At 35.4% G+C, this 57,744-nt stretch overlaps 2 protein-coding genes and 1 non-coding gene across 5 annotated transcripts; 2 read left to right on the top strand and 1 right to left on the bottom strand.

Annotated features, from left to right (window-relative positions):
* Window positions 1-5,584: 5,584 nt before the first annotated feature.
* Window positions 5,585-12,894, bottom strand: LOC140752225 (uncharacterized). The gene is made up of 3 exons (XM_073086441.1): window positions 12,839-12,894; window positions 11,638-12,340; window positions 5,585-8,719 (listed from the first exon to the last, which is right to left on the bottom strand). Exons 1-3 carry the CDS (start codon window positions 12,845-12,847, stop codon window positions 5,736-5,738), a joined length of 3,696 nt encoding a protein of 1,231 aa, XP_072942542.1. The 5' UTR covers window positions 12,848-12,894; the 3' UTR covers window positions 5,585-5,735.
* A 15,923-nt stretch (window positions 12,895-28,817) lies between these two features.
* Window positions 28,818-28,901, top strand: TRNAL-UAA (transfer RNA leucine (anticodon UAA)). The gene has a single exon. It is a non-coding gene; the product is annotated as a tRNA-Leu (tRNA).
* Window positions 28,902-37,794: 8,893 nt separating this feature from the next.
* Window positions 37,795-50,469, top strand: spag (RNA polymerase II-associated protein spaghetti). 3 transcript variants are annotated; one of them, XM_073086265.1, is made up of 10 exons: window positions 37,795-37,871; window positions 39,472-39,594; window positions 40,328-40,453; window positions 41,954-42,081; window positions 42,585-42,795; window positions 43,480-43,497; window positions 43,747-44,100; window positions 44,565-45,008; window positions 45,559-45,751; window positions 46,423-50,469. In XM_073086265.1, the coding sequence occupies exons 3-10, from the start codon at window positions 40,352-40,354 to the stop codon at window positions 46,509-46,511; spliced, it is 1,539 nt and encodes a 512-aa protein (XP_072942366.1). In that variant the 5' UTR covers window positions 37,795-37,871; window positions 39,472-39,594; window positions 40,328-40,351; the 3' UTR covers window positions 46,512-50,469. The 3 variants fall into 3 exon arrangements, with proteins under 3 accessions (XP_072942366.1, XP_072942363.1, XP_072942365.1); XM_073086262.1 differs by lacking the exon at window positions 37,795-37,871 and adding an exon at window positions 37,878-38,049; XM_073086264.1 differs by lacking the exons at window positions 37,795-37,871; window positions 43,480-43,497 and adding an exon at window positions 37,878-38,049.
* The last annotated feature ends 7,275 nt before the right edge of the window (window positions 50,470-57,744 follow it).

Raw genomic sequence — 57,744 nt, forward strand, 5'->3', positions numbered from 1 at the left:
TGATAAACGTCTCCATTAAATAAATGATCTACCTTGAAATGGATTGGATTAAACTCTCGCGAATCGATTTATTTTGTATGCCTCTAAGAATTTTTATTACCATTCTGTAAAATGTTTAATTGGTTGCATTGTACTCGATCAAAACTACTTATTGGTACAGTAGTAGAAGTTACTTTTGCGAAATAGTAATTGTGAACTTGATAGTGGTAGAACCTTTTGTGGCTCGACTCCTTAGGCAGCACCGCCACATCTATTTATGTCTAATCATTGTTAAACGTTGCCGTATTCTAGTTTAAAGGGTTTGGCAAGTATGACACAGATAACTGTGATAACAGGCGTTCTAACTTATTCCTCTGGGGTACCAAAAAATCTATTGACGATATTTTAAACTTAACTAAGGTAGAGTATATACTTAAGTAATAATAGTTCACTTATAGGTGCAAACGGCGATAGAATATCAAATAATAGCTAAAAAAATACATTACCAAATTATAAATATATTAACATGAATATCTATTATTAAATCAATCAATCGGCTAAAATGAACTGGATAAAAGACAAAGTAATAAAGATAGTTTATTTGCGATAAATTCATAAGATATATCAAGATAAATCATAAAATTTGATGATAATTAATAAACAGTGTTAATTCGAGTCAATAAAAATATTATTAATCGGTCCTCCACGGATCGATTAGTGTGCTCCTTTTTGCGAGGAACATGCAAGTTGGAGAATGAAATTCATCCTGCAGTATCCTCGCAGCGTTTTATAAAAAAACCGTAAGATCTGACTAAAGCCCGCGATTCATTGGCCGGTTTTAGTCAGATATTGATTCGTTTGTCGCCTCTAGTCAGATATTGATTGCCTTTAGGCCTATCAGATGCTTTGGTGCATTATCGTTACATTTAGCTCTAAAAATATTGAAGCCAAATAATGTACCTACCAAAACCCTACTTCTAATCTTACAGACTGATAGATACCGCGATCTTACTGTGGGGATGCAACCAACATTGCACTACCATTCATAATAACATCATTTCACATAACAAAAGCATAGTGAAGTATGCATCAGATTTTTCTGATCATCATTTGTTAAGATAATCTATTTCACAAGAGTCCGTTTTGATCGTCATTCATGGAGATATAATTACAATGTCCGTATAGGGTTATCTTGTAACACGCGTTGAAGTCTTTTGTATGGACACACAATATTTAATTGACGGGTCAGAACAGATATGACATAGAAATGGGCGTGACCCATATAAAGGTTATGGAAGTCTATTTCTATAGATAATAAAATATTACAGAGTCTGTCCTTGATTTCAAAGTACAAAGTACCTTTACTAGATCGTGATGCTTGATGCGATAATTACTCAACACCAAAATTTGAAATAAAAAACAATAAAACGACTTCTTAGTAATATAGCCTGTGGTTCCTCTTACAATTTAGATGAATCCAACGATTACGTATATGTTAAAATCCGTCATACAGTTGGGGTTGTACACCATGACAAAGTATTAGACATACGGACATACATACATACGCTCGAACAATATTATCCCCCGCAGTCGGGTAAAAAATTGGTTTAATGTCGAGACAAGTAATAAGGGATGTTTAAGGAAAATGTCTAAATATTTTAGGGAAAAATCAAAGAAATTTTATATTGTTTATCATCTCTGATTCTGAAATGGGAGCTCTTAGGAGTCATTTAATTTCCTATATTTATATATCTTAAATTTATATAAATTTCATATAATATAGATTCATAAATCCTTGTCATTATGGAGTATAAACATATTATTATTTCACCATCTTGCCACGATAGCTTTGTCCTTTCGTTTTTATTGAAACATTTTAGACATTATTGGGTATAGTCATAAAGGGCAAACCTAGACCTACACATATCATATGGAAAATCAGACGACTTTTAACTATAGTATACTGTAACCAAATTTTTGAAGGTTATTTTAGGACATGTCTTTTCCTTGGATTTTTTATTTTAAATTTTGAGGTTACGTTTTAAGCTGAGCGGATTTGTTCCGCTCATTAAGAAACATTACAGTAACGCAAAATCAACACTAATGACAAATTGCAAATGTACATGAGGTCCATCCGCTGTCAAGCAAATAGAAGTGCTACTCCTAAGTAATATTTCAGTAAACAAATTTACCATATAATCTACCAGAACTGTATCTGGTGACACCACAGGAGAACCAGCAGATTTTCTGATGAAGTTTAAAATTAACGTATTTATATAAACATAATTACTTAATTAAATTATCCCAAAAGTGTATTTCTACAAAGTATCGCATTCATAGAAATTAAAAATTGCGTTTTACATATAATACATTGGACTATCCTACATAATGTTGAAAAGTAGTCCACCCTACGGTAAATAGTTGACATTTGGTTTTACTCCAGCGATTGTTAGCGCATGTGGGTCGGTCAGGTCCACATCCGTATTGGTTTTAGTACTTTATAATTATCGCAAAGGCCTATTTCGGAATCTGTAGTGATTTTGTTGTTGTCATTGTACTTTTTACAGCTGGTGATTATGTTTTGATATAAAATTTAAGTATGTAAAGTGTGTATTTATAGTCCAACTGGTGGCAAATTTTATGTTCCATCCATGGCCATCAACCCTAAATAGAATTGTCGTCGTCATACCTTTACTGTTATTGCTGGGTATGGAGCTTCTCTCGGAGTTAGAAGAGTTTAGGCTGCGTTACGTTGATCCAAAGTAGATTGGTTAACTTCACCTGCTATGAAGTTTTTTTATAACTCTCGGGCGAAATTCAGAAAATCGTGGAAATTCAGAGGGGCGTGACATGGATTCGAATTTCGAACTCTCTGAATGGGATACCAGATTATTAATCAATTTTAATCAAAAATATTGTTGTATAAACGAGCAGATAGTCCGACTGATGTAAAGTGTACCAAAATGGATTTGTCAGGGATTGCTTTGTTGGTTGGCAATAAATAAACGTTAATGACAATATCTAGTTGACGTTAAGATGGATGTATCAATTTTGACTACCCATAAACTTTGTTTATGGATTTGATTTAACGATCCTATTACACGCTGCTTAAATGAAAATTAACTTAAAATTAATTGTCAGATATGCCCATAAGATAAGAAGCTGTTCTGATCGGAACCATTACTAATTTGTAATGCCGGGATTCATATTAATAGCTATCGTGTGTAGGGCCATTGACTTTAGTTTATATATCGTTATTCTATAGAATTTGATGGAAACATGAATACGATAGATAGTATGTTTAAAGCGTAGTAAAAAAATTGCGTAATAATAGCGTTGATGTATTTTAGGTTGAAATGTTTGAATTTTTTTTTTTTTTTTTTTCAAAACATGTAAGCAGGATTTTTTACGGTTCAATATAAAATCCTCGATTTATACTCATTGCTTGGGTCGTAGATGGCATGGATTACACCTTATTTACCGTACTCCTCCGAAACGGCTTTACTGATTTTTGACCAAATTTTATATGCATAGTCAGTTGGTCTGAGAATCGGCTACTATCTATTTTTCATAGCCCTAAGTGTTGTACACCCTTAACATTTTTTTATTTATATGGCGGCACAACGTTTGCCGGGTCAGCTAGTAGATATATAAATTCATAATTTAGATATCAGTCTGGCCGGGGATCGAACCCAAGAGCCTCTGCATGTCAATTGTCAAACCGATATGATGACTGCTGCACCATGCATCTTATCGTGTATTCACGTTCTTAAACAATTTAACATACAAATATACAAATATATATTAAATTGCACTTTTTCTGGAATTAATCGATACATTTACAACTCTAATTTTAGCAAATCTATAAAAAACTCATTTTATCATGTAAATATGTTTATTAAATGAAACCTTAAATGTCCATGTGAACTACAAATAAAGATTATCTGAATTCAAGAGCTTAAGTAATGTAAGCTTTAATAATGTATTAATAATACGATAATAATATATAGTATGATATCATTTTATAACTATGAGCTTAAGAGCTCGACAATAAAAAACTAACAAATAACTTTAACGGATATTTACAAAAATAATACTATTTAAAGGTCATGTGCACGTTACAATATATAAATAAAATAATTCTGTCTGAGCAATATAAATCGTTACAATAAAAACTGTAATGTTAAATGGCCGAGTTACTCATAACTTGCCTTTTTACTATTCTCCTTTATTTATAGGCGGCTTCACAGTTCGATTCCGAAGGCACCACCGCTTCGCCTGTTTGTGCCTTAAAAATGCTGCTATGTGTTGGCTTAAAGGCTTTGTTAAAGGCAAGATTTATATGAGGCGTTCCAACTTAGTACGCGAGGATGTTCCTATCCAAATAAACTAAGTTGGCATCTATAGCCAATCTTAGGTAGAACTAATTCTATCTGGAGTAGGTAATAGGTATCTATCAGTGGCAGTTACTATTAACCATCAGGGTGCTTTCTTATTTATTACTTTTATAATATAAAAATGTGTGAGCAGAAACATTTACAAAAAGCCGCCATTTACAAAATTATTTTATTATTGAGACGAGTTATACATATTATAGCGACAAAACGAGTTCATTTTAAAACCAGTTTATTACTGAATGTAGTAATAACATAATTATGTTCATACCACCAACATTGTTTGCAATATTTGTACGAAAAATAAAAACGTATGTCTTTGTGATTTTTTAAATTATACTAAGAGATTTGTTTAATTATTTGTCTATGGATAAAAGTAAGATAAAGCCGAGTATAGTAAAGTCAGAATTTTGCGAAAATAAGTTGAACTAACCTTTTGGCTTACAAGTATATCCAATTATTTTATTAATTACTACTGTGTAGTATTGCCTTACTCGCTTCACCCTTACTAAAATATTGACCTTATTTCCCTTTAATAAATACATTTATTACATCATAAAGGTGTTTAAAACAATTATAAGTCGTAAAACAATGACCATTATATTTAAGGATTATGTTTCTGCCTCATACCAATACCATACCAATAATACCAATACTAATACCAATAAAATACAGTTTTCAATACTAGAAACTGTATGTATTCGTCTTAACGTACTCAGTAACAGGTTTTACCGTACGGTACCATTAACTTCGGGTCAATAGGATTTATTTTCGACTAACTTTTTATTTTCGCCTTAATTTTAAAGATATTTAGAATGCTTAGCGGCTAATGATAATTAATCTATCCATTTTTTTCCTACCAAAGATTAAAATTTGACAAAGTGTAATATGCAAAAATTGACAAATGTCGATCTGTGGTACAAAAAACATTTAATACATTCATTTAATTACAACATTTATTAGATAAACATAATCCTAATATTCATATTTTTAACTTTGTATTTCTTAGTTATAATGTAGCGCAATGGACATAAATGTTCTTTAAGGACCTGTTTCCTGTCACGCGTCTTTATGCAGCGCGTTAACTCATGTATGCGAATGAGACACGAGTGCGTAATCCCGCATGACAGGTAAAAGGCACTATAAGGAAGTCTAAAATCTGTTCATGCGTGAAACTAAACTTGAAAATGTCACACGAAATGACAACGCAATTTTCACATCATAGTTTATTAAAATAAAATGATTTATATTTTATTTGGAGTAAAAATAAGAACTACTTAGTCTAATTACATAAGGGCATCACAATGTAGTAATAATAAATTATATTTATCACTTTTCACTCGATATAGTCAATGGCACTTCTTAATAATGGTATCCGGTTGCATCAAAACTGGGTGGTTTCCTGGGCCCTCCGAAGTTCTCGCCAACACCTGGGAAACTTGAAATAGACTCTACAGGTCTTGTGTCCTGAGAAGCGGGTTCTTTCTGACCAAATCCAGTATTAGCTTCATTTTGACCACCGAATTGAGGGGTTCTGTTTGGCTGGTCCGCTTGACTAGATGGCGAGCCACTTTGTGAACAGCATGCTGGTCCTGGCTTATTATAATCTGGTGGGAACTTCGATGCTCCTTGAACTAGTTGCGAACCTTGAGGTTTTGGCCCAGAACCAAATGACCCAGGTTTATTTTGAGACTGTGCCTGGTTTTCCTCATTGAAACTAAATTGTTGGTTTCCGTGTGATGCTCCTGAAGCTTGATTTGGTTTTGAGAACTGAGAACCAAATTGTCCAGATGTTAATTCAGTCTGAGGCTGGTCCTGTGACTGACCTTTAGAATTGAACGCTTGATTTCCCTGAGAGTCTTGAGTTGTATAACTTGGCTGTGATCCAAAAATACCAGGTTCATTTACAGATTGAGTGTTTTGAGTATTGGAGTTAAATCCATAATTTCCTTGGCCTAATTGTGTATTCTGGGTCGGTTTTGAGGAAACAGATCCAAATAAGCCTGGTCTAGCCTCAGATTGAGAATGTTGTTGTGAGTTCTGTGGCGTCTGTCCAAAGGGAGAAACCGTCTGCTGAGTAAATTTAGATCCAAATTGAGTACTGGGCTTATAAGCCGCGGAGTTTTGAGAACTGGTTTGAGGTATAAATGAAGATGAACCAAATTGTCCAGAAGTAACTCCTGTTTGTGGAGCTGGAAGTGATTGGGGTGGTTTCTTGTACTCATATAGTTCACCACCATATTGTTGTGTCTGTTGAGACTCTGATGACTGATTTGGTACGGAATCTAACTTAGAAGTTCCAGGTAATCGTTGGTTAGAATCTTGTCCTGATGCAGATGGTTGTATAGAAGCTGTTGCCTGAGCAAACGATGATCCTGGTTGTTTGAATAAGGTTGAACCTTGGGTATCTTGCTTAAACTGTGAATTGCCCCCTTGAGAAGGTCTTGTGCCGAACTGGCCAAATTGATTTCTATGAAAATCAGCAGACGCTGTAGGTACTGGAGATGGGAAAGATGACGCAGATGCTTGAGTCACTTTGTTAAACTGTGATTGGAATGCGTCGCCATTTTGACCAGCTAGAAGTGTTGTTAATGTTGGAGACATGGGTTCTAGAGTTGAAAGACTAGGAAAACCTGTGCTACCCACAGGTCTGTTATATTGCGACGTGAAAGATGTTTGGAAAGAAGAAGGTTGTGGTCTCGTACCAAATGGAGTTTGGGTTACTTTAAAAGGTTGATCAAATGATGTACCAGGGAAACTTGAAATGTGAGGGCGGGCAGTTGGCACATTGAATGGCTTTGATGGTGTATTGTAAAAATAAGAATCATCAGCACCTTGCTGCTGAGTATTTTGAGTGAAACTTGGCCTCTGCGTGCTTGGTGAGTACTGGACATCAATGGGCGATTTATTGGGGAATTGTGCACCAAAACTACCTAATGCTATACCGGCTTGAGGCACATTTTGAAGTCCTGGTGAACTGGATTGACCATTTAATGGAGAAGAACCAATGGCCGAGGCTTGAGTTGGGGCTACTTGCTGAACTCTGTTACTGTTAAAACTAGTATGTCCGAAGATATTACTTGATGGCCGTGCCCCAAATGATGGTAAATTAGACGAAGTGGTATCCTTGGGTGAATCTGGACCGTCAATGACAGGAGTTGGAATGGAACCTTTATTGTTGTCTAAACTCGATTCTAGTGGAGTTGTCAGTACAGTTTGTGGTACCGAAGTTGGAGACTGAGAAGCAAACGATAGAGATGACGGCTTGTATTGACTCTGAGAAACTGGAGCATTTGGAAGACCTATACCTAAGTGTGGTGGGTTATTTAAAGGAAGACGACTGTTACCTGTTTGACTCAATTGACTAGATAATCCACTTCCTGTATATTGAGGTCTCTGTTGACTGTTATATTGAGATGATTGAAATCCTGAAGTAGGTCGCGACACAGACGCAAAGGCAGATGTTGATGGTGAATTAGGACCAGCTGTAAAAGTTTCGGATTTGGAACCTGTTGGTTGTTGATTAGATTGTGTCGCAGAACTAGAAACTTGAAAACCTTGGCTTCCTTTATTTTTATTTGACTGACGATGTGGCGGGAGATATTCATTTTTAGAATATATATTTCCAGATACAACTTCAAAACTGCCCCCAACCTGTCCATTTCCAGTCTTTTGATTAGGTTGCTTATTTTGAGTGAATCTGTTTCCAGATGGTCGGCGTGCGAAAGGATCTTTTATAGAGAGAGATGAGTCAATTACAGTAGGTTTTCCAAATATTGGGGTGCTGGGCTTCTTTGGGCTGTCTTGTTGAAGCTTCTGCTGTGAAAGTGGTACAAAGGTCGGTATTTGTGAACTTTGGTCTTTGCTTGCATCACCATTATTGTTCACACCCGATGATACTGTTCCTTGAAGCAATCCGTTTTGTTGATTACTTTGGACTTGTGGCCTAGTATTTAGAGCTGGTCTTCGATTCTGGTTAAAACCGCTGTGAGGAGGTAAATACTCATTGCTTGATCCGGTTCCAAAACCTATCTGCCCATTTTGTGTAGTTTTGTGAGCACTGGCAGATACTCCGAAGTTATTTCCATTTGATGGCCCATGTATTGAAGGACCAAAAGCTCCGGTCACAACCGCTGAAGCACTACTAACTGGAGTTGACCCAAATTGAATAGAGCTTGATGTTCCAAAAACTTGATTGTTCTGATTGATGAATGTTCCACTTGCGTCTGCATCAGCTTGAGGCCTATTCCCAAGCCGAGTAGGTCGTCCAGCGTTATATTTCCCATTACTACCGTCACCATTTTCGTAATCATCCCCAGTGTTGTATTTCTGAGCGTCGTATGAACCTGTAAGTAAAAATGAAAGTTGTTAGTCATTTGTCAACGCCTCATCTGGACTATATAAAGAGATTCATTTATCAAACAATACAATAGCAGACCGTAACGGCTAGAACTTTATGAATGAAATGTTTTACACGGTGTCCGCTGTCTTTTGACCACTTCGCTGACCACTTTCAAATCCGCTATTGAATGTGTTCAACAATTAGTAGAGCTTAGTGTATTGTAGCTGATACTGATCATTGCTACGTTATATAATAATATATTATTTATTTATTTTTATTCTAATTGGAACTGCTGTCTTCAGCTGTGGTATACGGTTAATACTAACAATAAATCACAGGGACCCATATCAAAGGGAAGTCAATAGAAGTCTTATATATACCCTTTATACTTCATAATTTTAAATTTCGAAACCGAAGAATTATTTTAAAAACGATGAAAATGTTTTTAACCCTAAAATAGCAACTGTCACCGTTGCATTTCTATAACTATACGTTTAAAAGTGCAGGTACAACAGTAATTGCCCTCACGAAACCAGTTAGTACTACGAGTAATTACGTACAGTGCAAGTATAGATTTAGTTGTCAATAATTTAATAAAACGAGAAAGAAGTAAAAAAAATCACAAGGAAAATCGCTGCCAAACGCATGTCAATAATAAAAATATTGCAATAAAAAATAATCTCACAATTTTTATTTATAGCTTTACTTCAGCTTCAATTTAATCAACAAAAAACTCCTTCCTCAGCGAGTTTAAGATAAATTGACAGTTGTTAATTAAAGAAATAATGAGCTAAGGTTACGGTGATACGTGAAAGCATTTATCTTACTTGGCAGACATCATCTGTTTTATTATGTTTTTGTTGCTTCTATATGCAAATGTGGTATGCAAATGTGGTATGCACATCTAATAATAATTTGGTTTGTCTGTTTTGTAAGGTTGAACAAGTATGGTTCGACTTCGATTTCTAGCGTGAAGCGGGAAAAATGTGCATGCCGGTTGTCGAACATAAAATCCACAAGTACCGTTGTGAGTGTTTACGTTTTGACAAATATGACTGTTTTGGTATTTGTTTACGTATTTTCCCATACAAATACCAATCAGCGCCCCTAGCGGATTGTATAAGAACTATAGTGTCAGTAGCGTAACATTAAATGTCTAAATTGACAAAATGGCACTTTATGTTTTGTCTCTTTATTTTACGATCATACTTATTGTTACGTTTACTCAGTCTACTGAAGCAAACGGAACAGAATAATGGTTTGAGTAAACGTAACGCAAAATTGTGGGATGTTTTGAAAACTCATGGTAAGGGTACTGGTTATAAGCGCTACTGCCGTCCATGAACATCTGTAATCCCAGATAAAAGTCCAGTCTACGGTCGGCCACGGATACATTCCTACTTCAGAGAGCTAAATTGAAACAGCTCGTATAATTTTCCTTACAATACTATTATTAGGCAGAGAAACTTGTGGCTCTAGTATGTCAGGAGTCGTCTCTCAAAGGATTTTAACACCTTCAACCAAAGACCATCAATGTACATTGACGATAATTGAGACAATCATCTTAGTCCTCAAAGGGCAACGCATTTGTGATCGGATTTAGGAAGAACTTCTACTCTATATGGAGTTGGTTACATAGGCCGTAGTGGGTACATACATCAGATACTCTGCATGGTCATTTTCTACTATATTTTCATAACTATTTCATGGCTTCATTAACATCAACTGCGGTTAGAGACAAAACCGCTAGATAAATCTAGTAACGCTATATTTAATCTTATTATAGAAATGCAATGACCAATTAATTAAAAATATCTTAAGATCGATTGCACCGCACACTAAAACCATGTAACTTGTCAATGTTCAGATCTTATCTTTTGAGCACAATGGACCATGAGCAGGAGGTCGATAACCTCACGTGTATAACGTTTGTGTGCTATTAGCTTCTGTTATAATTGTCGATCGTTAATCTTATTATATTGATATTGATATTTATATTTTATGTATTTGAATATTATACTAATCTTATCTTTGGATTTTATGAATATATTATTATATGATGGTTTTATAGTGTAATAGTTTTACCCGCGACGTTGTCCGCATGAATTACATTAATAATGTTTACAGATTATACTGGTGTTCAAAAAATATAGTTCAAAAAACTAAAAAACTCGCTTTTATGACAAAACCAACTAAAAAGCTTTCGGTATTCTACTTCATTCTTTCATACATGCAGGGTAAGATAAGGATGTATGTTGATCGCTGACAAACATACAAGTGAAGCGTGTAAAAAAGGCTAAACTATTTTTAAGACAGTCCTTAATATAATTTAGATTCTGTCATATTATCTATTGTTGTTAGGTAATTTTTATACTATTTAGCTTAGTAGGGTAACGAAAAAATATATAAGATTACAGTTTAGCCATGTTTGTTTTGAATGAATTGAATCTTTAATATTATTGATTTAAAAAAAACCCTTTTCTCTATTTGTAGCCATTAGTTATTTATAAAAAGTATGTTGTCTCCTGCTGTCTGTGGTGAGTTAAATTGTACTTATATGAGATTTCTTCAAGTGGAAATCGAATGATAAGCCTTTCATCAGAAAAGGCTTTGTTTAAGTAAATCATATTACCTTTTACGTAAAGCTTGACCAAATGGACAAACTGTTTATTTTATTATAACATGCAAATATTTAAATAGATGCGATAAATATTAAATGGACGATGTCAGTGACATTTAAATTTATTTTATTTAAACAATCAATTTAAACACAATGAAGTAAGAAAAGTACTTTATAATATTAATGATATAATGATTTATAGTGTGTTTATAATCGGCTACTACAATTATAATAAAAGTTTGACTTTTGTTTGCTGTTATACTATTTTGAATGCTTAATTATAAACGGAAAAATCGACTTACCATCATCAACGACTCCGGAGGCCTCATCCTTAGCATTCTGCTCCAGGGACTTCAGTATTTCCTGCGGGATCGGCGGTGGTGTCGGCAGATGGTCTCCCTTCGGCTGGTACCCACCCGCGTCCGCTGTATACGTCACACTGTACACTTGGCCATCATCACCGGTGTATGAGTAGCCACCTTGAGCCTTCACGCCGTTGACTTCCACTCCGTTCTCCTCAGCAATAATGCCGTTGTCAGTTTCAAAGGCATAGTTGAAGCTGTCCGGGTTGACGTCGTTTTCGTATTTCACTGTATTCGAGGTTCTATCCCGTGATGCTTGTACCCTTTCAGGTTTTAAGGAATGAGCTCCGATGTCTGAACCTGGTAGTCCAGCATGAATTCCAACTCGGGGAAATGCTGTGTCAGCAGTAAAGGCCGCGTCTCCAACCTTGGAGTTTGTGGACCCATAGGCGATCCTTGGACCTCCTAAGCCAGTTTCAGCACCAGACGCTCTGGTACCCGACGCTGCTGCGTCCACCACAACACCTTCGAACTCATTGCTGTAGCCACCTTTCGGTAAGCCTCCCAGCCCTTGGTTGAAGGATCTGAAGGGCGCTTGCAGAGACCCTGGACTCCCTCCAGCTGTGTTAGCGGATGCTGGTGGCAGATACCTCCGGTCCAGCTTATCAGCACCACATACCGCTATCAACGCGGTCACCAGGACCTGAAATTAAGAACATTATGGTTTTGTTTATTGTAATCTAGGTATTTAAAATAATAATAAATAAAAGATCTGCGTGTACTTTGTACAAACAACTTAATTAAACTGACATTTAAAATATTAATGAAAAAAACCATAATCTGCAAATAAGACATATACTTTAGGAATTGTATGTAAATAAAAATATGTAGTTAAAAACGAAATTAAATATACATAAGTAGATTGTAAATCAAAATATTAAAATTGAATTTTTATAACTACGATAATTCAAATTCAAAATTCCAAAAAAGCTAAGCGGCTATGACCTTAAATTATATGTCCATAATGACATAATATAAGTTCTACTATTTCATTTTTTTTAATTTTCAGTCACGATACAAAATCGAAACTCCTTAACACGACTTCACGCCCATTTTCGGATCATCCATAACGAACTGAAACTTTCAAAAGCTTTTAAAGTTAATCCCGGTTGCGTAAGCTTCCGGTTGGACAAAGGATTACCAAATGCATTGTGCTATCCTAGTGCCTTGCCGCTTGGATGGGTCAACCAGTACTGTAGGTTTTCGAAGCGACTTTTGCTTTTTATACCGATTCAAAACTCATCGAAAAAACGTGCTTACGATCTTTAACAACGATATCTTTGCGCCCAAATCCGTCTCAATCTTAAACTAAACTCTTATGGTTTAAGCCTTAGAGTTTATTTGGAAAATAAAGAGAGATCTGTAATTTTGGTGAATTTTCAAGTTCAAGTGGTTAACGTTTTAATTGGTGAAGAATCGGATCTGTAATGAAGACATTCGTGCTGTCTCGTGTGATGATTCGTGATTCCGTTACATTAATAGGGCAAATCATTGTTGCCCAAAGGTATAAGATTATTGTTATTAGAACCCATAGATAAATGAGTACCATATTGAGCGGCTGTAATTAAACAATTAGTTCCCGTTTTAATTCTTACATTTCAGCAGTAGAATCATTAACACAAAAAACCTACAAATTAATTTAACTGTTAACAAATATATCTTAACTGATCGTATCAGGACGAAAAGATACAGTGCTATAAGAAGAACAAGGATAAATAAAATTCTTAAAAATGCCATTAAAAATCGTAATATAAGTTGTAGGTAACAATCGCGTTACACCTTTAAAGCATATGATAATTAATTTCAATACGATAATTATAGAATACAAATAATATACAAAAAGTAATCATACTCAACTAAAAGAAACAAATAACTATATAAAAATATTTATATGTTTTTATTGTAATCAAAACGAATACAATTGACAAATTAAACATAATTTAAACTGCATGTTAAACATTTTAAGTATTGCTTATAATAATACCCTTGTCAGGAATACCAAAAACCTTTCCCAAGAATTACAAAACGACTAATAAAACCTCATTTCTTGTTTAAAATGAGAGCTGATGTAAAATTATTGACAGGTCGAAATATTCATGTTATTCATGGTTTATGCACACTATCATTTAATTGGAGAACTTGGTTAACGGAAAAAGGGCTGAGAAATGAGCACTGTTTTGTGTTTACCAATTTATATACAGATACCAAAAACACAGTATAATAATAATCCTTCCACCTAAAAAGCTCTGTTATGAGCTGTTTCATTCAATCTAATCCAAAACACTCGGTTCAAGTTTCAATTGTATCCAATCCATACTTATACACCTAGTAAAAAAATATCGTTCTAAATAATAGCGTGTCTAAATTTATTAATTAGATACTTGGATAGATCATAAATTTTTGTAAAAAATATATTGTTCTAAATTAAAGTGCGGCCAAACTAATTAATTAGATTCTTGGATTGACTGGCAATGTATTTTTTAAGACAAGCTTATACTGAAAATTCTTTTTATCACACTTTTTTTCTATTACGCAGGACATGGCGGCATGCGGATTTGATACTCACTAATATCACTGTCATTCTATTGTCTCATAGACACTTTTCTTGTTGTGTTATAATCCGTGCACGGAACACGAAGAAGGCGATACACGCATGCAAGTGAGACACGACGCGTATAATGTACGCGACAAAAAGACCTACAGTTGAACTGCAGTGTCAATAGACCCTTACTTCCAAAGGAAAATAATTTTAAATATAATATCTTTCTACGTATTAAAACTAACACTGAGTGACAGAAAACGCACATGAAATATCCACAGAAGTTATTATTCTCCATCTCTCCGTCTCTTACGTTTTAAGAAAGATTTTTGAAAATTGTCCAATAAGGGGTCGAAAAATGTAATTTAAAAGATATACATTACGAATTTTTCAGAGCTCCTGGGGGCAGCTTTACATTTTGGGGTCAAAGCTGTATAGACTGTGGGGTATACATAAAAATGCTTATATATCATTGCCTACTTGACCAACGTGGTGAATTATGATCCTTCTCATTCTAAAAACAGAATTATGCACTGCTGGGACAATAACGGTACATAATAAATGCAAGGTGGCAGAACCCGCTGTGGTTCAACTCCGGCGGCACGACCGCCACACCTACTTCTGCCTCAAAACCTTAAACTAGAACACAGCAGTGTTAAACGCTACTGTGTTCTAGTTTAAAGGGTGTGGTAAGGGAGACATAATTTTCCGAGGCGTTCCAGCTTAGTCCTCAGGGGTAGCGGCGCATCTGTGGCCGACCTCAGGTAGGAATATCTAATCCTGTCTAGGGTTGATTACAGATATCCATGGGCGGCCAATTACCATCAGGTGGACTGCATGCTCGTCTGCTTCTCCCATATTATATAAAAAAAAACGTAGAAATGTTTATTTTTGAAAAACTGCTTCTGAAATGGCAAATTAAGGTAATGAATAAATATGCATATGGATATTTCATGACTTCGATAGCCTGGGGTCGTCAGCCTTACATTTTGGGGGTACGAGCTTTTTAAGCTGTGTGATACATACGAAACATCTCCCTTCACAGTAGAGTAGAAATTGTATACATATCCCAATCCATAGGTATTATGCCAACGTGGTGAACTATGATCTTTTTCATTCTTTCATTCTGAATGGATAACTGTGCCCAGCTGGCCAGCTGGGACAATAACGTTACATGATAAATGCATTTGTTTAATAAGTCTCTAAGCCTCATTAGATAAAAGAAGTCGTGATAATCGTGAACCCATACATACATGTCTGTTAAGTAGCATATGATTCCGGGTATACATTATTTTTAATCATAGTTCATTATAATACTTCCACATCACGTCAGAAAATATTCCCAAGTTTGAATAGTTCCGGCTTATTGAATCCTATGACATGCTATGATTGTATTGTATCATCTTTAGCTGTGCGAGTTGTTATACGGATTTAAAGGTTGTAGAATCCTCTGTGGTTCGACTCAAGCGGCACCACCACTACCACACCTATTTCTGTCTAATAACAGTTGTGCTAAGCGCTGCTGTGTTCTAGTTTTAAGGGTGTGGTAAGGGAGGCTTCCTTTTCCGAGGCATTCCAGATTAGCCCTCAGGGATAACGGCGCATCTGTGGCCAACCTGAAGTAGGAATCTCGTTTTATCTGGGTTTGATTACAAATGTCCATGAGCGGCAGAAACCATTTATCGTCAGGTTGACTGCATGCTCGTTTCCTACTATTGAAAACAAAAAGGCGGGTAGGTAAGTAGTTATGTATGTCTCATTATTTGACACGTCATACAGTACAAAGGGCTGGACGATTGTCGATTTTAACGTAATATAAGGTATCGTTAGAGTTGTCTAAATAGTGTCAGTTACATACGTTATGTTTTAAGCAGTTTTTGCAATTTATAATAATTATCTAGTTACATTTGATTATTCACCAACCTTTCTCAATTAGGCATATACCTTTATCATAACCTTTAAAAAAGAAACAAAATGTCGAATTGTCTGTAAGAAACTTAACGAATTTATGTACTATAATTAGGTGTATTATGTATTTAATACGTATTGTAAAGACGTGTCTACACGTAAGCGATGACATGATGAACCTGACCTTCAGCGTAATTAGCGGTTAAATAACAACTGATTATTAGCTACAGTTAATTTATGTTAAGTGTCCGTTCAATACAATATCGATTTGTTATATTTCATTTAATATTTTTAAGGTGGCAAATCTCTCAGTGGGTCGACTCCGGCGGCACCACCGCCACACTTATTTCTGCCTAATAACAGCAACGTTAAACGCTGCTGTGTTGTGGTTTGAAGCGTGTGGTAAAGATGACAGGCTTTTTCGAGGCATTACAACAGACTTTTTCGAGGGGTACGGTTAGGGGGGGTTTCGAGGGGGTTAGGGGGGAGTTAATTACAAATATCCATGGGTAACAGTAGCCACTTACCATCAGATGGACTGCTGCTCTATTATTATAAAATTAATTTGGCGTAAAAATAGTACTTAATATTATTTATTTCATTATTAAATTAAAAAGTTTTAAAAAAATAACTCAATTATACCTTCAGTAAAAATTATTCTTTATTATTTTTAAAAGTTCTCAATTATTAATTATATTATATAACTTCTTAATTATTGATTATTCTTAATAATTAATTAACTTCTTAATTATTTTTGAAAACAATTTACTTTACACACTTTCGATAACCCTTACCAGTTTACCCTTTGTAACCCTTAGCTTAAGGTGTACAAAAAAAAACAACTCAACTGCGCTTACAATCAAAGATTGATAGACCATATTTATAAAAAAAAAACACCAAACACTTAGCCGAGTGGTCGCTTAGTGACATTTATCCTTCGAAAGTAACCATACATGTAGTATTCAACTGTTATTAATAAAAAGGCAAGGTTTATAGAAAAGGTCTGGAAAGGTGTTGCGTGATTTCCTTATAAATTACTACATTCCAAAGGTGACACCTCCTGGCGATCTTTTCAGATTCCTACGTCGAGCTATGTCAACTTTTGAGAGAAGTTTTGTCAAAATTTGTAGATTTTTGCTATAGAATCTAATTTGAGTCTATCTTACCAACAGACAACTGTTGTATATTTTTATGTCAACCGTCTGGGTCCAACTCACCGAGTTATAAGGGATTTTTGCCCAACAACCTCTTCGTGGCCGCTCACGTCACAACGCTATGTAAAGAACTCCAAGAACTACATTAGAACGCAACAGATGTCGTCTGAGCGCGATACCCGTGCCGGGCACAGTCCAGAAGAGATTTACGCTCATCCCACGCATCATCATTCTTACGGGCAGAGTCTGCGCCAAACTGCATGTCCGCTCCGAATATAGAAACGAGTCGCGTCGCAATAGCAAATTGTAAACATTAGCGGAACGAAGACAGCGCGAGACCCCCGACACCCTCCGCTGCCCGCTCTCGCCCACGGGTACATAGCTGCGTTAGTGTGCCCTTACGTTACGGAGTATATGCTAACTAAACCTACGCGCAACAACTTCAGAGTGGACTAGAAATTTGGCGCGAACTACATTTACGGCACCATTTAAGGGTGGCCTAACCATATAGTGCAAACTTTAAGGGCTTCAAAAGGCTGACAGCCTAATCCTATAACATAAAAGAAGCCCGTGCCAGACATAAGAGTTGCAGCTAACACAATAAGATATAGATAATATTATTCTTCAACTATCTTATCGCTATTTCCAAACCGCATCTGCCTTTTGATTCCAGGCTTCAGTCACTCCTTATATGGATTATCATCTTGCAGCCTTGTCGTTCACAAAATGACATATCACGTTTAAAAATCGCATAAAAGTATCTCAAGCTTTGCTTGTTAATAACATATTGCACTATCTAGTGTATAATTGCAGTTCTGTTTTTTGTAAACAAATATTTTTAATGACTATTATAAATATTGTTTTATCTCTAGTTTTTTCGATTATACTAACACCTTACAATTACTTCAAAGTATCAATATACTCGCAGTAATCAAATAATTATCTATTATATTCTTAGCGTAATAATTTATATACTTTAATAACCCAAATTGAAACAGTGTAGTGAACTATCCCGTATTCAGCAATAAACCAAATCCCAGCACGGCTTTTAGGAAGCAGAAATAGGTGTGACGATATTTCCTCCGGAACTGAACCACAGAATATTTTATTCAGTTCTATTTAAACATCAGTCACCGAACAATATATTTTTATAAACTGCCTATAAATTTAATACAAAAGTGCATAATATTATACCATTCCGATAAGGATACATGATATATTGTATCTTTTAGGAATCAGAACAAAGTTGCACAACACTGTTTTGAAGTGCGTAGCGGTGGTGCCATCGTAAGCGATAGACATTTTTCAACTTAAAACAAAAACTTGATAATGTAATCGTTAACACAATAGGGTAAATTATCGTAACAAATCGATTACTTAGCAATACTTAGGGTGCGCATTCACTTGATCTAGCCGTTGTAATTCTACAACTTTTTAAAACATCTCTCAAAGGTGAATGATAAGTTGTTTCTCTTAAATGGGACTGATCTGAATCGGGTTTTTCTAATATATAATTGCTGTTTTGATGAAAATCTATTTAACTGTTTGGAGTTATCATATTACAATATGATTTCCGGATTTCATTCATAAAATAGATGGTTATTATTATTTTCAAAAAAGCAAATAAGTATAGTTTATCACACCGTCCAAACTGAACCACTACTGCCAATTATGTTTTGTATCAAGAAAAATATTACTCATAAATTATGTTGTACATTATTTTAAATCGACATTAAAAAGACAAAATAATAAATATTAATTATTACACATTTCTTATTCAATTTAATGCATAATTAATCATAAATTTTGTTGTTCCATCAATTATATCATGAGTATATCGATAGGTCATCGTTTAAAATGTTAATGCACGAAACAAAAAAAAAATGCTTGATAAGTTAAAGATAAGGGATTTTAAAACAATTATTATCAATTCTATTCACCTTTTACCCTAAGCTCATACGGGCCCTTACCCAGAGCCCCCGACCTCAAGTGGTCACCGAAAGGTTTAACAAGCTTTCTACACTCACAACCTCACACTAGGATTCCCTGTATCGTGCGTGCTTTGGACACACAGAGACAAATTACAGATAGACAGATAAATTACAATTACAGTTTGGCCGGGGATCGACACCGGAACCCTCTGCGGAACCAGTATGGTGATTGCTCCGCCACGCGGGTTGTCAATTTAAAATGTTATAATTTGAGTTACAAATAAAAGCTCTAGTTTATTCGCACCCTTATAATCGCTTTTTCAAACAAAACCATTTCCAGACGTATCCACACTGGTTTAAAACCGGTTCCTTTTGTACAGACCGTTCTTTCTTTATTTTCATTCGCTCTTTAGTTCTGAAGTCTTAATATATATTAATGCACGCACAAAATGCAATTGAGCATTTAATTACATAAATGTGTTGTTGTTGTTATATATTCTCTAACTTCAATGCTACATTCATGATTCAAGTTAATTGAGGGGTAAAAAAATCAAGTAAGGATTGCAGGGACCCGGATCCCGGTTCGATTCTCGGTAATTAGTGAATGAATGACTTGTGAATGAGTTCTAGATCTGGGTGTTTATATGTTCGTTTTTGTATCGATGGTATCTGCGACATACGAATCCTAGTATAGCTATGAATAAAGACGCGTCTTTTAGCACGGTTATACACGGCGTTTTTGCAGCAATTCAAACGCGTTTTGAACCTCCATCACTACTACGCGCGACTATTTCACGCGATGTTGTGTAGAGCGCCGGTGACGCGAAGCATTGCGACTGAATGGAGATCTAATTGCCATTCTATCGCCACAAAAAGTCGCCGTGGGAAACCGCACTTAGTTATGGACTGGAGTATAAGCCCTTATATTCTGGAAAGGGGTCTGTTTTCAACAACGTGACAAGGATAGATTGATCTGAAGCAGGCATATAATTATGCTTGTGTAAATCACTCCAATTTAACTCTCTAAAGTTGTAATGCATCTAATATTAAGACTGACGATCACACCGCCGCACTGAAAGATGGTAACTTGCACTTTCATGCCCTCTGTACTTATTTACAGATGTTCATGTACAGTTATCATTTACCATCAGGTGGACTGCATGCTCGTTTAATACAATAAAAAATACTGTATCCTTTCCTACTTTTGGTAATCTAGTAGATAGTAGATATTATTAGTAGTAGGTACATATTTTTCACTGCGAAAGCTTCGCTCTACAACTAGTATTAAGTGCTTGCTTACTAAAATTGTGTCATAAAAACAGCTATCCGAATTAATTTGACTAAAACAAAACAGCTTTACAAGTTCCGTTATTACATAAAGAACTTTGACCTCAGCTACGTACATCAATATGTATGGCTGAGTCAATCGTCAGGCCATCCATTTTAACGTATCGAAATTAAATCGATATTTGAAATAATCCTCGTGACTTACATGGCGGGTAAGGTTACGTTAGTCACAAAGTGAGGCAGCGGCTCTCAAAGTTTTGTCAGACTTTCGTAGGTAAATTGGTAGCTATATTGTCTAGGGACTTTTACTTTCTTTACCTCTGTTTAAGTATCAAAAAACTAAGTTAATTATTCAATTAAGCTATATTATTCGCATTTACAATATTAAGTTTGTATATTTTATTTAAATTTTTAGAACCGTTTCCGCGTCTAAATGTATTCATTCAATTACCTTATTCGGTAAATATTCATAAAATACTATTATTTTTATAAATACGTTTATCATACATAAAAAAAAAACATTTAATAAAATAATACACTCTTCCTTACTCATCTTCTTACACTGAACGTGGAGATAATGGTCTGATGACTTTGAGAACCACTGTCTACACGATCAATATCACCTAAATTTTATCTAAGGCAATGTTATATATAATATTTTTAGATGTAAGGTCAGCCTAGACCCGCGCTTGTCATAGGTCATCTTTGAATAGCTCTGTTTAAATAGATCCTTAATAATGTTTATTGTTTCAGTAAATATATTTGACAGATAATGCATCATTAGACTTATCGTAACGATCTGTCTTTTATAATGTCTTGGATAATAATATAATATTTATTTTATTCAGAGTTAGTTTGGTTTTCGTTTGATTAATTTACGAAATTTAAGGTGCAAATAGTATGAAACCTACCTGATAATATGTGGTGACTGCTTTATAAACTTTTGTATGCAGCCTAAATAGGATTTAGTCCTGTGGGCCACAAAATAATGCAAATTTGTCCCTGAGGGCTAAGTTGGAAATATAGTCTCAGTATTTCTCTCACCACACCTTTTAATCAGAACACTTCAGGGGTTAATGTTAACCCTTTTTAAGGCTTAATAATATTGCGAACAATAATAGATCTGTCGTTTTTGACATAATAGTCGGTCATCTTCGTGATAAAACTTAAATAAACAAGATCTTCCTATCCTATATCCTACCTAGACACCTTCTATCCTATCTCCTGCCTCCTATGAGAACAAAGAGATGTACTTTATTTTTCGTTGATATTTACTTACTATTAATTTGAAGGAATATGAAGTCGCTACAGTACCTGTAGTGTATGTATCTATTAAATAGATATGTATGAACATTGTCTCACGTATGCCAGTAGAGAGGGTAGCTGTCAAAGTCAGTCTGGTGACGTACGAGATACGGATCGGACGTGCAGCCCTGCTCGGAGCTGGTGTAGTGGTGAGCCAGTGCATGTTAAATAGCCCCCAAGGTTCTTACAAACATTACAAGTGGCGACGAGGATAAAGGTGAAAGGCGTGTTAAAAAAAATAAAAATAAAAAGGTAAAGGAAGGTAGTGACCATTTCAATATCGTGTTATATTGTGACGAAAACAATAAGGTATGTATGATAGGACTTATAGATTTTATTGCAACGCGGCAAAACATTATAATAAAAGAATGTATTTATAAATTCGTAATATAGATGGAAATTCATTGAAATTGTGAGACTAAAATATATAAATGAAAGTTTAAAGTAGGTAGGTATTAGCTTTTGTTAACATATAGCAACCATTTATTGGATGTAATACTTAATGATTTAATGTTGTTATGGTACGGAACATACAGAAAATATGGTTCTTAAATTACGAAGCTCATTTTATAAAAAAAATCAATAACAATAATTTTAAAGTACTTATACAAAGTAGTAAAATATAATTAAGTGCGTAGTTTGTTTTATTGCGCATTATCAATTGTCAATTGTTTTTTATGTTTATTAGGTCTTTATTATTCTTTTATTTATTGAGTTGCGTGCATTATTTTTACATTGTGCCAAGAATGTTGAAATGCTAAATTAAAAATAAAAAAGTATAAAATTAAATTTTATAGATATTGCTATTTGCATTTATTACAATTATAATCATAAAATATTAAAACATAATACAGTATTTGCAAGTTTACTTGATATTCATTTATTTAATAATATTAGTACGAGATTGCACTAGAGATATATTTTTACTGTTTTTAAATTTACTTTGCTTAAAGTTTTATTTTATTATCATTTTGGATTAGAATAATTTATATATATAATGTAATGTTATAAATATAAGCAAATATAATAATTCATACATAAATAAATAAATTACATATACATTTGTGTACGTGCGGTACATATACATATATATACATACATATACGTACATATACGTGCGATATATTAGAATGACAGAAAATAACGGTCTTAATTAATTAATTATAGATACCTATTGATTTCATTTTTATATTTCTAATAAAAATAGCTTGAGTATAAAGCTTATAATGTGTTAAAAGAAGTAACTTAGAAATCGATTGTGATGATAGATTAGAATTTCATACTTCGTTTTCGTTTAGCAAGTACCTACATTTAGATTTCCATTAAATTGGAATTGCTTCGGGATTCCATTAAATTGGAATTGCTTCGGGATTCCATTAAATTGGAATTGCACCGGGATTCCATTAAATTGGAATTGCATCGGGATTCCATTAAATTGGAATTGTATTGAACTGCGGGATTCCATTAAATTGGAATTGTATTGAACTACGGGATTCCATTAAATTGGAATTGTATTGAACTGCGGGATTCCATTAAATTGGAATTGTATTGAACTGCGGGATTCCATTAAATTGGAATTGTATTGAACTGCGGGATTCCATTAAATTGGAATTGTATTGAACTACGGGATTCCATTAAATTGGAATTGTATTGAACTGCGGGATTCCATTAAATTGGAATTGTATTGAACTGCGGGATTCCATTAAATTGGAATTGTATTGAACTGCGGGATTCCATTAAATTGGAATTATATTGAACTACGGGATTCCATTAAATTGGAATTATATTGAACTACGGGATTCCATTAAATTGGAATTATATTGAATTACGGAATTCCATTTAATTGGAATTATATTAAATTACAGAATTGCATTAAATTTGAATTACTGACAATACTTCTATTAAATTGGAAGTAAATATAGTAAAAATACCTAATTGAGTTCTTTTAAATGACAAGTCGTTTAATACAATCAATAATGACAAAACGCCTCTTGAGAAATTGAATCTTGAAGGCGATAATACGTCGGTGAACCTGAGATGGGAGAAATGGAAGCGATCACCGATAATTTATTTCGAAACCGCTGATATCATGAATTCAGTCAATTCAGCCTAGTGTTTTTTAATTATATGTAAAAATGATGGCATTAAAAAAGGAATAATTATTGTTATGGAAAGAAGACAAACACATTGAGTTTCTTACCAGATCTTTGCTGAGAGCTAAGGTCGTGTTCCGATCCAGTAGTAATTTAAGAAAAAATATTGTAACTGACTATTTGTAAGTACCACCGTAGGTTTATACAAAATAAATATATTTCATTTCAAAGAAACGGGCTACATTTTTATTCTTAGGTGAAGCTGTCCTACAAGAGATATATCTTCCTGGAGCAAACGCTGAGTTAGCAAAGAATGTTGATAAAATTACACTTGAAAAAGTGGTTACAGTAGCTTATACTTTAGAAATTATAAATTGTCAGGTAGAAAGTTATGAACAAAAGGAAAAAACGAATGTAAATAAAGTGAATTTAATCAAAAGATGCAAAGATAATTTAGAATTTTCTAAGAAAGGAGGAAAGTCTGAGAAAGAGGAAGGAGCTTTCTGCAAAAGAAAAGAAATGTAGCGGTGGAGAAAATTTTGATCATTATCAAAGGAGTTAAAGGACTAAAATTTGTAAACAAAAACGTTAATTAGAACGAAAAGAAGAAGGAACAAACAATATTACAAGCGGCAACGAAATAAAAGAACAGTTAATTATCTCCAACGTGAAGATGATGATGAAGCAGTTGAATACATATTTAATTTGAATTTGATAATGTAACAATTAAATAGGAGATAGGAGGAATAAATTTAGAAATGCTGATTGATTCAGATTCTAAATGAAACTTAATATATAATAAAGCATGGGAGTATTTAAAGAAAAAAATAAGATAGTTTGTAACAAGCAAGTAAAAGGACTGAATAAAGTATTATTACTAGCATATAAAAATGAATGAAAGGTTTTTGAATGACTATAAGAGCCCAAGGTAAAATAGAACGCAGAACTATTTATATTATTGAAAATGGCTCTCGAAATTTAGTGGTTCACATCAATGCAATTGGGCGTATTAAAATTATATAAATAACATTGATCAGACACCCTAGATCAAATTCCAATAAATACTTCAATAAAACCAGTTATGCAATACTATCGAAGAATACCGATATCGAATATTAGAAGAAAGGACACAGGAAATTGAAAGAATTGCTAGATTTAGAGATAATAGGAGGAGTACATGAACTTCACCGCGGACTTCTCCAATAGTTCCGATTTTCAAGGACACTTCTTTACTAATAAGCGGAAGAGTTTTTTATGTATGCGCTAATGTCTGGAAGTATTGGTTCAATTTCAATCAATATTTTAAAATAAGTTCTACTTTAAAATAGGCTCTACGCTATAAATAATTAGAATAGGTTTTTCTAAACGAAACGTCTTGCGCACCAATGTAACTTCTTCATTGACCTCCCTAAACCAGCAAGTCTGATAAATAAACGAAGTCTTTAAAGTGGTACTTGGGGTGGTTCTAGGGCTAGTCAAAGATGTTAACATTTATTTTGGAAACGACTGACCTGAACATGGAATATAATGAGGTTCCCACTCATAGAGAGTGTTTTTATCTGGAAACATTTCTTTATTGTAATTTCAGTACATTTTGTGAAATTAATTACTAAATATCGACTAAATTGAAAAAGGATAATTCATCATATTCCTATCTTGGCGAACGCTGCAGTAATGGTTATAATTATGTAGAAGTCGTGTATGGCACTATTGAATATCACGAAAAGTTCTACAGGGTAGTCCGCGACAGCATATGTCTATCTTTTACGTGTAACCGCAATTACTCATTTTATGTTTTAAAAATTTTAACATTTTAAGTTGATGGTTCGAAGGGTTTAATAGATATCAAATATAATCTTTATTCAAATAAATTCTTTTAAAAACTCATGCATCTAAAATAGATAACATTTGCTCTTTATACTTAGTATGTAATTTGGATTAATAGTTTGGAAGGGATTATGAGTATAACCTGAGCAGGATCATTAAAATGAAGTATGCACGATAACATTTTTGTTTTTAATGGGCTGACTAAAATACAAACCATAGCTAAAATTTGTAGGTAGTTATTCTGTTTCTATGTCTGTTGTAATCATAGGATAACATATTCCATATTTTAATTTGAAATATTTGACAATAAAATACTAACTTGTGATCTTAACGGGAAAGGTCAACGAATATGATTAGATACTTGGATTTGTATAACAGACGAAAGCATAGAATGGGAAGAGTGAAGACGTGAAGTGGATGAGTGGAGATAGTGAGTTTCCTTGGTATATCGTCAATCTTTTATCCACTATTCACCACTGTCGGAATTGAGTGTCAAAACCGAGATGTTTAAAACGACTTAAAATAATTTATAAAAAAAGGGAAAGAATATGGAGACCGGAAAAGGAGAGCGTAAAAACCATAATTGGTGTAGGTAATAAAGTATAGCTAAAATAATAACACACCGCACATAATAAAATAATTTGTCGGACGGGATATAACAATAAGGAATAAAGAAACTGGCTAAAGACTTCGAGAAACATAAGTCAATAAAAGCGTGCGAAAGGGCAATGGAAAGCGGTTGAAGATGAAGACTTGTCAATCGAAGAATCGACAGTTAAAGAATAAAATATACTTAAGTAATATTATTGATTTAATAAGATATTACTTAGATTGTAAATTATATATATAAGTAAATAAAATTTGTTAAAAAGGAAGGGATGTAGTGTATGTATCTATTAAATAGATATGTATGAACATTGTCTCACGTATGCCAGTAGAGAGGGTAGCTGTCAAAGTCAGTCTGGTGACGTACGAGATACGGATCGGACGTGCAGCCCTGCTCGGAGCTGGTGTAGTGGTGAGCCAGTGCATGTTAAATAGCCCCCAAGGTTCTTACAAACATTACAGTACCTATTATAACACTAGTCGAACTGTCTATTTGCTGCTTCTATTCTAAAATTCTAGTGGCTTTAATATTTATTTACGTCAATCATTAATTAATCAAACCAACTAATTCAATTAATTTAAATTTAGAATTGATCAGACAAGTTAGCACGCCACATGCAAAATCTGATTGAAAATTAAAATAATTTGTAAAACAAATCAGTTATTTCAATCTTCATTTATTTCTATTGTACGAAAACATATAATTGATTGCGTCCGTTTGTTCATTCTGTCACGTGTCATGACACGGGACCGTTGTAACGGGCGTGTCAATTTGACAAATTTGTAAACGGGACACCGGTCAAGGTGATGGAATTGTAATTTTTATTTACTAATATTTTTAGAATTATTATTTTCGCAGATCTGATAATATTGTTTATATTTTATCAGATCTTTTCATATTATTTATGGAATGATGTGTAGACTATTTAGGGATTTCCAAACATAAAACATTTATTTTTAATTTTAGTCGTTATTGTTTTTTTGTTGTTTTGTTTTTGTTTGTTGTTGTTGTTGTACCTATGTTTGTTTGAGAATCACATAAAATGGAATTAATCGATTTAAAGTGACACTTTAACGTGGAGTAAAGTAAAGTGGAAAATAGTGAAAGTTGTGATTTAATTTGGTAGATTTGATGTTGTCCCGGGACCGGAATAGGGCTACAGTATTCACTGCCTGTCGTAACAGGTGACTAAAAGGGGGCTTCTGTACCCTTACCAGGAGTTTTTACGTTTCGACAAATATGACTGTTTTGGTATTTGTTTACGTATTTGCCCATACAAATTCCAATCAGCGCCCCTAGCGGATTGTGTCAGAACTAGGAAATCGTATGGGTCATTGCGTAAACAAATACCAAAACAGTCATATTAGTCGAAACGTAAAAACTCCTGGTAAGGGTACTGGAGTTGCGAGCGGCAAAAGTGGGAGCAAGAACCAATCGGCCAACGACCCCGGGAGTTACGGGGGTATGTGCGGTCGCATAGCGTGGTACCATGGTACACACCAGACGGTGTGGCGAGCGTCTTGTTGCGTGTGGACGGAGCCCGATGGGGCAACGCGCTAAGAGGTCTCCGGTTTCATTCCTTTGGATATGCCGCAGTCCTTTACGCAGCGTCGGGGTCGGCCCCCAGTGGACTTTAGTGCGGTAAGAATCCCACAAAACCTAGGGTACCGGGTACCAAAAAAAGATATAACGGTCCATCCGTCTTCGACACTATTTAAGTATTATTCGTTCAGTTCTTATTTTGTATACTTATATATAATGAATAAAAAGTAAAGTGATTACTTTTTCATTACCTCATCTTTTTATGATTAACGGATTTATTTTTCGTTTTCATAATTAAATATCCGTCTGAGAAGTGTTAATTCAAGTTAATCATTAAGCCATCATGAGCCACAACTTATTATGAATAGAATTTTAAATTAATCTAGGCGCATATATTTAATTCACGTTCACTGCGAGAAATCCGTTTAGAATAATGAATAATTAACTGTAACACATTATTTACATAATTATACCTATTTACAAATAGGTACCTACTTATCGAGATTCTTATAACCAATTTGTTTTCAAGGTGTATAAAGTACCAGATTAATTATACGTTTATTTGATTTTACTTTTACTTAAAAGATAATATGTATTAATACATAATATCTATGTACTATGTAATACCTATAATTTACCTACATAATGATAATATGTATTACGTAATATATTTTACGCATATAATTACCTACTTATATACGCGAAAAATCTAGTAGGTGACATTACTTATTAGTAGAGAGATAGACAAATCTCAGATATGTAGCTTTCCTTACGATTTTCCCGTTAAAATATATGATAATTGTCTTTAGTGGTACTTGTAACTGTGAATAGGCACTAACACAACAGTAAAACAAAACTTTATAAATTAAATACTACTGCGCATGTGCCAAATCCGAATCGGTAGGAAATTTCAGTCGTTCAGGATAAGTCAGGTTGGCCGAGTGGTCTAAGGCGCCAGATTTAAGCTCTGGTTCCCGAGAGGGAGCGTGGGTTCGAACCCCACACCTGACAGAATTTTTTATAAACCACTTTTTTATTTTCGTTTTATATTTTTATATGTTAAATTAAATAGTTATTTATGCTTTCGTAAGCGAATATTAAATTTAATCCAAAGTTCTTGAAAACTGAATAGTAAATACTGATATTTGCATTTTGTTATTTATGGTGTGAGTAATTCTTGTAGGTATTTTAACGCAATTTATGTAATTGTCCAAGTGCCAGTTGAACTTGAATGAATGGTTCCGTATTATCTAATTTTCATTTATTTTTTTATTTTGTATATGTTATCATAACAGCTATAGAAGTACAACATATTGTGAACCTATATTGTGAAAATATAAAGTCCATCTGTTACGGTTCAATAGAAAACGAAAAATACCTAATGATAAATAGCTTCTGCATCTTATGGACATCTGTAATCAACACCAGATAAGATTAGATTTCTACCTGAGGTTGGCAAATATGTTGCTATCTCTGGGGACTAAGTTCAAACCAGACAACAGCAGCACTTAATATTACTGTTAGTAGGCAGAAATAGATATGGTGGCGGTGTCTCCAGAATCGATCTTAAAAGGGTTCTATCATGTTTAAATTGCGCAATACGGAGGTCACAAGCGTAGCCGGGTGCATAGCTTGTACATTAATAAATCATGTCGAATGTCGCACGCCTACATTCAACACCTACTCTATAGTTAGTATCAATAATCGATATATCAGAATCGTGATCGACGAGATATCGAGATATTGAGCCGCGATAATTAGGGCTGTCACAAATCAAATCAAATTTCTTTATTCAAAATACAGCGTCCAGCGTCCTTTACAGTGTGTTTTTGAATGTCATTATATCTACCACCACTTCACAAGGTGTTTCGTTATGGAGAAGACGACTCAGAATACGAAATAAAAAAAGTTGTAGCTATGTATAAAAATAAGGTATAAATCTTTGAAAAGAAGTTTATTTTTTATTAGAAATATTAATTTAAATATGATTTAATTTATTCGTATCACAAACATTTTCTTCGGATAGAAATCGAACCTGAAATATCGTATTAGTTATTAGTGCCTTATAAGCCTAGATATAGTACATACATTCTTTTATAGACTCTGTTATTTATATCAATTTAATCAATTTAATCCTCAAAACTCACAGTATCAGAAAAGGATTATTATAAACCAACACCAGAAAATCTATACAAATTCTTGATAAAAAAAATTATCAATCTATATCAAAGTTGACAACCCTAAAAAACCTTCAAAGCAAGACTGGACGAGTAGCGTAGTAGCCTATAAATTTAAGGCCTGAGCAATTATGCCGCCATTTATATCTAAACTGTTTATTAAATTATCCTTTACTTTTATTTGATGAACTTAACCTCATTTTTTATGTAATGGGAACAGTATTGTTTGTCTATTAAGTGGTCACTACCACTCATGGACAAAACCCAAAATAGCATTGTCGTTTTACCTAACGTTTTTTTAAATATATTTGTATTAAAGTACCAAATGAGCAGTCGACGGTATGCGACCACAAATACCGCCGTCCTTCCCGGGGTCGCTTACTGGACGGTTCCAGCTCCCAGTCTTGCCGCCCGCAACTCCGGAATCCCCCTTTTAGTCGCCGTTTACGATAGGCAGGGGATACCGTAGCCCTATTCTAGTCCCGGAACTACAGGGACAAAGCCACAAGTACCTTTTTTTTTTTTTTTTTTTTTTCTTCTCGAGGGGGAAACCTTCAAAAGGTACCCGACGACGTGGGAGCGACGCCGGGTTATGTGGGATTTTTACCGCACTAAAACCCCCCCGGTGGCCGTCCTCAACGCTTGTTGGAGAACTCCGGGATCTCCAACGGAACACAACCGGAGCCCTCCAAGCGCGATGCCCAACGGGCTCTACCCTGGGGGAGCAGTTTTCGCTCCTCCCACACCACGTAGTGTTTACGACGGTATGCGACCACACATACCGCCGTCCTTCCCGGGGTCGCTTGCTGGACGGTTCGAGCTCCCACTCTTGCCGTCCGCAACCCCGGAAGCCCCCTTTTAGTCGCCTCCTACGACAGGCAGGGGATACCGTAGCCCTATTCTAGTCCCGGAACTACAGGGACAAGGCCACAAGTACCTAGCAACCCCTAAAGGTTGAAAGTCTCAAAGTAGATAGTACCCTTGTCTCTCTAACTTTCTTTAACATAAAACAAAAGCGCTTTAAACTGATGTTATCTGTACTAATATTATAAAGATGAAAACTTTGTGTGTTTGTTTGATTGTAATGAATAGGCTCAAAAACTTCTGGACCTATTTTAAAAATTCTTTCACCATTCGAAAGCTACATTATCCACGAATAACATAGGCTATATTTTATATGAAATATATTTGATAAATAGATTTTGAAACGGTACAAAGTTTGCCGGGTCAGCTAGTAGGATATAATATGTGACAGTAGAACCTCAAACATCGAACGAAGATTCAAGGCCTTATTTTTTGGATCCTTGTAGAATATCTTAGATAATCCTTTACAAATACAAATTGTTTATATTCCATTCCGAAATATTAATTACTAAGAATCGTACAATGATGAATGATTTCAACAATCAACAGCTTCATTGTATTGATTGTACTTAGCATTTCAACTGTGCAGTGGATGATAGAGTGGCAATTATGACCATCCGGGTGTAGATTTAGGGTTCCGTTGGCGTTGCTGTAAAACCTTTTACACTTTACTTATTGTATCTTACTTTATTGTATCTTTAACCGACTCTCAGTAGTCGTAATATTTTTCGAGTCTATGTATGTATGTATGCCCAAACTGAACTGAAGTGGTCTTATGTGTATTCGTATAGAAGATGGTATAACCCCTTGTGGTTCGACTCCAGAAGCATCACCATATATATACAATGCAAAGGTTTCCATCTTAATTCCCAGGGGTAGTAACGCATCTATGGTCAACCACAGGTAGGAATCTAATCTTATCTGGGATTGATTACAGTTGTTCATTGTTCATAGGTACAATGGTACTGTTGTACCATCCGGCTTACCATCAGGTGGAATGCATAATCATTTGCTCCGCCAAGTTTAAAAAAAAAATCTTTATGGGCGTCTGCATCATACAATAAACTTATCCTTCACATGGTTCTAGCTTTAGTAGTTAAAGCTCTGTGATGAGTCAGAAATGAGTATCCTTTCGCTTATAAACAGATTGTACTGAACCAACAAGTTGCCTACCACGTCGTTCCCGTCCATATGACTCAGCCAATCCTCGTTGACGCCTCAGCATAATTGCCCGCTTACTAAACGTTTTTACATACTCCAGTGTCCGGTATGGCCACCTTATAATATCAAATGTATTTATAAAGGCCGGTAGTAAAAACCGTAAAGTTTTTGCTCATGCCTATTTCTGCCTTATTGCGGCATTATAACACGCTGTATTCAGGGAGAATAGTTCATACTAGCGAATTCTATAGCTTTGTCCGAAGTGTTTTATTGTCTTTATTTACTCACGTACTTACTTCCTTTCTTCCTCATACAACATTGCCGTGGTCCTTTGTGAGTCGGAAAACCAAAAATTAGGTTGACAGCGTTACTTAATGATAAACCGTCGTAGAGTCAACTTACCTTGATGATGCTCCGTTTTAGAGCGAAACACGTGTTGGTGGTGGTATGTATGGTGGTGTATATTTTTAATTTTTTGCATCTGTACGCATCCTTTGAGGGAGGGAGGGTGGTACGTAATGCAGGGTTTAAAAAATATATACCGTCATACATATTTGTAGCGGATTGTTGCGAAGTAGTTTTAATCTTAACTTAATAGCATGGATTTCCGCAAAGTAACGCCTGATACAATTAACTTTCCTTATGATGTTTGCCTGTATCGCTTAAGAAATTGTCAACTAATTTCTAATACACACACAACTTAGAAAAATCGGAACTGCTTGGCCGATGTTCGAACCTCGGACCTCCCGATAGGTCAAGCTAACAACCACTAGTCTATCCATGCTTTTAATAAATTTCATTACCTTTAAAGGGTAACTTCGAACTACTATCGTTCTAAAATGACATCATGAGCGCATATTAAACCCCATCTTAACGTCATAAAAGGTATAACTCATAAAGTTGCTGTAATACCACATCACATCAAAATGGAGCATCGCCCTTGGAATTCGCATGGAGTATAAAATTGAAATCACGTCCTTAACAAATGCTAATACAATTAACTGGATAATGATGTCTCTGCGGTCTGATTTACGTCATGGTCTCATTCTGTGACATGTATGAGACATACGTGGACGTTAAGATAAATGTTATTTGCAACTAGATTTTACCGGTTACTTCGTCTTGATTTAAACAGATGGTAGCATTGTGTATTTAGTTTATCCGAGGTAAAATAGCAACACTACGTACCTTACACTCAATTACATTTTTAAATCATCAGAAATCATACTAGTTTGCTTATTAAAGAAAATATTAATAGTTTTCTTTAAGAAAATTGGTTTAAAAAGAAAAAAAAAGTACTTTAAAATATTCGCTATATTTATAAGAAGTTGGGGTTTATTTGTTACTTGTTAGACCAATTCAACAATAAACCATTTGTCTCATCAATAACTCAAGCCAGGGTTGCATGTCAAAGAATAAGACATGTAGGTATACATCCCTATATACATACTCTGGAAAAACGTTACTTACCCTTCGCAGTATAACAAAAAATTACAAACATTATGTCAAATCACATTACAAATCGCATGCCAAGTTTAATTCACTACAAATTGAATTGATAAAATTGTATGAGAACGACGTATGGGAAAAGTTATCATGATAGGTATACCTAATTACGTTGCGTGTACTGTAGTATGTTATTTCATTGATTTTGACACCATAAAAGCTACTAACCAATCATTACGTGACGCAAGGTGTAATAAAATTTAATGCTTTATAAATAGCGGACTAACTAAACATGCACTTTGTTTCACCCAAGGACATTACCACGGGCAATGGGGTTACTCCCCTCACCCTTCCTGAGCCTAAATCGCCGCTAAGAGGAGCAATTGTTCCCTAAAAATACATAAACCACCGTTCCATACACTAACACACGTTCAACAGTTTAGCTTTTTTTATATAATATAGGAGTAGCAGACGAGACAGTTCATCTGATGGTAAGTGGATACTGCCGCCCATGGACATATGTAATCAACTCCATATAGGATTAGATATTCCTACCTGAGGTCGACCATAGATGCGCCGCCACCGCTGAGGACTAAGCTGGAACGCTTCGGAAAAGTATGTCTCCCTTACCCTTCAAACCAGAATACCGCAGCGCTTGACACTACTATTAACAAAAATAGGTGTGGCGGTGGTGCCGCCGGACTCGAACCACAAATGGTTCAACCACCTTTAGCTGTTTTTCGAGAGCTGTAATGTAGCGATCAAACTCCATACCCAGCACACGTTTCCTATTCGCACATGTCACCGCGCATGACCGCGCCAGTCACAAGTAATTTAAATCAATTGATGTAGGAATAACGCAAAGAGATACAGCATTGATGCAATCGCTAAGTCACTGAAAATCGCTAAACGCTAGATATCTGAAATCGCCCCTTCCTGCCCTCCTGTCGAAGCTCATAGCAGATATTCACAATTCAATCATTTAAAACATTTGCGGATCACTTCTGCATTAGTACCACTGTTGGTAAACTAATGGAATAAGAACCATTACTTCGGAAACGCTATAGAGTGCTGAGTGCTGATATAAAATTAATTACTTCCAATTTAATATTTTGAATAGTAAACTAAAATGTAGAGCTAATAATTTATTCGTCAATTTGCAGTTTGGTGAAGTTCAAAGGTTGCGAGAGTTAGCGATTACATCCAAATTTACAGGTGGCATTTCGTTAATTATTATTGAGATCCATGCAAAGGTCTATAACTCGAAACATCACATTATGCACATTACCCAATATAGTTTGGATGCATAGTAATGAGCATTCTGACAAGAAAGGAGGCCGCGCGTGCAGTTCAAGCTTTTTGATATAAAACAGTGTTTCTAAAAGTTGCCGAAGGTATAATTGGTATATATTTAAATGGAAGCAACATTTGATTGGCGTTGTCATTGCATTACTGTTCCACTGCTGAGCACGGGTCTCCTTTCAAAGTGAGAGGGGTTGGTCCATAGTCCACGGCGCTGGCCAAATTCGAATTGGTAGACTACAAATCCATAAGATATTTTTTGGAGATCACTTTGGCGTGTAGATTTCCTCATGACGTTCGCTGTTAAAGCAAATGGTAATGTTTTTTTTTTTTTTTATATTATAGGAGGAGCAGACGAGCATGCAGTCCACCTGATGGTAAGTGGCTACTGCCGCCCATGGACATCTGTAATCAACCCCAGATAGGATTAGATATTCCTACCTGAGGTCAGCCACAGATGCGCTGCTACCCCTGAGGACTAAGCTGGAATGCCTCGGAAATGTCTGTCTCCTTTACCACACCCTTCAAACTGGAACACAGCAGCGCCTAACACTGCTGTTATTAGGTAGAAATAGGTGTGGCGGTGGTGCCGCCGGAGTCGAACCACAAAGGGTTCTACCACCTTCGAGTAAAAAAGCACATAACTTGAAAAACTGTAAAAAATGTAAAAAAGCACATAACTTGAAAAAACAGAGGCGTCCCTAGGATTCAAACCTCGGACTCTCAGTTTGAAATCGAATCTCTTGTCATTCTATCACAAAATAGTTTTTATTTTGTGACTGACGCTATCAGTGGTTCTATGATTCTCTATGCAATTGTGCATGTGTTATAAATAAAACATGCAAAACGATAGGTTGGAAAAATAAATAAAAGCATTTTTTAAAGACCTTAACTAGTTATTATTACATTTCTTATATATTCGGGGCACACATAAAAGCAAACATGAAATACTAACCTACTTTCTAGAGTTAAATCAAAATAATTACATTAAATTGAGTCAAAACATTACAAGATGGATCATCATAGCGTACACTAGACGCCATATTTGATTGACAGTTACATTATAAAATCATACAGGTCAGCTACACAAGGTCGGTCACGAGAGTGTGTTCTCTAATATTATAAAAATGTTATAGAACTGTTTGTGCGTAGAACAAAGGAGTGCAAAGTATGAGCAAGACAGTTTTTGAAGGTAGAACTCAGAGGAACTCCGATGACAACGCCACACTTGCATATTCCGCTTTTAAAGGTATGGTAATGGTAGATAAATAAGGCAGAATTGTCCAAAGCGTTCCAACTTAATATTCAGTGGCCAAAAGTCAGATTGCCATGGACGACCAATCCCAGATAAGATTAACTTCCTACAGATGCTTTAGGTAGAAATTTTATCTTATCTGGGTTTGATTACGGATGTCCATGGGCGGCAGTAGCCATTTTCCATCGAGTGCACTACATGGTTATTTGCCAATTCTTTAAGCCATTTTTGGGAACCCTACCTGACGGCGACAACTCAAAGTTAAGTACTAAATCTTATTTCTGACGCAGTGGCAAGAATCAGCTACGAAACAGCTGCGATTAGTTACATACTTATATTTGGGGTCTCGAGCCCGAGCTACACGTACAATGAGGATTTTACCGTTATTCTTATATCGTTATTCCATTTATCTAGGTATATTTATAATATAGGAATAGCAGAAGAGCATGTAGTTCACCTGATGGTAAGTAGCTACTGCCGCCCATGGAATTCTGTAATCAACCCCAGATAGGATTAAATATTCCTACCAGAGGTCGGCCATAGATGCGCCGCTACCTCTGAGGACTAAGCTGGAACGCCTCGAAAAAGTATGTCTCCCTTGCCAAACCCATCAAACCAGAACAAAGCAGCGCTTAACACTGCTGTTATGAGGTAGAAATAGGTGTGGCGGTGGTGCCGCCGGAGTCGAACCATAAAGGGTTCTACCACCTTCGAATCATGCAGGTTCTCCTTTACATCCATTTCGACCTTCAAATTAAACGACCATTAGGTAACACAGGCATGCGTTCAACGAATGCCCACCTTACATTTCAATGTGTCAACAATGCATGCAATTTTCCAAAGCGTAGGTGCTATTGATAACATTGACAGCAATTGAGTCGTATGGATCTAATGTAGATGTCTCGATGTCATGTGAAGTGCAGTGGGCGGTTGAAGGTCGAGTGTGACAGCGGCCTAAAAGTTTTATATAGTTTCGAATTTCGATGCGCGTACATAATTGGTGGGAAAATAAATATTCAAAAGTGCGAATAAGTATCTAGACCGTCTAGACTGTGTATGATTTACAGTTTACTTTTTGTTTTTATTTTTTTTTAAGCTTTCCAATACATAATATAATTTAAAAAATGCTACAAACAAAAAGTAAATCTACCTTTTTGATTCTCTTTTTGTAGATTAATGTATAGTACATGGGTACTCAATAAATAGGATCTTAGGTCGAATTGAACAAATGTTTTGAGGACAATAAACTCAAGATCATGACCATCATCTATTCAGTATTAAAAATACAATGAAATAATAAATTAAAAAAAAAAAAAAAAACTAAAACACAATAAGAGGGACACTGGAGGTCACTGGAGGAACACAGCTCACTGTGTTCCTCCAGTGACCTCCAGTGACACTATTCAAAAAATATATTGGATTATAAGAACCTCAAAGTAATTTTATTATTGTATAATTTTACTTTGAGATAAAAAAAAAGCATTATCACAGTGTAAATAGTGACATCTATCTGTAATCTCAAAAATGTCTGTGTAAGGAAATCTTATTTAAGTTGAGCAAAATTGTATAAACTATTTTAAAACTCTATTTACTTGATTTAATAAAAAACATCCTTAGTCAATTATTAGTATTTTCAATAATTAAAACATTTTACTATCATAACGACATATTTTATCTATGCAATTCGTTTCGAAAAAGTGCCGTTGCCTGGCTAGGACATGACATTTAAAAAACTTCAGTCGAATTTGACAAGTGCGGATTGTATCGATCTAGCAGGTAAAGAAATTCTCTTTGTAAAGAAAATTTGTTGCTAATAAAAATGGAAAAAGCTTTTCTGATACAGAATCAAGCTAAACAGAATGGGGAAACAGTCCAGTATTACATTAGAGACTTAAATACTTGGGAAAACGAGATGAAACAAAAGGAGGCTGCATTGAAAGGCGAAGCCCAGCAGGTTTCTAATTTCGAATTTCATCGTATCTTTTGTGGTTGTTCACTTTTATTTTTTTTTAATTTTCAAAACCGGCACCTTGTCTTGCTGTTTGCGGATTATTTTTAATTTAATTTTGGTTATTTTTTCGTTTATCAATGTATGCGTCCTATTGTAGTTATTTTCATTTATTTTACTTTTTTATTCGAGAATTTGGATAGCATGAACTTTATTGATTATTGTGTGTCTATTATTTTGAATTATAAATGTGTTTAGAAGAATGTGACTGAATCGCGTATAGATTTGTGTTGTTTTAGTACAGTATTTAGTAATTTGTGTCTATCTATTGCGAAAATAGAACTATAAATAATAAGAATGATCAATATAACCATTTTATAAGTACAATAATACGAGTATGTTTCTTGATGTTTCTTAAAGAAATGTTATTTTGAAATATTTCAACTATTGCTTGGTCTTATAAATGTTATTTTGAAATATTTCAACTATTGCTTGGTCTTTGTAGAGAAAGATTTAGGTACCAATTTATTATCTCTATTTAAATTATGATTATAGATGGCTGTATACTACTTCTTTAATAAATTTATGTAGATATAGTCCGCACCATACTGCTAGTCCGTTCTGAAGTTATTGCGAGCAGGTGTAGTCATACAATTTACTATGGAGATGCAACTCATTTCTATATTCAGAGAGGACTAGCAGTTTTGCGCGGACTATACCTAAGTAAATGGTATAACAGACTTCAGTTATGTAGTAGCCTTCAGAAATAAACCTTTACGTTATATAGAAAATATTGAAGATATTATTTATTTATTTATTTAATAATAATAAATAAATAAGATATTATTAATAATTACTAGTAATAATAATGCACTGATAGGAAATGGTTACCGATGCCTACATATTTAATCCACTCTGTATAAAACAGGAGTTTTATCCGTATGTGATCACAGAGCTATGTATCTACTCCTGAGGACTAAAATAATCACCTCATATGTAATATGGCGTCTATAAATCTGTGTATATGCACACTAAACAAAAAAAAATAGTTATGTGTCGTAATGCTTTTAATTTATAATATTGTAATTTTATCTTTTACTATTTATACATACTTATATGATTATATGAACAACTTTAAATATTTAATCATAGAATTTATACTTTATTATTACTACAAATATATATACAATGCATAGCCTTATAGACAAAAGTTATTGTCAAACTGCTAGTCTGCTCTGAAGTTGTTGCGAGCAGGTGTAGTCATACAGTTTGCTATGGTGATGTGATTCATTTCTATGTTCAGAGCAGACTAGCAGTTTTACGCGGACTATATCTATACTCAATTTTGTATAAATCTATTTTAAATGCTTATAAAGCTTTATTTATAACTACTAAATGACAAAGTTGACTAATCATGAATATATGTAGTTCCGAAACCAGGTGCCACCAGTTCGCAGCCGGCAGCGCAGGGAGAAGTTCCTGAAAAACAAGAAGAGAAACAGAAAACGCCCTGCGACAACTGATTATACCGCTTGGGAGACTTTTGATGCTGTAAGTTTTTTTGAGATAAAGATAACAAAAAGTCACAAAGGAAGTGAAGTGAGCATATATACTGCTGTCCTACCCGGAGTCGTTTGCTGGACGTTTTGAGCTCCCACTCTTGCCGGCCGCAACCCCGGAACCCCCTTTTAGTCGCCTCTTACCACAGGCAGAGTCCTCTTACGACGGTACTACAGGGACAAGTAAGTATACTGGAAAGGCTAAAAGTCTAACACTTAACACTAAACCTAGTCTTTCCAGTGACTATATATTTTAAAATATTGGAATATCAATAATAAGTTATATCAAGTCTTAGCAACACAAACAGAAAGTTTAGTAGATAATTATGTCATGACATTTTTAATATTTCTTTTAAATTTGAACCCTATTTTTACAGTACAACTGCAGAGGGTAATGTTTTCCAGGCAGATGTATGTCTTATTTTTGGAATACCTCAATGAAAAATAATATATAAATAATATACTTTGGTAATGTATAATTTTTGAGAACCGAACAGTATTATTAAAGTGTTGTATTAAAATATAAAATTAGTGTCAATGAAAAATTGATAACCTAGTATGCCATACCTTGTATACCAATAACTGACGTATATGAGTTAGAATGAATGTCCTTCCTTGGTAGGACAATTCAATTTGTTTATGATTAGAAGTAGCAACCATTCACATAGTCCACCTGACGGTAAAAAGGTTAATATATATATGGTAAAATGGATTTTTGTTTTCAGGACAAAGCGTATGAAGAATTGGATATGGAGGAGGTGGGTCCACTGTCCCTAACTTTGGATGGTAAACAGAGCGAGATTATCAAGCAAATCCAACTAAAAGAGCAAGCCCAGTGCCAGAAAGAGAGGGTAATATGTTTTGTTGTTTTTATACACACTTGTTGATTCAGCAGTCCATCAGAATGAATTTCAAGCTCTTCTAATATTATAATATAACGTAGGTTTGGGGTTCAAATTTTAGGCACTGCATTTTCAATGTTATGTGCATATTAAATATGAATGATTATTACATATATTTATCTATACTAATATTATAAAGAGGAAAACTTTGTTTGTTTGTTTGTTTGTTTGTTTAGTTGTAATGAATAGGCTCAGAAACTACTGGACCGATTTTAAAAATCTTTCACCTTTCGAAAGCTACATTATCCACGAGTAATATAGGCTATATTTTATATGAAATATATTTGATAAATAGATTTTGAGGCGATACAAAGTTTGCCGGGTCAGCTAGTGTACTATATGTGCAAAAATGCAACTATGTAGATATTACAAACATACAATTATTACAAAATTATTGGTACATATTTTACTGGACATATGTAGTATCCAAGTTTCTGGTGTCCATTATAGATCTCAGTTTAAAATTCGCTCTTATAATTTTTTCCAACCACATTAAAAGATATATAACTTCAAAATAAATATAGTTTAAAAAACTAAAAAACACGCTTTTATGTTAAAATCAACTAAAAAGCAAAAAATAATCTTCAATCTAGCGTGTGGGGTGCTCCATTTATCAGGTTCGAAAAGCGGCCCACACTTTTTCCACAATTATACTATTTACTGTTCCTTAATTGATTCCTAGATTGAAGATTATTTTTTGCTTTTTAGTTGATTTTAACATAAAAGCGTGTTTTTTAGTTTTTTAAACTATATATATTTTATTAATTTTTAGTATTTGTTGTTATAGCGACCACCATCATGCATCGTTTGTAAAAAAATGAAGTGTCTATCTATTACGGTTTAAGAGATAAAGCCCAGTGTCACATGTACCGACAACGGAGGGTTTCGTTTTACCCTTTGAGTATCATAAATCATAAAAATCATTCTACAAGAGGGTGTTATAGATATGTTTCAGAACATTTGAGTTATAGGGAAATAACATTATTATTTTCTAAACTAAAAATCATGCTATAACAGTTATTGAAACTAAAAAGCAATTATTTGCATTGTAGTAACTTGCGATGAACTTTCTCACAGGCGCTTTAACAATTTCGCCTCGAAAATCGTTAATCCTGAGGATGTTGATAAGGACAATGGTACAAAATTACTAAAATCGTGTATTGTCATCGGTTTTTGATAATTCTTCAAAATTTTGAATTAAACTGAACGTTCAAAGTGGATAGAAATCGGGTTCAAAGATTCCATTATGTTACGTACATACATACATATAACCCAAGCTAATAAAAGCGTGTTAAAAAATACTCATAGTTGTCTGAATGAATATGGTCTTTGACCATGTGCCGGACTGTAAAATCCTTTTATTACTTTTACAATTTTATGCTACCTGCCTACAAAAAAATTTCATGGCATGTTTTAATACCATATTATTTTCTTATATATTAATTTCAGGGCAACAAGTTCGTGAAGGTTGAACGCTGGGACGACGCCATCGCGTGTTACGACCGCGCCATTCAGCTGGTCAAAAATGACGCCATATACTATGCTAACAGAGGGCTCTGCTATCTCAAGAAGGACAGGTTAGTTTTTAATTTTTTATCTTTCCACAGGTCTCTATCTATTGTGTAGAGGGCTCAAGTTGAGATCTTAATTAAATGGTTGGCATTTGTGAATGTCAGATATTTTTAAAGCTAAAGTTGACCCAATTATGTTATAATGTGCTCTTAAAGTTAATTGTTCATCATTTACCTTAATAGATAAGAAAAAAATCGTAAGATGTTTCCAAAGATTTGTGAATTATTTCAATTTGAAAAAGGTCCCAGAAATTAACCTTGACATATCTGACCAGGATTTTCAATCTCACCATATTTATTGATTAATAATGTCTTGATTTCAATTCTACATGCCTTTCCGAGGCCTTAAAAATCTAATGTAACTTTGCAAAACACCTTCCAGAAATTAACCTTGACATATCTTAGAAGGATTTTCAAACTCACTTATTTATTGATGAATGATGTTGTGATTTTCTACATGTCTTTCCAAGGCCTCAAAAATCTAATGTAACTCCTCAAAACCTTTCCAGCTTACACCAGGCCGAATCGGACTGCACCGAAGCCCTACGCTTGGACCCGACATACGTGAAAGCCCTACAAAGACGGGCCACAGCACGGGAGAAGCTCGGTTCCCTTCGGGCAGCGAGCAATGACCTCATGGAAGTGCTTAAGCTAGAACCCCACAACGCTGCTGCTAAACGTCAATTGGACTCGATCAAACAACGCATGGGGACTAAAGGGGTGAGTAACACACAATTTGTATGAATTATGTGTGTGTTACATACAAATTAGGAATTTGGAATAATTAACTGATATTTAATACATTAAAGCAAGTCTGCATTTTTTTAGTGCGTGGAGTAGCACACGAGCATGCAGTCCACCTGATGGTAAGTGGCTATTGCCGCCCATGGATATCTGTAATCAACCCCAGATAGGATTTGATATTTCTACCTGAGGTCGGCCACAGATGCGCCGCTACCCTGAGGACTAAGCTGGAACGCCTCGGAAAAGTCTGTCTCCCTTACCACACCCTTAAAAACGGAACACAGCAACACTTAATACTGCTGTTATTAGGCAGAAATAGGTGTAGCGGTGGTGCCGCTCCTTCACCTTAAATTCTGCATATTTTTTTATCTGAAATGCTTTTAAGTGTGTATAAAATTAGGAATCCCAGTTCATATAATAAAATAGAATAATTTATATGCATAGAATAGGTACTCATGTAATCAGGTGTTACTAACTTTAGGTCCTCTAATTTTGCTTTAGTTGGTCTGCTAATATTAGTCAGATATTCTTTGCTAAGACTGTTTAACAATCCCCAAAACTTCTTAAAATTATGATATTTGCAATACATTGCGTTTTCTGCCGCTATGTGTTACATTCATTATAAAAAAAGTATTTTGATAACATCCTCTTTCGTAGCAGCGTATGGATCCGGCCTCTGTGAGTACTTGTAGTTAGTTCTCCTATTTAGTTACTTTAACTACCGGTGTCATTAAAAAAATCATGACATTGTCGTAAAAAAACTGAAATGTTACAAATGAAATGTAACCCTTAAAATATACCAAAATGGGGTTATTGTTACTATAAATGTTGTTCGAAAATTTGTCGTTTTGAAAACCACATCAAATTTCATAGAGTATTTCAGAAGTATTCTAAAATACTCATAGGTTTTATTTGCTTAAATTACAGAGGAAGGCCAAATCGTCACCAGTGACAAGTCCAGCACAGCCGACCAACCCACAAATGACCAACCAACAGCCAACACAGCCAAAGTCAAAGGTTGAGCAACAGAAACAAAAAATGGGTCAACGGGTGCCCCCGACCCCCCAACCCAAAGTCACTGGGCAATGGGTCCCCCCACAGACACAAAGCAGGATCTTTGGGGTACCACAAGCTTCGAAAATCCATCCGGATATGAAACCAACACCCATAACTACAGTGGAGCTGAATAGTGCTAGCGGTCTGGCTAATTGGAAGGATGGTGTCGGTGAGAATGTACTGGTCATTAAGCCTGTGAAGAAACCACCGCATTTGAGATCTAAGGTAAGTTGTAACGTGTGGTAACCTATCTAAAATGTTTGTCTGTCTGTCTACCTGTTTGTTCCGGCTAATCTCTGAAGCCCGCTCCACATTCTCGCGAGAACGCGAGAAAAACCCGATTCGTATCTGCTCCACATTCTCGTTCCTCGTGCTTTTCTCGCGCTCTCGTGAGAATATGGAGCGGGCTTGAAAGTTTTGAACTGATTTTAATGGGACTTTCACTAGAAATTACTTGATGTTACAAGGAGTATCTAAGGTAATATTTTATTTTAGAAAAAATAATGAGGGTTCCGCAGAAATCAATTAAAACCTATGAAATATACCGAGTATTTACGCTTATAAACGTGGGTGAAACTGAAGAGCAGGGTTCTTTAAAATAATATTAATGACTACCAAAACTTACAACAGAACTAAAAGTAAAGAAATATGATTTTTCATTATCAATACCTTTCATTTTCTATTTCCAGAGGGCATTAAAAACCATTCCGATTAAGGAAATACCGCTCGGCAACGCGACCAATGAACAAGAGAAACCACCGATGCGCATGAAAATTGTCGAAATCAACGACAACCAGGCTCAAGGAGACACTAATAATAACGACGAAAAGACGGACAAAGTTATACGCGATAGAAATGTTGAAAGAAACATGAACGGTCAACGCACAGTCTTTGCAACTGCAGAACGGGTGCAGAAAAATGTTAATGCTTTCCTACGGTGCATGAATAAAGATAATTTGAACGGGGAAGCTAAAACGAATGAAAATAAGGAACTGAATGAGAATGTAAAGGTAGAAACGCAACCGATGAAAATTCAGGAGAGTATAATGGTGCCGCCGGCAAATAGTGTCCAGTTTATGACCGTTTGGCGCAGTTTGAAGGGCAATGATACTGCAAGGAGCGAGTATTTGAGTGTGAGTATCGATTTTGTGTAAAAAAATATTGAAGGTAGAAGAATTTTGGTGAAATTGCGGTGGCTAGGTCATTGTGTACGATATATAACTTGCTATAAAAACTACTTCTCAACAGTCCATTACCAACACATATGCTGCTGTGGAGACTTTCTGTATCTCATCAAGAGATGGCACTTTCTCTACCAAAATGGTATATAAAATTGCTTGTAGATGGCGTCATCTTCTCGAATATATCAATATGGCACAATCTTAAAAGCAATTTATTTAAATAAATATTCATAAGTTTTTAAACATTCTTTCATATAAGAATGTTGTAACATTTAAAGTTTCTACATATTGGATCTTTCTTAAAAACTTTTTAAAAAGTATAATAATAGTATTAAAAAGGTATGTTTTTTTTTTTCAATTGTTATATTTCTTGTATTGGGTAAATCAGACGAAAGTGAAGTTATCCGAATGAAACATAACTATAATGTGCAGATCTCATACAGGATAAAGTTAATTTCCTATGAAATTAGTTGTATAAATAAAGAAATATTATTTCTTTCAGCTGTTCGAGCCGACTAAGATTCCCAAAGTGTTCGCGAACGCCCTCGAGTGCGACGTGTTGTCTGAGATGATCAAAGTGGTGCATGACCACAAGAACAAGTTCGGTGGTAGAGTCACCACCTACCTTAAAGAGCTTGGACGTGTGAAGCGGCTCTCTGCTCTGGTGATGTTCCTCTCATCGAATGATAAAGAATGTGAGTTAAAATAATCATCTATTATGATTAAAAATATATATATAAAAAGTCGAAAAAAATACTATAATAACATTCTTTAATTAAATTAATTATGAAATTAAACAATGATAATCTTTAATAGTCTTAATAATATTAAAAGAATTTACTAGAATGAATTATAGTATTTTTTTTGCGCTTTTTTGTGGTATTTCTCATCATCATCAACCCATGTCTCGCTGCTGGGTACGGTCACCTCTCTTAACGATAAGGATTTGTGGTATTAGATTAATTTAAAATTTAAAACCTGGTCTCCATAAATTTAATCCTTTGCATATAATCTTATATATAAAATTCTCATGTTACAATGTTAGTTACTTATCCGAGGCGTTCCAGCTTATTCCTCAAGGGTACAGTTATTCCTGAGCAGTGCATCTGCGGTCGACCTCAGGTGGGATTCTAATCTTATCTGGGGTTGATTACAGATGTCCATGGGCGATAGCAGCCTCTTACGATCAGATGGATTGCAAGATTGTTTGCTACTTCTATCACATAAAAAAACTATATCCACTCCATTTCTTTATCACACAAACATTTACAAAATAAAACTTTCATTAAAAATCTTATATATTAAATTCTCGTGTCACAATGTTAGTTACCGTACAGCTAGTACAATTGATAAATTTTATTTCCAGTACTGAATGAACTGCTCGTGCATTGCAAGACGGCGGAAAACTGCAGCGACGAAGATATTGCCGAGATGAAGGAGAAATACGAACTCTAAGTCCTTTACAAATCTTATAATAACTTAACATTGAGTAGAAACACTATATGTTATATGAGACTAATGTATTGTCATCTTAAGACATCATGACAGCTGTGTTAAAGAAATGATCTCTAACGCCCGTTGTTAATAACCCATCTATCTTTTCGTCTACCAATCGAAATCTGCGTGTCTAGTAAGGGGTTGTCAAATATTTATATTTGGTACTTTGGCAAAGGTAGATCTCCCGCCGGGCTAGGTGATCATGCCCGGAGAGCGGCCGTGCTCCGACAGCCTCAGTTCGGAGCTTGTATACGTACAAGATGCTTATTAAACTTCGATAGCGTGATCCAGGATACTCGTGGCGCCATCTCTGGACGAGTAGCGGAAGTCGCTACAATACGAAAAACATTAGATAGATCGATCATTGATAATGTAAATTCTCTGTATTAAAGCTCAAAGTATCAAATTATGAAAAGAATCTATGTTGAATGTGGTTAGTTGGACGCTAATGTCGTGCCGCCACTTCCCAATGATGGGCATTTGTCTATATTTGGGGATGCCATGCACAATATATTACGGATTGGTGCCCAATCCTTGTCAAATGTTTTCAAACCGGCATAAGGCCAACAAGGTTGAACGACTTAAGCGCAGGTTTAGTCACTAGCGGTCACCCATCCAACTACCGATTGCGCCCGACATTGCTTAAATTTAAATCATAAGCCACAGACAAGGAGGGCTTAAGGTGTGAATATTTTCTACAAATTACAGAAATAAATTAAGTTTTGTATGTAAATTGAATGAAAAATCTGTGTAGGTCGTCTTTTAATTATATTATTCATAATAGGGGATGGTCGTTCCTCCTAACGCTCCTCGAGTTTTCACCATTAAAAATTACATTTTAGGATTCATCGTTTATACTAAATAGTATAGGAATAAATACACATTTGGTCTAAATTTTCGAAAAAATATGTCCTAGGAGAACAAATATGAGTTTATGTCACTTAGCACTATTGCTTAACATTATTTTGATATTTTTACTTTATCATCTCAAACCTACGTTTTTTTGTGGTCTATGTGTCGTAATATATTATCATGGTGCAAATTTTAAAGCATTTAATTATCCTCTTATAAGCATTAATTAAAGTTAACCCAATTTTCGGAAAATTCCCATTATGTTAGTAAAAATATGTTTTTTTCTCACATAACTTTAATATATTAGGAATATATTGATGTACTGTGTTGTGTGCACAATTTTATCATTTGTACAATTTTGTCATTATTATCTGTAATTAATATATTTCTTGTACAAAATAAGTAGTTTGATGTGCAATACTTACTGCAATTCGGGTGCGTTTATAAAGAAGCTTATATCCGGCGCCGATTAAGTACAGAATGATGATCATTGCTATCTTTTTTTATTTCATGTTAAAAAAGTCGCGTACGATTATAATATACATATCTTTTCCTGAAATACATAGTAAAAAGTAAATGTAAAAGTAAGCAGATGTTTTACTAACAAGTTCAAAATAAGTAAAAGATATTGAAACATTACAAATCTCATTTTATCGTTTGTCCAAATTGTCCCAATATGCTTCTCCTGTGTATAATATACAAGTACTTATAACTATTATGTATTTTATTTGCTTTTTATACATTTTCTCTAGCTGTTGTGTCGTCTTGTGTTATAAGATTTCTTCGTTGTAGACATTTTATAAATAACATGTTTCTTTATAAAAGGCCCTCATAAAGCGTCACATTCGATTACAATTGGTATGATGACGGTATTAAAAAAATCAAAGAATAAGTGATATAATAAGTAAACACAATATAATGAAAGGATCCTCAAAAAGACCCACCTTAAAAAACTTAAAGATTTATTATACTTTTAATAAAATAAAATATTGCAGTCGGCCATCTTGCCTAAATGGCTCATCGGGGCGTGAATGACGTCATTTTTGGGTGTTTCCCGGAATTGCTTGAAATTTTGTATGGGATGTTCTAGTGTGACGTCACTAACGGACGCCATGACACCCGCGAGCGTTTTCGCGCATAATTCACAATAGGTATAAAAAGATGCTATTGTTTTCGTGAATACTAATATTATTGCCGAAATAATACGGTTTTTGGAATCAGTAGACATGTACGTACATTATAGAAGGGGTTTTCAACATTTGTCATCATGCCTATTGGGCCTATAAGATACCGAGAAATCTTGTAGTACGAAGAAACTAGAATTGATCCTTTTATTAATTTGCAGTGTTATTTGGTGATAAATTGATTGATTCATTGGTTCATTTGAAAAATATCTTTTGTTAGCTGTACCTATAAGCTTTTTATGTACCGATGTAAATAAATATATGTATTATTGTACGTAGCCGTAAATTAACTACTTTGTTGTATATTTTGGTCTCTTATGATGTCGATTCGGGGTTTTTCGGCACGCAATTCAAATATTTCGAAATTATTTAGTGCGTTATGAAAATTATCATTCATTGATTAATTTAATGTAAGTGAAGGGCAACTAGAAAACTTACTCGGAAATGCCTGAGTTTTTCATTAGTCTCAAATTAATGTGAAATTTATACATATGCATGTGGACAGCGTACTGGGCTATGGCCTAACGCTTCTGAGAGTACACCCAGAAGTAAATCAAAACTGAACACAGTTTTGACAGCCAACAGGCTCATCATAACAGGGATATTGGATTTCAGATTGAATTTTGATGTAACGTTGATACTAAAATAGAAGGTAAATAGAGTAAATACATACTCAAATTGGATGATTGCGTAAAATAAAAAATATCTGGCTTTATGGTTCTTCAATTATATTTTCGCATAATCTGTTATCACATTCAATCGCCAATATTGTTAATTATTATGGTAGTTCACCAAATTGCACTGCACAAGTGTTCATACTTAGATATAGGTAGTTAAGAGATCGGTTAATGAAAGTTTGCACATTCACACGAAAATACATAAATATACTCGTATTTTATTTTGAGTTAAAGAAAGACTCACAAGCGGTAAATACCACCTGGATTTATTATATCATTAACATACATTTTTCAGTATAGGAAACAAGCATGCAGTCCATCTGATGGTGAGTGGCTTCTGATATCTGAAATCATCTCAGAAGTATGGTACTAACTGAGCTCTCTCACAGATTCGTTGGTACCCCTCGTATAAATGTCTCTCACATAGATAAGTATAGATATCTCACCGCTTTGTAATTGAAGGAAGCCATGGCTTAAACGGCTGACAGTTCTGTCAGCCATTTCATGGCTGTCATGGTGTAATTTACGCGGAACGATGCCGACATGCGCAGTTAAGTGGTGTAAAACACGAATCGAAGAAAATGTGTGGAAATATATCGTTTCACTCGTAAATGATATAAAAACTACATTTTATTAATATTTTTCAAACACGAAAATAGATGAGAGAGACAATTTCAATTGTCAAAACCGGTTACATTTTCTTGTTAGGAGTGAGTAAACTTTACTAATATATGGTCTCCCATAACACCCTTTAACCAGAACAGCGCTAACGTTACCATGTAAAGGCAGATATATCTTTGTCCAACTATGAAGGGTTATAGCACCTTTATCAAAGCAATAGTTATCTCTGACATCCCCATAAAGCTATATACGTGCGAAAGAGATAGACTGTTACGCGTGACGTCATGCCGCTGATACATTATTCTCTGACATCCCCTTAAAGCTATATACATGCGAAAGAGATAGACCGTTACGCGTGACGTCATACCACTTGTATATCGACACAACACAAGTACAACTTTTGGGTCTGTGTGCAAATTTTAAATAACCAACTTATATATTATATTATTTGGTTAAATATGCAAATAGTCATCGTTTATTTGTTTGTCATTATTTGACTTTAGTTTAATAAATTGGTGCGAATGGTTTTTATGTTAAGTTCTGTGATTGTTTTATTTGAAATAAATGGTATGTGTTTTGTAAGTGGTTTTTTATTTCGACTTAACCTATAAATATTATAGAAATTATTTTTTTTTCCTTTTGGTATCACAGCCTTGTTTTTGCAACTCATACAGGCATTTATACTCATTCAGGATTGTGATATAAAAGATGCAAGCAAAATTAGATTAAAATGTAACGCAGTGATCATAATGATCAAATCTGTCCTGTTTTTTTTTGGAGGGGGAAACCTTCAAAAGGTACCCTATGCTGTGGGAGCGACACGGGGTCATGTGGAACTCCGGGATCTCCAAAGGAACGCAACCGGAGTTCTCTTAGCGCGTTTCCCCGTCGGACTCCGCCCAGGTGAGCTTGATGCTCGCCACTCCGTCTAGTGTAGGTACACGACGGTATGCAACCACACATACCGCCGTCCTTACCGGGGTCGCTAGCCGGGCGATTCGAGCTCCCACTCTTGCCACCTGCAACCCCGATAAAATATCAGTCAAAATCATACATGTTCTTACTTAATTGACCCGTGCAATGAACAGAATAAAATAAGAAATAAGTAAGTGAAACTAATAATTAAAAAAATCTTGGTAGTTAAGTACTTGATTGAAGATAAGATGTTTTCGACAAGTAATTTAAAATCTTTGTAGCTGTGGCCGACCTCAGGTAGGAATATTTAATCTATCTGGGGTTGATTACAGATGTCCATGGGCGGCAGTAGCCACTTACCACCAGGTGGACTGCATGCTCTTCTGCTACTCCTATATAATAAAAAAAAGACTTACGGTAAGTTGGACTGCTAGTTCCTTCATTAACCATAACCCACCCAACCCTGTCCCACTACTGGGCTATGGTCTTCACGCAGAATGAGGCCGGTTTGGACCATAATCCACAACCTTGGTAGTCTTCACACCTCTTATTTTTCCTAACCATCTTTTCACTGTTTATGCATCATAAGTGATAATTGATTTCTAAAAGCTAGTTCATTGCAGGGTATTTAATAATTACACATCGGTATTGTAATGAACTTTAACATCCCAAGAGTGCTACATACCTAATGAACAAGAAACGTTCTAATTAGTTGCCCGTAATCAATGTACTTGTATCGAAATGGGGTCAAGTGGTTCGATTGAAGTCGGTTCGACTGAAAATGTGTTAAGCCAATATAATGAAATGTCCATAAGTAACCTGTTCGGTTACCTACAAAGCCTTAATCAATACCTGAATGAGGCTAAGTTTGCTAACCTACCGTCTCTATTTTCTTCATTGGGACATTGAATAGTTAATCAACTCTTTGAGTACTTTAAATAAACTTAGGATAAGAGGTGAGACCGGGGTGGCATCATCGCCACATCTAATTATAGCATGAAGCAGGTCTTGCCTATCGGTGGAAGAGTGTATTTGCCGGTTGACTTACATTGTGATACGACCTTCTTAGGCCTCAGGAGTGGTAAGACTACATTGCTCCTGTGATCGGCTTCACGTAGAGCCCTACTTATATATTTTAGTTAGTGAGTTATATGTACTTGAAAATTGATTACAGATGTCAATTTAGTGACTACTGATTAGTGGTTTACTCACGATTTCGTTCACCGTCAAAACAACGGATCTAACGCACTTAACTAAAATTGAAGCCCCATACCTGTGATTCGCACCTCGGGCCCCTTATAAAGAGATCAATTACGTTAGTGTATTAAATACATAACTATATTAAAATTAAATTTCAATATTATAACCATTATTAGGTATAATATTTTCATAAACAACCGAAAAGGCAGTTCGAACCGAATCTGCCTAGTACCTCGGCGTGCACCGTTAATATTTTCAATTAAAGAAACCAAATATAAAGTAAACATCAATACAGTTTCATTATTTTAGTATTTACTGAAATAATGCCGCAATCTCCCACGCGGGGCCGATGGGGTTTCTTGGAAGCCAAGCGATTGGCTTGACGCTTATTTGTGCTCTTATCTCTTCTCATTTGTACACACCAGACATTAATGTTTGGACGGGAGCTAGCGTACAATAATTTGTATTGGTCAAATTGAGATGAGTTTAGCTTTAGCATCAGTTGTTTTGACGTGAGGTCACTTACAGATTTTATGCGTGAAGCAGTTGTGCGGTACACACACTCGCTCGCCTGCTTAACAATATAGTGGACTGTATTATGTAGAATTCTATAAGTATGATACAATCCTCGTCCCAGCTCATGAGTGGATAAAACCACCAACCTTGCCTTCCAAGTCGATCTGCAGAGTCGAATCGTATCAAGTGTACTGCGTGCGGCCCTCTCACTGGCTCAAAGAAGTACGGGTTGGTCTTCATGAGGAGTGCTTTATGCAATTCACAAGGAAAAGGCGGTAGCACAACTAATCCACGTGGAAAACAGGAGCAAGAGTGCACGTACAGAACGGCTGTATGATCACAACGAGCGCAAGACGACAAGTAGAAGATAACTCTGGAGGAATTTTTATATCTGCCCGCCTACAAGTTGACAACGAGTGAACAGCAGAACTTCCAAGAAACCGTCAAAAGTTGTATCCTTAAAACGAATTGTATTTATAATTAGGAAATGAAATTCGGTTCATTGCGCTTACACACAGAAAAACAACCTATCTTCGATTGACTGATATAGGTGAAATTTCGAAAAATGCTAATTATGTAAAGCTACTCCCAAATTCTCAAATATTTTCACATAGGTTGCTATAAGATCTAATACTAATATACGTAAGCGCCGATTTCAAAACAATTTAACCAACATCCAACTCATTATCGAAGTAACAATCAACAATAACTCCACAATTTATACCACTAACTCCCGTTCCAAGATATCTTCACTCTCATCTCGTTATTGACCGACCGTCCTAATTGATTCCCCCCAATAACCCCCCACAACAAATTGTATTGTGTCGAAAGCCGTTATTATTTTGCGAACCAATACTCGATGTTATTCCAATATGTAGTGTTACATTTCATTCTGTGTAATCCTGAAAGAGAAATGATTCTGTTTGTCTCTCACCCTATTTCATTGCTAAAAGCTTTGGTTATGTTATTGAAGATTGCCGCGTCCGTACTAAGTACTAACGTACTACCATCAGAACCGGATTTCGAGGTACTGGCGCAACTCAGGTGAGGCCCCAAATTATTACCGACTTTAAAAAAAATGTTCAAGTTTTAAAATTTATTGTCAGCAAATTAAATTATTTTACAAAGAATTTAGTAAATTAGTTAAGTGCAAATATTGTTGGTAAAAACGTGAAAAAATAGTGTTTGAAAAAAAAACCTAAGAGATACTGACCCGTCAAAACTTAGATATATTTTATCTATATTATGGGCGCCACTGTCTTGTGGAGACCTCGGGTTCATCTGCCTTCTACCGGCTCTACCTACCAGTGGTATTTACCATAGACCTTTATCTAAAGTATTTCCGAAACGATTCGTCTTCCTTTCTGTTTCATACTCACACAGTTAAGGTATTTGCTAGGTCTGTAGTTCCGGGACTAGAATAGGGCTACGGTATCCCCTGCCTGTCATAAGAGGCGACTAAAAGGGGGCTTCCGGGGTTGCGGGCGGCAAGAGTGGGAGCTCGAATCGTCCAGAAAGCGACCCCGGAAGGACGGCGGCATGTGTGGTCGCATACCGTCGTGAACACCAGATGGTGTGGGAGCAGCGAAAACTGCTCTCACAGGGTAGAGCCCGGCGGAGCATCGCGCTTGAAGGACTCCGGTTGCATTCCGTCGGAGATCCCGGAGTTCTCCAACAAGCGCTGAGGACGGCCACCGGGGAGTTTTAGTGCGGTAAAAATCCTACATAACCCGGCGTCGCTCCCCCGTCGTCGGGTACCTTTTGAAGGTTTCCCCGTCGTTAAGAAAAAAAAATGGTATAAACGTAAAACCTGGAAATATTAAAGGTCAAGTACACTTTTTGTGGTTCTTCTCAGAAATCACCATAGACATACTTGTTTCTGCCTTATAACAGATGTGTTCTGGTTAGATTGGTATAGTAAGCGACCTACTTATCCAAGACATTCTTACTTGTGTTCAGTGATTGCATCGCATCTGTGGTCGACTTAAGACCTCTGTGGAAGACTCTAATATCTGGGATTGATTACAGATGCAGTATACGGTAGTACCATCAGGTGGATTACACGCTCGTTTCCTGTTTCAATATTATAAAAATGTAGATAACTTCTAGAAGAACAACAACAGGAATAAAAACAACAAATCGCTACATAATGCATAAAATGTTCAGACATACACACTTTCTGCCCATAAATAAATCCCGCAAAAAATATCCAGTATGCATTCCGCCTAAATGGTCGGCTTAAACGCTTCTTTACATTGATTTTCCGGTTGAAAAGAAGTAGCGTGCGAGCAATTAAGCGAGTAAACATGGGGACGGGGAAGCTACCCCTTGGTGCGGTTATTTTTGTTGCCAACCGCTCAAAGGATATTGTAGTAAATACGCCATAAAGTCCGTCAACGCTGTAGCGTTATTTTTCCGTAAAACGAAACCACTTACCATTGAATGGAAGATGTCAATTTGATGACAAAATACGAGTTGCTGTATAGTAGATCGTTCCTAGATAGAGGTCTACTTGTCCCTGAAGTTTCGGGACCAGAATAGGGCTACGGTATCCCCTGCCTGTCGTAAGAGGCGACTAAAAGGGGGCTTCCGGGGTTGCGGGCGGCAAGAGTGGGTAGCTCGAACCGCCCGGTAAGCGACCCCGGGAAGGGCGGTATGTGTGGTCGCATACCGTCGTACGCACCAGACGGTGTGGCGAGCGTCAAGCTCACCTGGGCAGAGCCCGACGGGGCAACGCGCTAAGAGGACTCCGGTTGCGTTCCTTTGGAGATCCCGGAGCCCTCTACGCAGCGCCGAGGACGGCCACCGGGGGGGTTTTAGTGCGGTAAAAATCCCACATAACCCTGCGTCGCTCCCACGGCGCCGGGTACCTTTTGAAGGTTTCCCCCTCGTAAACAAAAAAAAAAAAAAAAGATAGAGGTCTACTATATACTAATTAGACTTGCCCTCCGGGGCATTTCAATCGTCGAAAAAATACGTCAAACTCAAATACGATTGTAAAATTGGTTTCTGTGGTAATCGTCGACGGGAAAAATTGTAACTATAAATATTATGAGGTCTTCAGTGAAAATGATAGAGAAAATAATAAAATTAGGATTAAAAACTACATACTTCGAAACAGTTGCTACCAACGTAAGTATGATGGTTTATTTTTTAAACCGTGCAGTATGCACGTATTATGTAAAAAGAGAGGTTAGTAAAGGCCTGGCCACACAGAGCGCGTATTCTAGCGCCGCGCTAGGGCGTTAGCGCTAGCAGTAAATCCTGACGCCGCTGAGTTGTATTGTACTGAGTTACTAGTGTGCGTGTACGCGTACGCGCGGTCTCGTGCGCGCGCGCGTAATTTTTCCCATACAATGACGCTTGTACGCAAATCTGTAATAAAATACAACGCCCGGCGACAAGAACGCCGAGCGCGGCGACAGGCGTACGCGTATGCGCTCTGTGTGACCGCTCAGTAGCAACCCCGGCGCTACAACTCGGCGTTAGAGCGCGGCGTCAGGATTTTGTTCCAGCGATGACGCCTAGCGCGGCGCTATAATACGTGGTCTGTTTGGCCGGGCTTTAAGAACTGCACGGCTTAAAATATATATCCTGACTAATATTATAAATACGAATGTGAGATTGTTTATTTGCTACATTTTCTCACCTCAACTACATTATCAATAGTCATTAAATTTTGTACACATGTTGTCAGAGGTTCAGAAAAGGACGTAGAGTACCTTTATCTCGTAAAACTACTGTTCCCGAGGGATAGATAAAACCTTCGCGAGCGAATCCGCGAATAAAAGCTAGTCATCATATATCTTGGTAACTATTGCGAAGTTGTTTGTATCCTAACTTTATAATTCCTCAAAGCATCACCTAAGGCTATATTACTAAAGAAAATAATATTTGCTCATAAATAAATAACTATCAGAATTAATTACGTGCTTAATCAAATGAACACCAAAGAAAGATATCTGTTTATTCGGCCAGAAAATGAAAAGTGAGTTCATTCAACAACTTTTATAATTAATAATTCGTTATGGGGATGCTAATGACGTTTTAATGAATATTGAATAGAGCTTACAATTGATGATGTTTTGAATTTAGCACTAATTAAATGAAAATGGACTGAAGTTTGAAGATTGTTTTATAAATACAAATTGGGAGTGGGCGTAGTGAAATTGACATTAAAATGCCTGTGAAGGTTCTTCGAAAATGTAGTTTTGATACGTAATGGATGTAGCGAATGCATTTGAAGGTGGTGGACTTTGACTTGTACATCAAATGTAATCGATTATGAATATCATTGGCGTTCTAAGGTGACTCAGGATATTTTTCTGGTTTAGGCTATAGTTTACGGCGCAGGCTTTGAGACTTTTAGAACCTTCAGACGTGAGGATTCTTCACGAAATGTTAAAGAGTATGAGTTTTTATGCTCAACCATAAGAATATAGAATTCATGTCATATTCGAAGTCTGGTACATGAGTCGTTACCATTTAACATCATATGTACACAACATCGCTCAGCTCTGTTGTGATAGACAATCATATTTTCGTTCTTAATAAAGAAAAAGGTATGACGTCATTTCAACTCCACAATTAATTCACTAAAATAGGACAAACTTAAGTACTAAATTATTTTGTAGAAGCAATTCTTTCCAGCGATAAACAGCACGAACAACTAGACAATCAAATAGCCATTAAAACAATGGCCTTATAACCTAATAACTTAATGGTTCCACTAAAGAATATTGCAACGGTTCCGATCAAAATAATGGCCTGGAAAGCACTTTATGGATTGTTTTATCAATTCAAAAGAATATTCAATAACAAGGAACAGAAAAGAGAATTAGGAATATTTTTGCAAGTTTTCATCTTTTATTTTGTGTATCAGAGGGTGCATTTTGAAAAATATTTTGTTATTATTCGTCTTAGTTATAATTCCTCTACTTTTTACCTTCACTGCGCGTCGTCGTTGAATAGTTATTATTTATTTATAATTTGTTTGAACACGCTAATCCCTAGAAATACAGATCCGATCAACTAATCTTTTCAAATTTGATACATGATTTATGTACAAAGGCTTTAAGCTATAATTTATTAAAATCGGCTGTCCGGAATGAGGGATACAATAAACCAATTTTTTATTTCATGTTTGAGCTCTCTGAATCGCAAAGTTTTATACATAAAAGTGGTATTTTAAACTGGTCGTACCGTGTTAGCCGATGATTTAAATAC

The sequence above is a fragment of the Epargyreus clarus genome, unplaced genomic scaffold (assembly GCF_041222505.1).
Source record: "Epargyreus clarus isolate Ecla_fem2 unplaced genomic scaffold, WU_Ecla_fem_2.2 ptg000024l, whole genome shotgun sequence".
Classification (NCBI taxonomy): Eukaryota; Metazoa; Arthropoda; class Insecta; order Lepidoptera; family Hesperiidae; genus Epargyreus; species Epargyreus clarus.

Bases quoted from the DNA above. Each gene is read 5' to 3' on its own strand.
- spag (XM_073086262.1), top strand. From the start codon at position 37,915: ATGGAAAAAGCTTTTCTGATACAGAATCAAGCTAAACAGAATGGGGAA. The intron at 39,595-40,327 runs GTAAGTTTTTTT...TTTTGTTTTCAG, and splicing joins CTTGGGAGACTTTTGATGCT to GACAAAGCGTATGAAGAATT. The intron at 44,101-44,564 runs GTAAGTTGTAAC...TTCTATTTCCAG, and splicing joins CACCGCATTTGAGATCTAAG to AGGGCATTAAAAACCATTCC.
- LOC140752225 (XM_073086441.1), bottom strand. The intron at 8,720-11,637 runs GTAAGTCGATTT...TTTTACTTACAG, and splicing joins CTCCGGAGTCGTTGATGATG to GTTCATACGACGCTCAGAAA.